Source organism: Anomaloglossus baeobatrachus, chromosome 3 (genome assembly GCF_048569485.1).
Source record: "Anomaloglossus baeobatrachus isolate aAnoBae1 chromosome 3, aAnoBae1.hap1, whole genome shotgun sequence".
In the NCBI taxonomy this organism is placed as follows: domain Eukaryota; kingdom Metazoa; phylum Chordata; class Amphibia; order Anura; family Aromobatidae; genus Anomaloglossus; species Anomaloglossus baeobatrachus.
In genome coordinates this window covers 187761171-187833259 of record NC_134355.1, presented here as the reverse complement: position 1 = coordinate 187833259, position 72089 = coordinate 187761171, and positions in this window count along the sequence as shown.

The window sequence follows — 72089 nt, the reverse complement described above, 5'->3', positions numbered from 1 at the left end:
AGACTTCTAGTGCCATCTGGTGGCCAGTGAAGAACATTACACCTTAATTAATAATATCGCAGAACATTGCATAGAATTCTAGTACCATCTGGTGGCCAGTAAATAACATTACACCTTTATTAATAATATCGCAGAACATTGCATAGAATTTTAGTGCCATCTGGTGGCCAGTAAAGAACATTACACCTTAATTAATAATATCGCAGAACATTGCATAGAATTCTAGTACCATCTGGTGGCCAGTGAAGAACATTACACCTTAATTAATAATATCGCAGAACATTGCATAGAATTCTAGTACCATCTGGTGGCCAGTAAATAACATTACACCTTTATTAATAATATCGCAGAACATTGCATAGAATTTTAGTGCCATCTGGTGGCCAGTAAAGAACATTACACCTTAATTAATAATATCGCAGAACATTGCATAGAATTCTAGTACCATCTGGTGGCAAGTAAAGAACATTACACCTTAATTAATAATATCGCAGAACATTGCATAGAATTCTAGTACCATCTGGTGGCCAGTAAATAACATTACACCTTAATTAATAATATCGCAGAACATTGCATAGAATTCTACTGCCATCTGGTGGCCAGTAAAGAACATTACACCTTAATTAATATTATCGCAGAACATTGCATAGAATTCTAGTACCATCTGGTGGCCAGTAAAGAACATTACACCTTAATTAATAATATCTCAGAACATTGCATAGAATTCTAGTACCATCTGGTGGCCAGTAAAGAACATTACACCTTAATTAATAATATCGCAGAACATTGCATAGAATTTTAGTGCCATCTGGTGGCCAGTAAAGAACATTACACCTTAATTAATAATATCGCAGAACATAGCATAGAATTCTAGTGCCATCTGGTGGCCAGTAAAGAACATTACACCTTAATTAATAATATCGCAGAATATTGCATAGAATTCTAGTACCATCTGGTGGCCAGAAAAGAACATTACACCTTAATTAATAATATCGCAGAACATTGCATAGAATTGTAGTGCCATCTGGTGGCCAGTAAAGAACATTACACCTTAATTAATAATATCGCAGAACCTTGCATAGAATTCTAGTACCATCTGGTGGCCAGTAAAGAACATTACACCTTAATTAATAATATCGCAGAACATTGCATAGAATTTTACTGCCATCTGGTGGCCAGTAAAGAACATTACACCTTAATTAATAATAACGCAGAACATTGCATAGAATTCTAGTGCCATCTGGTGGCCAGTAAAGAACATTACAGCTTAATTAATAATATCGCAGAACATTGCATAGAATTTTACTGCCATCTGGTGGCCAGTAAAGAACATTACACCTTAATTAATAATATCGCAGAACATTGCATAAAATTCTAGTGCCATCTGGTGGCCAGTAAAGAACATTACACCTTAATTAATAATATCGCAGAACATTGCATAGAATTCTAGTACCATCTGGTGGCAAGTAAAAAACATTACACCTTAATTAATAATATCGCAGAACATTGCATAGAATTCTACTACCATCTGGTGGCCAGTAAAGAACATTACACCTTAATTAATAATATCGCAGAACATTGCATAGAATTCTAGTACCATCTGGTGGCAAGTAAAGAACATTACTCCTTTATTAATAATATCGCAGAACATTGCATAGAATTTTAGTGCCATCTGTTGGCCAGTAAATAACATTACACCTTAATTAATAATATCGCAGAACATTGCATAGAATTCTAGTACCATCTGGTGGCCAGTAAAGAACATTACACCTTAATTAATAATATCGCAGAACATTGCATAGAATTCTAGTACCATCTGGTGGCCAGTAAAGAACATTACACCTTAATTAATAATATCGCAGAACATTGCATAGAATTCTACTGCCATCAGGTGGCCAGTAAATAACATTACACCTTAATTAATAATATCGCAGAACATTGCATAGAATTCTAGTACCATCTGGTGGCCAGTAAAGAACATTTCACTCTAATTAATAATATCGCAGAACATTGCATAGAATTCTAGTGCCATCTGGAAGCCAGGAAAGAACATTACACCTTAATTAATAATATCGCAGAACATTGCATAGAATTTTAGTGCCATCTGGTGGCCAGTAAAGAACATTACACTCTAATTAATAATATCGCAGAACATTGCATAGAATTCTAGTGCCATCTGGTGGCCAGTAAAGAACATTTCACTCTAATTAATAATATCGCAGAACATTCCATAGAATTCTAGTGCCATCTGGTGGCCAGTAAAGAACATTACACCTTAATTAATAATATCGCAGAACATTGCATAGAATTCTAGTACCATCTGGTGGCCAGTAAAGAACATTTCACTCTAATTAATAATATCGCAGAACATTGCATAGAATTCTAGTACCATCTGGTGGCCAGTAAAGAACATTTCACTCTAATTAATAATATCGCAGAACATTGCATAGAACTCTAGTGCCATCTGGTGGCCAGTAAAGAACATTACACCTTAATTAATAATATTGCAGAACATGGCATAGAATTTTATTGCCATCTGGTGGCCAGTAAAGAACATTACACCTTAATTAATAATATCGCAGAACTTTGCATAAAATTCTAGTACCATCTGGTGGCCAGTAAAGAACATTACACCTTAATTAATAATATCGCAGAACATGGCATAGAATTTTATTGCCATCTGGTGGCCAGTAAAGAACATTACACCTTAATTAATAATATCGCAGAACATTGCATAGAATTCTAGTGCCATCTGGTGGCCAATAAAGAACGTTACACCTTAATTAATAATATCGCTGAACATTGCATAGAATTTTACTGCCATCTGGTGGCCAGTAAAGAATATTACACCTTAATTAATAATATCGCAGAACATTGCATAAAATTCTAGTGCCATCTGGTGGCCAGTAAAGAACATTACACCTTAATTAATAATATCGCAGAACATTGCATAGAATTCTAGTACCATCTGGTGGCCAGTAGATAACATTACACCTTAATTATTAATATCGCAGGACATTGCATAGAATTTTAGTTCCATCTGGTGGCCAGTAAAGAACATTACACCTTAATTAATAATATCACTGAACATTGCATAGAATTTTACTGCCATCTGGTGGCCAGTAAAGAACATTACACCTTAATTAATAATATCGCAGAACATTGCATAAAATTCTAGTGCCATCTGGTGGCCAGTAAAGAACATTACACCTTAATTAATAATATCGCAGAACATTGCATAGAATTCAAGTACCATCTGGTGGCAAGTAAAAAACATTACACCTTAATTAATAATATCGCAGAACATTGCATAGAATTCTACTACCATCTGGTGGCCAGTAAAGAACATTACACCTTAATTAATAATATCGCAGAACATTGCATATAATTCTAGTACCATCTGGTGGCAAGTAAAGAACATTACTCCTTTATTAATAATATCGCAGAACATTGCATAGAATTTTAGTGCCATCTGGTGGCCAGTAAATAACATTACACCTTAATTAATAATATCGCAGAACATTGCATAGAATTCTAGTACCATCTGGTGGCCAGTAAAGAACATTACACCTTAATTAATAATATCGCAGAACATTGCATAGAATTCTAGTACCATCTGGTGGCCAGTAAAGAACATTACACCTTAATTAATAATATTGCAGAACATTGCATAGAATTCTACTGCCATCAGGTGGCCAGTAAATAACATTACACCTTAATTAATAATATCGCAGAACATTGCATAGAATTCTAGTACCATCTGGTGGCCAGTAAAGAACATTTCACTCTAATTAATAATATCGCAGAACATTGCATAGAATTCTAGTGCCATCTGGAGGCCAGGAAAGAACATTACACCTTAATTAATAATATCGCAGAACATTGCATAGAATTTTAGTGCCATCTGGTGGCCAGTAAAGAACATTACACTCTAATTAATAATATCGCAGAACATTGCATAGAATTCTAGTGCCATCTGGTGGCTAGTAAAGAACATTTCACTCTAATTAATAATATCGCAGAACATTCCATAGAATTCTAGTGCCATCTGGTGGCCAGTAAAGAACATTACACCTTAATTAATAATATCGCAGAACATTGCATAGAATTCTAGTGCCATCTGGTGGCCAGTAAAGAACATTACACCTTAATTAATAATATCGCAGAACATTGCATAGAATTCTAGTACCATCTGGTGGCCAGTAAAGAACATTTCACTCTAATTAATAATATCGCAGAACATTGCATAGAATTCTAGTGCCATCTGGTTGCCAGTAAAGAACATTACACCTTAATTAATAATATCGCAGAACATGGCATAGAATTTTATTGCCATCTGGTGGCCAGTAAAGAACATTACACCTTAATTAATAATATCGCAGAACTTTGCATAGAATTCTAGTACCATCTGGTGGCCAGTAAAGAACATTACACCTTAATTAATAATATCGCAGAACATGGCATAGAATTTTATTGCCATCTGGTGGCCAGTAAAGAACATTACACCTTAATTAATAATATCGCAGAACATTGCATAGAATTCTAGTGCCATCTGGTGGCCAATAAAGAACATTACACCTTAATTAATAATATCGCTGAACATTGCATAGAATTTTACTGCCATCTGGTGGCCAGTAAAGAATATTACACCTTAATTAATAATATCGCAGAACATTGCATAAAATTCTAGTGCCATCTGGTGGCCAGTAAATAACATTACACCTTAATTAATAATATCGCAGAACATTGCATAGAATTCTAGTACCATCTGGTGGCCAGTAAATAACATTACACCTTAATTAATAATATCGCAGAACATTGCATAGAATTTTAGTTCCATCTGGTGGCCAGTAAAGAACATTACACCTTAATTAATAATATCGCAGAACATTGCATAGAATTTTACTGCCATCTGGTGGCCAGTAAAGAACATTACACCTTAATTAATAATATCGCAGAACATTGCATAAAATTCTAGTGCCATCTGGTGGCCAGTAAAGAACATTACACCTTAATAAATAATATCGCAGAACATTGCATAGAATTCTAGTACCATCTGGTGGCAAGTAAAAAACATTACACCTTAATTAATAATATCGCAGAACATTGCATAGAATTCTAGTACCATCTGGTGGCCAGTAAAGAACATTACACCTTAATTAATAATATCGCAGAACATTGCATAGAATTCTAGTACCATCTGGTGGCAAGTAAAGAACATTACACCTTTATTAATAATATCGCAGAACATTGCATAGAATTTTAGTGCCATCTGGTGGCCAGTAAATAACATTACACCTTAATTAATAATATCGCTGAACATTGCATAGAATTCTAGTACCATCTGGTGGCCAGTAAAGAACATTACACCTTAATTAATAATATCGCAGAACATTGCATAGAATTCTACTGCCATCAGGTGGCCAGTAAATAACATTACACCTTAATTAATAATATCGCAGAAAATTGCATAGAATTCTAGTACCATCTGGTGGCCAGTAAAGAACATTTCACTCTAATTAATAATATCGCAGAACATTGCATAGAATTCTAGTGCCATCTGGAGACCAGGAAAGAACATTACACCTTAATTAATAATATCGCTGAACATTGCATAGAATTTTACTGCCATCTGGTGGCCAGTAAAGAACATTACACCTTAATTAATAATATCGCAGAACATTGCTTAAAATTCTAGTGCCATCTGGTGGCCAGTAAAGAACATTACACCTTAATTAATAATATCGCAGAACATTGCATAGAATTCTAGTACCATCTGGTGGCAAGTAAAAAACATTACACCTTAATTAATAATATCGCAGAACATTGCATAGAATTCTACTACCATCTGGTGGCCAGTAAAGAACATTACACCATAATTAATAATATCGCAGAACATTGCATAGAATTCTAGTACCATCTGGTGGCAAGTAAAGAACATTACTCCTTTATTAATAATATCGCAGAACATTGCATAAAATTCTAGTGCCATCTGGTGGCCAGTAAAGAACATTACACCTTAATTAATAATATCGCAGAACATTGCATAGAATTCTAGTACCATCTGGTGGCCAGTAAAGAACATTACACCTTAATTAATAATATCGCAGAACATTGCATAGAATTCTAGTACCATCTGGTGGCCAGTAAAGAACATTACACCTTAATTAATAATATCGCAGAACATTGCATAGAATTCTACTGCCATCAGGTGGCCAGTAAATAACATTACACCTTAATTAATAATATCGCAGAACATTGCATAGAATTCTAGTACCATCTGGTGGCCAGTAAAGAACATTTCACTCTAATTAATAATATCGCAGAACATTGCATAGAATTCTAGTGCCATCTGGAGGCCAGGAAAGAACATTACACCTTAATTAATAATATCGCAGAACATTGCATAGAATTTTAGTGCCATCTGGTGGCCAGTAAAGACCATTTCACTCTAATTAATAATATCGCAGAACATTGCATAGAATTCTAGTGCCATCTGGTGGCCAGTAAAGAACATTTCACTCTAATTAATAATATCGCAGAACATTCCATAGAATTCTAGTGCCATCTGGTGGCCAGTAAAGAACATTACACCTTAATTAATAATATCGCAGAACATTGCATAGAATTCTAGTGCCATCTGGTGGCCAATAAAGAACATTACACCTTAATTAATAATATCGCTGAACATTGCATAGAATTTTACTGCCATCTGTTGGCCAGTAAAGAATATTACACCTTAATTAATAATATCGCAGAACATTGCATAAAATTCTAGTGCCATCTGGTGGCCAGTAAAGAACATTACACCTTAATTAATAATATCGCAGAACATTGCATAGAATTCTAGTACCATCTGGTGGCCAGTAGATAACATTACACTTTAATTATTAATATCGCAGAACATTGCATAGAATTTTAGTTCCATCTGGTGGCCAGTAAAGAACATTACACCTTAATTAATAATATCGCAGAACATTGCATAGAATTTTACTGCCATCTGGTGGCCAGTAAAGAACATTACACCTTAATTAATAATATCGCAGAACATTGCATAAAATTCTAGTGCCATCTGGTGGCCAGTAAAGAACATTACACCTTAATTAATAATATCGCAGAACATTGCATAGAATTCTAGTACCATCTGGTGGCCAGTAGATAACATTACACTTTAATTATTAATATCGCAGAACATTGCATAGAATTTTAGTTCCATCTGGTGGCCAGTAAAGAACATTACACCTTAATTAATAATATCGCAGAACATTGCATAGAATTTTACTGCCATCTGGTGGCCAGTAAAGAACATTACACCTTAATTAATAATATCGCAGAACATTGCATAAAATTCTAGTGCCATCTGGTGGCCAGTAAAGAACATTACACCTTAATTAATAATATCGCAGAACATTGCATAGAATTCTAGTACCATCTGGTGGCAAGTAAAAAACATTACACCTTAATTAATAATATCGCAGAACATTGCATAGAATTCTAGTACCATCTGGTGGCCAGTAAAGAACATTACACCTTAATTAATAATATCGCAGAACATTGCATAGAATTCTAGTACCATCTGGTGGCAAGTAAAGAACATTACACCTTTATTAATAATATCGCAGAACATTGCATAGAATTTTAGTGCCATCTGGTGGCCAGTAAATAACATTACACCTTAATTAATAATATCGCAGAACATTGCATAGAGTTCTAGTACCATCTGGTGGCCAGTAAAGAACATTACACCTTAATTAATAATATCGCAGAACATTGCATAGAATTCTAGTACCATCTGGTGGCCAGTAAAGAACATTACACCTTAATTAATAATATCGCAGAACATTGCATAGAATTCTACTGCCATCAGGTGGCCAGTAAATAACATTACACCTTAATTAATAATATCGCAGAACATTGCATAGAATTCTAGTACCATCTGGTGGCCAGTAAAGAACATTTCACTCTAATTAATAATATCGCAGAACATTGCATAGAATTCTAGTGCCATCTGGAGGCCAGGAAAGAACATTACACCTTAATTAATAATATCGCAGAACATTGCATAGAATTTTAGTGCCATCTGGTGGCCAGTAAAGAACATTACACTCTAATTAATAATATCGCAGAACATTGCATAGAATTCTAGTGCCATCTGGTGGCCAGTAAAGAACATTTCACTCTAATTAATAATATCGCAGAACATTGCATAGAATTCTAGTGCCATCTGGTGGCCAGTAAAGAACATTACACCTTAATTAATAATATCGCAGAACATTGCATAGAATTCTAGTGCCATCTGGTGGCCAGTAAAGAACATTACACCTTAATTAATAATATCGCAGAACATTGCATAGAATTCTAGTGCCATCTGGTGGCCAGTAAAGAACATTACACCTTAATTAATAATATCTCAGAACATTGCATAGAATTCTAGTACCATCTGGTGGCCAGTAAAGAACATTTCACTCTAATTAATAATATCGCAGAACATTGCATAGAATTCTAGTACCATCTGGTGGCCAGTAAAGAACATTTCACTCTAATTAATAATATCGCAGAACATTGCATAGAATTCTAGTGCCATCTGGTGGCCAGTAAAGAACATTACACCTTAATTAATAATATCGCAGAACATTGCATAGAATTCTAGTGCCATCTGGTGGCCAATAAAGAACATTACACCTTAATTAATAATATCGCTGAACATTGCATAGAATTTTACTGCCATCTGGTGGCCAGTAAAGAATATTACACCTTAATTAATAATATCGCAGAACATTGCATAAAATTCTAGTGCCATCTGGTGGCCAGTAAAGAACATTACACCTTAATTAATAATATCGCAGAACATTGCATAGAATTCTAGTACCATCTGGTGGCCAGTAAATAACATTACACCTTAATTATTAATATCGCAGAACATTGCATAGAATTTTAGTTCCATCTGGTGGCCAGTAAAGAACATTACACCTTAATTAATAATATCGCAGAACATTGCATAGAATTCTAGTGCCATCTGGTGGCTAGTAAAGAACATTACACCTTAATTAATAATATCGCAGAACATTGCATAGAATTCTAGTGCCATCTGGTGGCCAGTAAAGAACATTACACCATAATTAATAATATCGCAGAACATTGCATAAAATGCTAGTACCATCTGGTGGCCAGTAAAGAACATTACACCTTAATTAATAATATCGCAGAACATTGCATAGAATTTTACTGCCATCTGGTGGCCAGTAAAGAACATTACACCTTAATTAATAATATCGCAGAACATTGCATAGAATTCTAGTACCATCTGGTGGCCAGTAAAGAATATTAAATTACACCTTAATTAATAATATCGCAGAACATTGCATAGAATTTTACTGCCATCTGGTGGCTAGTAAAGAACATTACACCTTAATTATTAATATCGCAGAACATTGCATAGAATTCTAGTACCATCTGGTGGCCAGTAAAGAACATTACACCTTAATTAATAATATCGCAGAACTATGCATAGAATTCTAGTACCATCTGGTGGCCAGTAAATAACATTACACCTTAATTAATAATATCGCAGAACATTGCATAGAATTTTAGTATCATCTGGTGGCCAGTAAAGAACATTACATCTTAATTATTAATATCGCAGAACATTGCATAGAATTCTAGTGCCATCTGGTGGCCAGTAAAGAACATTACACCTTAATTAATAATATCGCAGAACATTGCATAGAATTCTAGTACCATCTGTTGGCCAGTAAAGAACATTACACCTTAATTAATAATATCGCAGAACATTGCATAGAATTTTAGTACTATCTGGTGGCCAGTAAATAACATTACACCTTAATTAATAATATCGCAGAACATTGCATAGAATTCTAGTACCATCTGGTGGCAAGTAAAGAACATTACACCTTAATTAATAATATCGCAGAACATTGCATAGAATTCTAGTGCCATCTGGTGGCCAGTAAATAACATTACACCTTAATTAATAATATCGCAGAACATTGCATAGAATTCTAGTACCATCTGGTGGCCAGTAAAGAACATTACACCTTAATTAATAATATCGCAGAACATTGCATAGAATTCTAGTACCATCTGGTGGCTTGTAAAGAACATTACACCTTAATTAATAATATCGCAGAACATTCCATAGAATGCTAGTACTATCTGGTGGCCAGTAAAGAACATTACACCTTAATTAATAATATCGCAGAACATTGCATAGAATTCTAGTACCATGTGGTGGCCAGTAAAGAACATTACACCTTAATTAATAATATCGCAGAACATTGCATAGAATTCTAGTACCATCTGGTGGCCAGTAAAGAACATTACACCTTAATTAATAATATCGCAGAACATTGCATAGAATTCTAGTACCATCTGGTGGCCAGTAAAGAACATTTCACTCTAATTAATAATATCGCAGAACATTGCATAGAATTCTAGTGCCATCTGGTGGCCAGTAAAGAACATTACACCTTAATTAATAATATCGCAGAACATTGCATAGAATTCTAGTGCCATCTGGTGGCCAGTAAAGAACATTACACCTTATTAATAATATCGCAGAACTTTGCATAGAATTCTAGTACCATCTGGTGGCCAGTAAAGAACATTACACCTTAATTAATAATATCGCAGAACATGGCATAGAATTTTATTGCCATCTGGTGGCCAGTAAAGAACATTACACCTTAATTAATAATATCGCAGAACATTGCATAGAATTCTAGTGCCATCTGGTGGCCAATAAAGAACATTACACCTTAATTAATAATATCGCTGAACATTGCATAGAATTTTACTGCCATCTGGTGGCCAGTAAAGAATATTACACCTTAATTAATAATATCGCAGAACATTGCATAAAATTCTAGTGCCATCTGGTGGCCAGTAAAGAACATTACACCTTAATTAATAATATCGCAGAACATTGCATAGAATTCTAGTACCATCTGGTGGCCAGTAAATAACATTACACCTTAATTATTAATATCGCAGAACATTGCATAGAATTTTAGTCCATCTGGTGGCCAGTAAAGAACATTACACCTTAATTAATAATATCGCAGAACATTGCATAGAATTTTACTGCCATCTGGTGGCCAGTAAAGAACATTACACCTTAATTAATAATATCGCAGAACATTGCATAAAATTCTAGTGCCATCTGGTGGCCAGTAAAGAACATTACACCTTAATTAATAATATCGCAGAACATTGCATAGAATTCTAGTACCATCTGGTGGCAAGTAAAAAACATTACACCTTAATTAATAATATCGCAGAACACTGCATAGAATTCTAGTACCATCTGGTGGCCAGTAAAGAACATTACACCTTAATTAATAATATCGCAGAACATTGCATATGTGGCGCCCTAGGACCTGGTCGCCACAACGGCATTGCCCTCCTGAGGGTTAATGCTGAGCCTGGAGGTAATGGGGAAATCTACTGGCCAGTAAGTTAACATCCACCGCAGTTTCTCCCTCAGGCCAGTAGGGGGAGCTCTGAACCTGAAGTTTCAGGGAGCTTCCTTAAGCCTGACATGGGGGAGGAGTTAGTTAGTCTGTAGGGAGCAGCAGAAGTGAACAGACACAGAGTGAGCTGTCCTGTGAATCTGGGGCCTAGAGCTGGAGCAGTTTGGCCCAGAGAAGCAGGAGTAGCTGAGAGGCAGCAGAGAGACTCGGACATCGGAGTCTGTGGTTGCCAGGGTATAAAATCCGTCCCTGGTAGCCGAATCCGAAGGGCAGGGGAGCTGCAAGCCCCTGGCCCAGACACATCCAAGGTACAGCTGCAGCATCAGGGCCCGGTGTGGACCCCAGCGGAGAAGCACCAGGGAGTGGGCCTGCGCAGCCACCTACAGAGGGAAGGGACGTGCTATTGGTCCCAGCAGCGAAGAGGGCCATTGCTGGATTCAGAGAAGCAGGGTCCTATCATCACCAAGAAAGGTACAAGGAGTTGGCCTCATACTCAGCTGGCCAGAAAGATCACCCCAAGTACCTCCAGGCCGACCGGATCCCCATCACCACCTGTAACGGTCTCCCAGGACTGGACTGTTCCCAGAGTAAAAGAGGAAAAGGTAAAGAGACTGTTGTTTGTGCCTGGTTCTTTCCTCGCCTGTCGGCCCTGCACCGTGTTAGTCACACAGCACCATAGACTTTCACAAGCACCAACTGTGCCCCGGGCATTGCTCCACCTGTGGGGAGCAGTACCATCATAGCTGCCATAATATCATCCCGGAGGCCTCACACAGCAGCGGCGGCTTATTAGCCGCATACCACAGGTGGCGTCACGAACACAACCATTAACAAGCAAGCCACATATTCTACTGACACCCACCAGGGCCACGGAGCCGGGCCCAGCCACCACTGACTACCACCGGACTAGTCCAGCCCGGCACCGGGTGTCCCATAGCCCTGGGGTGGGCGAGTCAACTTTTGGCGTCACGAACAGGATTTCGTGCCCGGTCCCACCGGGTACTGTGCGCCTGCCGGAATTGTGCTTAAAAGATTGTGTACTGGCTGCAGACCACCGCCGCCATTAGCCTCGCCGAGCGCAGGAAGAAGGGGGGCGTGCCTGACAAAGAGCGCGAAGGGAGCGCGCCATCAGAGCAGAGCGCTGTTAACCCCGCGCGACCCGGAAGAAAATTTGAAAAGTGAACGGAGCCTGGTAAGGTTCACTAAGGGGGAGGAAGATGTCCGACTCCGAGGGAGAGCAGGTGGCTGCCATCGCCCAGGGCGCCGCAGCACCGGCCGAAGTAGTCCCAGTCGCCGTCGCCCCAGCCCCCACTGTAGCGCCGGTAATGCCGATCACCATGCCGTACATACCAGGAGCAGAATGGCTGCCGCAGTACTCCGGGGAGTCCCATACCTTGAGTGACTTCAGAGAAAGCCTGCACAGCTTGTTCCGGGTGTATCCTCTGACTGAGAGCCAGAAGGTGGGCATAGTAATGGGACAGCTAGCCGGCGCAGCCCAGCGTGAAGCGAAGTCCTGGCCTGATACAGATAAAGGGACAGCAGCCCAGATACTGGCCAAGCTAAAGAGTACTTTTGACACCCGCACCGCAGCAGAGATAAAGATGAGATTCTTTGGGTGCAAGCAACGGGCCACGGACAGCATAAGGGACTATGCCTTAAACTTGCAGGAGGCCCTGAAAGCAGTTAAACAGGTGGACCCAGAGAGTGTACGTGAAGAAGACAAACTCCTAACTGAGCAGTTCATAGAGGGGCTCCTGTCAGACGCCCACAGGACCCAGCTGCGTATCATGGTCCTGCAGAACCCTGCTCTGGACTTTGCAAAGTTTAAGGACCAGGCCATCAGGGTACTGAGAGAATCTACACCGAATGACCCAGTACCCCTCCGGCCTCTTGCTATCACGTACCCCGGGGTGGTGCCTGCAACACGAGCCACTGCAGGGGCTGAGGCGCAGTCCCTGGATAAGGATCCCACTGCAGAGCTCAGACAGCAGTTCCAGGAGCTGACCAAGACTGTGGCTGCCCTTGCCAAGACCGTGCAGTCTCTACAAATGACCCCCTCGCCTGCAAAAATCGAGTTGGCCTCCAGCCCAGAAGACGTCCCATGGATGCGACAGAGGAGGATTCCGCCGACCCGAGGCAGAGACACAGACCGGTATGATTCAACAGGACAACCGATCTGCCGCCACTGCAACCAGGCGGGCCACATTGCACGACGCTGTCCTTTAAACGGGCCGAGCCTGGGGCCAGGAGCCAACCCCCAGGTGTGAGGAAGCCCGGCTCAAACCCCAGCCGCAGCAAGTATGTGGGAGGACGCCCGGTCCTTCCTATTGTGCTGGATGGGATCCCGTTGAATGCCCTCCTGGATACGGGGTCCCAGGTAACAACCATCCCCCACAAACTGTACAAAAGATATTGGGCTGATTCAGACATTGACCATGGCCCAAATGATGATTTAACGATTGTGGCCAGTAATGGTCAGCCCTTACCTCAAATTGGGTACAAAGAAGTAACCATTAAAGTGGGGCGGGTGGAATTGCCATGTCAGGGGATGATAATTGTAGATATAGATCGCAAAGAATCTGACCCACTGCTAACCCTTGGTACAAATGTGATAGAAAATTGTATTGCCGAAGTGATAATTTTGTTGCAACAGGCGTCTGAAACTGCCAGCTCCGGGCAGCAGCGTGTCCTACAGAGGGAGATCAGAGCCCTGATGAGGAGGCAGCAAGTAGAGCTAGCCGGAGGAGAAATTGGCAGTGTGAGGGTAAGTGACCCCCTCCCCATTGTAATACCCCCAAGAAGTGAAATGTTGATATGGTGTCGGGCAGCAATAGGCCTCAAGGGTCAGGATTACCATGCCTTGGTAGAACCAGTGTATTCAGACAGTAGGCCTGGAGTCCTGATAGCCTGAGGGGTAGCGGACGTCCGCAAGGGGAGAGTGCCCGTCCGTGTCCTGAATTGTGGGGAGGAGGAGGCCAAATTGCCCCGGTACGCCACTGTAGCAAAACTGTACACTGTCAGTAACAATACCATTAAAGCAGTGGAACCCTTGATCCCGTCCGACCAGGCGGAAGACAATGGCTCCAAGGGGCAGCCGGAAGACTGGTGCCAAAAATTACATGTAGGCACCGACTCCACCCCCTCGCACCAAAAGCATGGGGTTTACCGGGTGGTACAGGAGTACGAGCGGGTCTTCAGCAAACACCCCCTAGATTTTGGGCAGGTGAAAGGGGTTAAACATCAAATCCCCACGGGTGATCATCATCCCATTAAAGAGAGATACCGCCCTGTACCCCCCGCACAGTATCAGTGTGCCAAGGAAATGTTACGGGAAATGAAGGAGGCTGGGGTTATCAGAGATAGTTGTAGCCCCTGGGCAGCTCCACTAGTGCTCGTAAAGAAAAAAGATGGTACAATGAGAATGTGTGTAGATTACAGGCAAATTAACCGCATTACACATAAAGATGCTTATCCACTGCCCAGAATAGAGGAGTCACTAACAGCCTTAAAGTCAGCTAACTATTTCTCCACCTTGGATCTCACCAGTGGGTATTGGCAGGTTCCCGTGGCAGAGGCGGACAAGGAGAAGACTGCATTCACGACACCAATGGGCCTCTGTGAGTTCAATTGTACGCCATTCGGGCTCTGCAACGCCCCAGGGACATTCCAAAGGTTGATGGAGTGCTGCTTGGGCCACCACAACTTTGAAACCGTGCTGTTGTACCTGGATGACGTAATAGTCTACTCCAAGACTTATGAGGACCACCTGAAGCACTTAGCAGAAGTGTTTGAGTCCTTGTCGAAATATGGCCTGAAGATCAAGCCGTCCAAATGTCACCTCTTGAAGCCAAAGGTACAGTACCTGGGTCATGTGGTCAGCGCAGAAGGTGTGGCACCTGATCCGGAGAAAGTCACTGTAATCAAGGACTGGCCAAGACCCACCACAGTGAAGGAGGTGCGGCAGTTCCTTGGACTGGTGGGCTACTACCGAAGGTTCATTGATGGTTTCACCAAGATAGCAGCGCCCCTTCAAGATCTCCTGGTGGGCCAGCCAAAGCAGGCTAAGAAGCAGAGCCCTCCATTTGAATGGAGCAGCCAACTGGAAACATCCTTTGTCCGGCTGAAAGGGGCTCTCACGGGAGAAGAAATTCTGGCCTACCCTGACTACAGCCAACCGTTTGTACTGTATACAGACGCCAGCAACGTGGGACTGGGAGCAGTTCTGTCCCAGGTACAGGGAGGCAGAGAGAGGGTGATAGCGTACGCCAGTAGGAAGCTTCGGCCCACAGAAAGGAATCCAGAAAACTACAGTTCCTTCAAGCTGGAATTCCTCGCTATTGTTTGGGCAGTGACTGAACGCTTCAAGCACTATCTGGCATCGGCCAAGTTCACCATCTTCACGGACAACAATCCGTTGACACACCTGGCAACAGCCAAGTTAGGTGCGATGGAACAGCGATGGATGGCCCGGCTGTCTAACTTTGACTTTACCATCAAGTATCGGGCTGGCAAGAAGAATAACAATGCTGATGCGCTGTCCAGAATGCCTCACTTGCCCGAGTCTGGAGAAGACATGGATGAACTCGAAGAGATAGAGTTACCGGCTTTCCATCACCAAGGTGTGTCCCAGTGTGAGCATGCTGTGGGAGTGAAGCGCTCAAGCCAGCACGGGGTCTCGGTCAACCCCTTACTCCACCATAATTGGGAAGAAACACAGAACAGTGACCCGGCCGTGCGATTGGTCAAAGAGAAGCTAGCACAAGCTGAGACCCATCTTGGCCCAGACGCTCCAGAGGAAGCCCAGCAGCTGTGGAAGGAGAGGGGACGACTGTTCACCTACCAAGGCAAGCTCTGCAAGAGATATGTCAACTATCGAACAAATGAACTTGTCTGGCAGATAGTGGTTCCGCAGAGAGATGCTCCAATGGTCCTAGCAGCGTATCATGATAACGCAGGACACTTCGGGTGGAAGAAGTTGGAGGCCCTACTCCGTGATCGGTTCTATTGGGTGCACATGAGAAAGATGATCGAGAAGTGGTGCCGAGACTGTGGCCCGTGTAACCTGAGGCGGAAAGACGATGCCAGCCAAAGGTCTCCCTTGCAGCCAATTGTCACAAAGCAGCCCCTGGAGTTGGTGGCCCTGGACCACGTGAAGTTAACACCAAGCCGGTCAGGCTATGTGTACGCCCTCACCATTGTGGACCATTACTCTCGTTTCCTGGTAGTAGTGCCTGTGAAGGACCAGACAGCCAGGACAGCAGCTAGAGCGTTCCAGGCATCCTTTTGCCGACCTCACGGCTATCCGGAAAGGGTACTGACTGATCAGGGTCCTGCATTCGAGGCTGAAGTGTTCCAAGAGTTCTGTAACATGTACGGTTGTAAGAAAATCCGAACCACACCGTACCACCCCCAAACCAATGGACTGTGCGAGAAAATGAACCATGTGGTTATTGATATGCTGAAGACCCTACCGCTGGAGGAAAGGAACCAATGGCCAGAAAAGTTGCCAGATCTGGTAGACCTGTACAACCACATCCCAGTGAATTCGACCAACTGCAGCCCCGCTTACCTGATGCGAGCCAGACCAGGCAAGTTGCCTGTAGACTTTGAGATGGGGACTGTGTCGCCTGAGGCGGTTCAAGAAATAGAGGATTGGGATACAGAACGGAAGCAGCGGTACCGTAAGGTCCAGGAGTGCGTAGAGAGGAGCCTGTCTCAAGCAAGAACGAGACAAGAACAGCATTACAATCAAACAGCCCCAGCAACTCCCTTAGCACCTGGAGAACAAGTCCTCAAGAAGAAGCGGAAGGCACATAAATTGGATGATCAGTGGGAAAGCGAGCCCTACACCATTATCCCCTCCAACTTTGACAATAGTAAGGTATGCCTCATAAGCAAAGATGAAGGCAAGACCTATCAAGCAATTTCCCGAGACCGCCTGAAAGCGTGCCCTGAACGGTGCAGAATCCAAAGAGAAATGGAAGGAGTACAAGGAAGTCCCCAAAGTCAAGAGAAAGAAGGGGAGATGATTCAAACCATCCTTGGAAAGTTCCCCAAAACTTGGACCCGAATAAACAATGCCATAGTGGTACCAGTTTTGACGTTTCCGCAGTTGGTCGAGCCAGAAACGGAAAAGGTTCCGGATCCACCTAAAGTTCCGGATCCACCTAAAGAATCGTCCGCTCCAGCACGAGATGACACGCCAGCAGTGGAACAGGAGGATCAACCCCCTGTCAGTGGTGAACCTGTCATACCCTTGGCGACTCTTAGATCACAAAGGCAACCATCACGCTTACCTATGGGGGTTAGGCCCACCTGTAGTGCTGAGATAGAAGACGCACCACGTAGTCAGGGGCAAACACCAGAGCTACGTAGGTCCCAGCGCAGCACTCGGGGACAACCCCCTCTAAGGTATAGGGAGTCAACTGTATAAGGGAAAGAGTACTTATTAGAGTGTAAATAGTTATGCAAAATGTCTGTCATGTTGTGCACAAAATGTTTTCTTTTTCTTTGATTGCGAAAATGGACAATTGGGCCACTGGACTATGGGTGGCCAACACCTAAATTGTTCATAGTTAGCACCAGTGTGCTCAAACACCCCTGAAGAAAAACCCGTCCGGCGTGCATAGAGTGGGGTCATCAATGCTCTGACGCACGCCCAGAGCCTACGTTGGGGGTTTGATCGCGGCGGGTCCCCCATGGAGCAGTGTAATGGACACCCGGCAGGGAGCCACACTGGACTCTTATAGAAATGTTTAAGATTGTAACGTTAAAGAGAATGTGCCTCCCATATTGGGATGAAATGTATGACATGTTATGTTTTGTTTCTACAGTCCGGGAGTACTGAATTTAACTAAGGGGGAGTGTGGCGCCCTAGGACCTGGTCGCCACAACGGCATTGCCCTCCTGAGGGTTAATGCTGAGCCTGGAGGTAATGGGGAAATCTACTGGCCAGTAAGTTAACATCCACCGCAGTTTCTCCCTCAGGCCAGTAGGGGGAGCTCTGAACCTGAAGTTTCAGGGAGCTTCCTTAAGCCTGACATGGGGGAGGAGTTAGTTAGTCTGTAGGGAGCAGCAGAAGTGAACAGACACAGAGTGAGCTGTCCTGTGAATCTGGGGCCTAGAGCTGGAGCAGTTTGGCCCAGAGAAGCAGGAGTAGCTGAGAGGCAGCAGAGAGACTCGGACATCGGAGTCTGTGGTTGCCAGGGTATAAAATCCGTCCCTGGTAGCCGAATCCGAAGGGCAGGGGAGCTGCAAGCCCCTGGCCCAGACACATCCAAGGTACAGCTGCAGCATCAGGGCCCGGTGTGGACCCCAGCGGAGAAGCACCAGGGAGTGGGCCTGCGCAGCCACCTACAGAGGGAAGGGACGTGCTATTGGTCCCAGCAGCGAAGAGGGCCATTGCTGGATTCAGAGAAGCAGGGTCCTATCATCACCAAGAAAGGTACAGGAGTAGGCCTCATACTCAGCTGGCCAGAAAGATCACCCCAAGTACCTCCAGGCCGACCGGATCCCCATCACCACCTGTAACGGTCTCCCAGGACTGGACTGTTCCCAGAGTAAAAGAGGAAAAGGTAAAGAGACTGTTGTTTGTGCCTGGTTCTTTCCTCGCCTGTCGGCCCTGCACCGTGTTAGTCACACAGCACCATAGACTTTCACAAGCACCAACTGTGCCCCGGGCATTGCTCCACCTGTGGGAAGCAGTACCATCATAGCTGCCATAATATCATCCCGGAGGCCTCACACAGCAGCGGCGGCTTATTAGCCGCATACCACAGGTGGCGTCACGAACACAACCATTAACAAGCAAGCCACATATTCTACTGACACCCACCAGGGCCACGGAGCCGGGCCCAGCCACCACTGACTACCACCGGACTAGTCCAGCCCGGCACCGGGTGTCCCATAGCCCTGGGGTGGGCGAGTCACATAGAATTCTAGTACCATCTGGTGGCAAGTAAAGAACATTACACCTTTATTAATAATATCGCAGAACATTGCATAGAATTTTAGTGCCATCTGGTGGCCAGTAAATAACATTACACCTTAATTAATAATATCGCAGAACATTGCATAGAATTCTAGTACCATCTGGTGGCCAGTAAAGAACATTACACCTTAATTAATAATATCGCAGAACATTGCATAGAATTCTAGTACCATCTGGTGGCCAGTAAAGAACATTACACCTTAATTAATAATATCGCAGAACATTGCATAGAATTCTACTGCCATCAGGTGGCCAGTAAATAACATTACACCTTAATTAATAATATCGCAGAACATTGCATAGAATTCTAGTACCATCTGGTGGCCAGTAAAGAACATTTCACTCTAATTAATAATATCGCAGAACATTGCATAGAATTCTAGTGCCATCTGGAGGCCAGGAAAGAAGATTACACCTTAATTAATAATATCGCAGAACATTGTATAGAATTTTAGTGCCATCTGGTGGCCAGTAAAGAACATTACACTCTAATTAATAATATCGCAGAACATTGCATAGAATTCTAGTGCCATCTGGTGGCCAGTAAAGAACATTTCACTCTAATTAATAATATCGCAGAACATTGCATAGAATTCTAGTGCCATCTGGTGGCCAGTAAAGAACATTACACCTTAATTAATAATATCGCAGAACATTGCATAGAATTCTAGTGCCATCTGGTGGCCAGTAAAGAACATTACACCTTAATTAATAATATCGCAGAACATTGCATAGAATTCTACTACCATCTGGTGGCCAGTAAAGAACATTTCACTCTAATTAATAATATCGCAGAACATTGCATAGAATTCTAGTACCATCTGGTGGCCAGTAAAGAACATTTCACTCTAATTAATAATATCGCAGAACATTGCATAGAATTCTAGTGCCATCTGGTGGCCAGTAAAGAACATTACACCTTAATTAATAATATCGCAGAACATTGCATAGAATTCTAGTGCCATCTGGTGGCCAGTAAAGAACATTACACCTTAATTAATAATATCGCAGAACATTGCATAGAATTCTAGTACCATCTGGTGGCCAGTAAAGAACATTACACCTTAATTAATAATATCGCAGAACATGGCATTGAATTTTATTGCCATCTGGTGGCCAGTAAAGAACATTACACCTTAATTAATAATATCGCAGAACATTGCATAGAATTCTAGCGCCATCTGGTGGCCAATAAAGAACATTACACCTTAATTAATAATATCGCTGAACATTGCATAGAATTTTACTGCCATCTGGTGGCCAGTAAAGAATATTACACCTTAATTAATAATATCGCAGAACATATCATAAAATTCTAGTGCCATCTGGTGGCCAGTAAAGAACATTACACCTTAATTAATAATATCGCAGAACATTGCATAGAATTCTAGTACCATCTGGTGGCCAGTGAAGAACATTACACCTTAAATAATAATATCGCAGAACATTGCATAGAATTCTAGTACCATGTGGTGGCCAGTAAATAACATTACACCTTTATTAATAATATCGCAGAACATTGCATAGAATTTTAGGGCCATCTGGTGGCCAGTAAAGAACATTACACCTTAATTAATAATATCGCAGAACATTGCATAGAATTCTAGTGCCATCTGGTGGCTAGTAAAGAACATTACACCTTAATTAATAATATCGCAGAACATTGCATAGAATTCTAGTGCCATCTGGTGGCCAGTAAAGAACATTACACCATAATTAATAATATCGCAGAACATTGCATAAAATGCTAGTACCATCTGGTGGCCAGTAAAGAACATTACACCTTAATTAATAATATCGCAGAACATTGCATAGAATTTTACTGCCATCTGGTGGCCAGTAAAGAACATTACACCTTAATTAATAATATCGCAGAACATTGCATAGAATTCTAGTACCATCTGGTGGCCAGTAAAGAATATTAAATTACACCTTAATTAATAATATCGCAGAACATTGCATAGAATTTTACTGCCATCTGGTGGCTAGTAAAGAACATTACACCTTAATTATTAATATCGCAGAACATTGCATAGAATTCTAGTACCATCTGGTGGCCAGTAAAGAACATTACACCTTAATTAATAATATCGCAGAACATTGCATAGAATTCTAGTACCATCTGGTGGCAAGTAAAGAACATTACACCTTTATTAATAATATCGCAGAACATTGCATAGAATTTTAGTGCCATCTGGTGGCCAGTAAATAACATTACACCTTAATTAATAATATCGCAGAACATTGCATAGAATTCTAGTACCATCTGGTGGCCAGTAAAGAACATTACACCTTAATTAATAATATCGCAGAACATTGCATAGAATTCTAGTACCATCTGGTGGCCAGTAAAGAACATTACACCTTAATTAATAATATCGCAGAACATTGCATAGAATTCTACTGCCATCAGGTGGCCAGTAAATAACATTACACCTTAATTAATAATATCGCAGAACATTGCATAGAATTCTAGTACCATCTGGTGGCCAGTAAAGAACATTTCACTCTAATTAATAATATCGCAGAACATTGCATAGAATTCTAGTGCCATCTGGAGGCCAGGAAAGAACATTACACCTTAATTAATAATATCGCAGAACATTGCATAGAATTTTAGTGCCATCTGGTGGCCAGTAAAGAACATTACACTCTAATTAATAATATCGCAGAACATTGCATAGAATTCTAGTGCCATCTGGTGGCCAGTAAAGAACATTTCACTCTAATTAATAATATCGCAGAACATTGCATAGAATTCTAGTGCCATCTGGTGGCCAGTAAAGAACATTACACCTTAATTAATAATATCGCAGAACATTGCATAGAATTCTAGTGCCATCTGGTGGCCAGTAAAGAACATTACACCTTAATTAATAATATCGCAGAACATTGCATAGAATTCTAGTACCATTTGGTGGCCAGTAAAGAACATTTCACTCTAATTAATAACATCGCAGAACATTGCATAGAATTCTAGTACCATCTGGTGGCCAGTAAAGAACATTTCACTCTAATTAATAATATCGCAGAACATTGCATAGAATTCTAGTGCCATCTGGTGGCCAGTTAAGAACATTACACCTTAATTAATAATATCGCAGAACATTGCATAGAATTCTAGTGCCATCTGGTGGCCAGTAAAGAACATTACACCTTAATTAATAATATTGCAGAACATTGCATAGAATTCCAGTACCATCTGGTGGCCAGTAAAGAACATTACACCCTAATTAATAATATCGCAGAACATGGCATAGAATTTTATTGCCATCTGGTGGCCAGTAAAGAACATTACACCTTAATTAATAATATCGCAGAACATTGCATAGAATTCTAGTGCCATCTGGTGGCCAATAAAGAACATTACACCTTAATTAATAATATCGCTGAACATTGCATAGAATTTTACTGCCATCTGGTGGCCAGTAAAGAATATTACACCTTAATTAATAATATCGCAGAACATTGCATAAAATTCTAGTGCCATCTGGTGGCCAGTAAAGAACATTACACCTTAATTAATAATATCGCAGAACATTGCATAGAATTCTAGTACCATCTGGTGGCCAGTAAATAACATTACACCTTAATTAATAATATCGCAGAACATTGCATAGAATTCTACTGCCATCAGGTGGCCAGTAAATAACATTACACCTTAATTAATAATATCGCAGAACATTGCATAGAATTCTAGTACCATCTGGTGGCCAGTAAAGAACATTTCACTCTAATTAATAATATCGCAGAACATTGCATAGAATTCTAGTGCCATCTGGAGGCCAGGAAAGAACATTACACCTTAATTAATAATATCGCAGAACATTGTATAGAATTTTAGTGCCATCTGGTGGCCAGTAAAGAACATTACACTCTAATTAATAATATCGCAGAACATTGCATAGAATTCTAGTGCCATCTGGTGGCCAGTAAAGAACATTTCACTCTAATTAATAATATCGCAGAACATTGCATAGAATTCTAGTGCCATCTGGTGGCCAGTAAAGAACATTACACCTTAATTAATAATATCGCAGAACATTGCATAGAATTCTAGTGCCATCTGGTGGCCAGTAAAGAACATTACACCTTAATTAATAATATCGCAGAACATTGCATAGAATTCTACTACCATCTGGTGGCCAGTAAAGAACATTTCACTCTAATTAATAATATCGCAGAACATTGCATAGAATTCTAGTACCATCTGGTGGCCAGTAAAGAACATTTCACTCTAATTAATAATATCGCAGAACATTGCATAGAATTCTAGTGCCATCTGGTGGCCAGTAAAGAACATTACACCTTAATTAATAATATCGCAGAACATTGCATAGAATTCTAGTGCCATCTGGTGGCCAGTAAAGAACATTACACCTTAATTAATAATATCGCAGAACATTGCATAGAATTCTAGTACCATCTGGTGGCCAGTAAAGAACATTACACCTTAATTAATAATATCGCAGAACATGGCATTGAATTTTATTGCCATCTGGTGGCCAGTAAAGAACATTACACCTTAATTAATAATATCGCAGAACATTGCATAGAATTCTAGTGCCATCTGGTGGCCAATAAAGAACATTACACCTTAATTAATAATATCGCTGAACATTGCATAGAATTTTACTGCCATCTGGTGGCCAGTAAAGAATATTACACCTTAATTAATAATATCGCAGAACATATCATAAAATTCTAGTGCCATCTGGTGGCCAGTAAAGAACATTACACCTTAATTAATAATATCGCAGAACATTGCATAGAATTCTAGTACCATCTGGTGGCCAGTAAATAACATCACACCTTAATTATTAATATCGCAGAACATTGCATAGAATTTTAGTTCCATCTGGTGGCCAGTAAAGAACATTACACATTAATTAATAATATCGCAGAACATTGCATAGAATTCTAATACCATCTGTTGGCCTGTAAAGAACATTACACCTTAATTAATAATATCGCAGAACATTGCATAGAATTCTAGTGCCATCTAGTGGCCAGTAAAGAACATTACACCTTAATTAATAATATCGCAGAACATTGCATAGAATTCTAGTACCATCTGGTGGCCAGTGAAGAACATTACACCTTAAATAATAATATCGCAGAACATTGCATAGAATTCTAGTACCATGTGGTGGCCAGTAAATAACATTACACCTTTATTAATAATATCGCAGAACATTGCATAGAATTTTAGGGCCATCTGGTGGCCAGTAAAGAACATTACACCTTAATTAATAATATCGCAGAACATTGCATAGAATTCTAGTGCCATCTGGTGGCTAGTAAAGAACATTACACCTTAATTAATAATATCGCAGAACATTGCATAGAATTCTAGTGCCATCTGGTGGCCAGTAAAGAACATTACACCATAATTAATAATATCGCAGAACATTGCATAAAATGCTAGTACCATCTGGTGGCCAGTAAAGAACATTACACCTTAATTAATAATATCGCAGAACATTGCATAGAATTTTACTGCCATCTGGTGGCCAGTAAAGAACATTACACCTTAATTAATAATATCGCAGAACATTGCATAGAATTCTAGTACCATCTGGTGGCCAGTAAAGAATATTAAATTACACCTTAATTAATAATATCGCAGAACATTGCATAGAATTTTACTGCCATCTGGTGGCTAGTAAAGAACATTACACCTTAATTATTAATATCGCAGAACATTGCATAGAATTCTAGTACCATCTGGTGGCCAGTAAAGAACATTACACCTTAATTAATAATATCGCAGAACATTGCATAGAATTCTAGTACCATCTGGTGGCAAGTAAAGAACATTACACCTTTATTAATAATATCGCAGAACATTGCATAGAATTTTAGTGCCATCTGGTGGCCAGTAAATAACATTACACCTTAATTAATAATATCGCAGAACATTGCATAGAATTCTAGTACCATCTGGTGGCCAGTAAAGAACATTACACCTTAATTAATAATATCGCAGAACATTGCATAGAATTCTAGTACCATCTGGTGGCCAGTAAAGAACATTACACCTTAATTAATAATATCGCAGAACATTGCATAGAATTCTACTGCCATCAGGTGGCCAGTAAATAACATTACACCTTAATTAATAATATCGCAGAACATTGCATAGAATTCTAGTACCATCTGGTGGCCAGTAAAGAACATTTCACTCTAATTAATAATATCGCAGAACATTGCATAGAATTCTAGTGCCATCTGGAGGCCAGGAAAGAACATTACACCTTAATTAATAATATCGCAGAACATTGCATAGAATTTTAGTGCCATCTGGTGGCCAGTAAAGAACATTACACTCTAATTAATAATATCGCAGAACATTGCATAGAATTCTAGTGCCATCTGGTGGCCAGTAAAGAACATTTCACTCTAATTAATAATATCGCAGAACATTGCATAGAATTCTAGTGCCATCTGGTGGCCAGTAAAGAACATTACACCTTAATTAATAATATCGCAGAACATTGCATAGAATTCTAGTGCCATCTGGTGGCCAGTAAAGAACATTACACCTTAATTAATAATATCGCAGAACATTGCATAGAATTCTAGTACCATCTGGTGGCCAGTAAAGAACATTTCACTCTAATTAATAATATCGCAGAACATTGCATAGAATTCTAGTACCATCTGGTGGCCAGTAAAGAACATTTCACTCTAATTAATAATATCGCAGAACATTGCATAGAATTCTAGTGCCATCTGGTGGCCAGTTAAGAACATTACACCTTAATTAATAATATCGCAGAACATTGCATAGAATTCTAGTGCCATCTGGTGGCCAGTAAAGAACATTACACCTTAATTAATAATATCGCAGAACATTGCATAGAATTCTAGTACCATCTGGTGGCCAGTAAAGAACATTACACCCTAATTAATAATATCGCAGAACATGGCATAGAATTTTATTGCCATCTGGTGGCCAGTAAAGAACATTACACCTTAATTAATAATATCGCAGAACATTGCATAGAATTCTAGTGCCATCTGGTGGCCAATAAAGAACATTACACCTTAATTAATAATATCGCTGAACATTGCATAGAATTTTACTGCCATCTGGTGGCCAGTAAAGAATATTACACCTTAATTAATAATATCGCAGAACATTGCATAAAATTCTAGTGCCATCTGGTGGCCAGTAAAGAACATTACACCTTAATTAATAATATCGCAGAACATTGCATAGAATTCTAGTACCATCTGGTGGCCAGTAAATAACATTACACCTTAATTATTAATATCGCAGAACATTGCATAGAATTTTAGTTCCATCTGGTGGCCAGTAAAGAACATTACACCTTAATTAATAATATCGCAGAACATTGCATAGAATTCTAGTACCATCTGTTGGCCTGTAAAGAACATTACACCTTAATTAATAATATCGCAGAACATTGCATAGAATTCTAGTGCCATCTAGTGGCCAGTAAAGAACATTACACCTTAATTAATAATATCGCAGAACATTGCATAGAATTCTAGTACCATCTGGTGACCAGTGAAGAACATTACACCTTAAATAATAATATCGCAGAACATTGCATAGAATTCTAGTACCATGTGGTGGCCAGTAAATAACATTACACCTTTATTAATAATATCGCAGAACATTGCATAGAATTTTAGGGCCATCTGGTGGCCAGTAAAGAACATTACACCTTAATTAATAATATCGCAGAACATTGCATAGAATTCTAGTGCCATCTGGTGGCCAGTAAAGAACATTACACCATAATTAATAATATCGCAGAACATTGCATAAAATGCTAGTACCATCTGGTGGCCAGTAAAGAACATTACACCTTAATTAATAATATCGCAGAACATTGCATAGAATTTTTTTTGCCATCTGGTGGCCAGTAAAGAACATTACACCTTAATTAATAATATCGCAGAACATTGCATAGAATTCTAGTACCATCTGGTGGCCAGTAAAGAATATTAAATTACACCTTAATTAATAATATCGCAGAACATTGCATAGAATTTTACTGCCATCTGGTGGCTAGTAAAGAACAATACACCTTAATTATTAATATCGCAGAACATTGCATAGAATTCTAGTACCATCTAGTGGCCAGTAAAGAACATTACACCTTAATTAATAATATCGCAGAACTATGCATAGAATTCTAGTACCATCTGGTGGCCAGTAAATAACATTACACCTTAATTAATAATATCGCAGAACATTGCATAGAATTTTAGTATCATCTGGTGGCCAGTAAAGAACATTACACCTTAATTAATAATATCGCAGAACATTGCATAGAATTCTAGTACCATCTGTTGGCCAGTAAAGAACATTACACCTTAATTAATAATATCGCAGAACATTGCATAGAATTCTAGTACTATCTGGTGGCCAGTAAATAACATTACACCTTAATTAATAATATCGCAGAACATTGCATAGAATTCTAGTACCATCTGGTGGCAAGTAAAGAACATTACACCTTAATTAATAATATCGCAGAACATTGTATAGAATTTTTGTGCCACCTGGTGGCCAGTAAATAACATTACACCTTAATTAATAATATCGCAGAACATTGCATAGAATTCTAGTACCATCTGGTGGCCAGTAAAGAACATTACACCTTAATTAATAATATCGCAGAACATTGCATAGAATTCTAGTACCATCTGGTGGCTTGTAAAGAACATTACACCTTAATTAATAATATCGCAGAACATTCCATAGAATGCTAGTACTATCTGGTGGCCAGTAAAGAACATTACACCTTAATTAATAATATCGCAGAACATTGCATAGAATTCTAGTACCATCTGTTGGCCAGTAAAGAACATTACACCTTAATTAATAATATCGCAGAACATTGCATAGAATTCTAGTACCATCTGGTGGCCAGTAAAGAACATTACACCTTAATTAATAATATCGCAGAACATTGCATAGAATTCTAGTACCATCTGGTGGCCAGTAAAGAACATTACACCTTAATTAATAATATCGCAGAACATTGCATAGAATTCTACTGCCATCAGGTGGCCAGTAAATAACATTACACCTTAATTAATAATATCGCAGAACATTGCATAGAATTCTAGTACCATCTGGTGGCCAGTAAAGAACATTTCACTCTAATTAATAATATCGCAGAACATTGCATAGAATTCTAGTGCCATCTGGAGGCCAGGAAAGAACATTACACCTTAATTAATAATATCGCAGAACATTGTATAGAATTTTAGTGCCATCTGGTGGCCAGTAAAGAACATTACACTCTAATTAATAATATCGCAGAACATTGCATAGAATTCTAGTGCCATCTGGTGGCCAGTAAAGAACATTTCACTCTAATTAATAATATCGCAGAACATTGCATAGAATTCTAGTGCCATCTGGTGGCCAGTAAAGAACATTACACCTTAATTAATAATATCGCAGAACATTGCATAGAATTCTAGTGCCATCTGGTGGCCAGTAAAGAACATTACACCTTAATTAATAATATAACAGAACATTGCATAGAATTCTAGTACCATCTGGTGGCCAGTAAAGAACATTTCACTCTAATTAATAATATCGCAGAACATTGCATAGAATTCTAGTACCATCTGGTGGCCAGTAAAGAACATTTCACTCTAATTAATAATATCGCAGAACATTGCATAGAATTCTAGTGCCATCTGGTGGCCAGTAAAGAACATTACACCTTAATTAATAATATCGCAGAACATTGCATAGAATTCTAGTACCATCTGGTGGCCAGTAAAGAACATTACACCCTAATTAATAATATCGCAGAACATGGCATAGAATTTTATTGCCATCTGGTGGCCAGTAAAGAACATTACACCTTAATTAATAATATCGCAGAACATTGCATAGAATTCTAGTGCCATCTGGTGGCCAATAAAGAACATTACACCTTAATTAATAATATCGCTGAACATTGCATAGAATTTTACTGCCATCTGGTGGCCAGTAAAGAATATTACACCTTAATTAATAATATCGCAGAACATTGCATAGAATTCTAGTACCATCTGGTGGCCAGTAAATAACATTACACCTTAATTATTAATATCGCAGAACATTGCATAGAATTTTAGTTCCATCTGGTGGCCAGTAAAGAACATTACACCTTAATTAATAATATCGCAGAACATTGCATAGAATTCTAGTACCATCTGTTGGCCTGTAAAGAACATGACACCTTAATTAATAATATCGCAGAACATTGCATAGAATTCTAGTGCCATCTAGTGGCCAGTAAAGAACATTACACCTTAATTAATAATATCGCAGAACATTGCATAGAATTCTAGTACCATCTGGTGACCAGTGAAGAACATTACACCTTAAATAATAATATCGCAGAACATTGCATAGAATTCTAGTACCATGTGGTGGCCAGTAAATAACATTACACCTTTATTAATAATATCGCAGAACATTGCATAGAATTTTAGGGCCATCTGGTGGCCAGTAAAGAACATTACACCTTAATTAATAATATCGCAGAACATTGCATAGAATTCTAGTGCCATCTGGTGGCCAGTAAAGAACATTACACCATAATTAATAATATCGCAGAACATTGCATAAAATGCTAGTACCATCTGGTGGCCAGTAAAGAACATTACACCTTAATTAATAATATCGCAGAACATTGCATAGAATTTTACTGCCATCTGGTGGCCAGTAAAGAACATTACACCTTAATTAATAATATCGCAGAACATTGCATAGAATTCTAGTACCATCTGGTGGCCAGTAAAGAATATTAAATTACACCTTAATTAATAATATCGCAGAACATTGCATAGAATTTTACTGCCATCTGGTGGCTAGTAAAGAACATTACACCTTAATTATTAATATCGCAGAACATTGCATAGAATTCTAGTACCATCTGGTGGCCAGTAAATAACATTACACCTTAATTAATAATATCGCAGAACATTGCATAGAATTCTAGTACCATCTGGTGGCCAGTAAAGAACATTTCACTCTAATTAATAATATCGCAGAACATTGCATAGAATTCTAGTACCATCTGGTGGCCAGTAAAGAACATTTCACTCTAATTAATAATATCGCAGAACATTGCATAGAATTCTAGTGCCATCTGGTGGCCAGTAAAGAACATTACACCTTAATTAATAATATCGCAGAACATTGCATAGAATTCTAGTGCCATCTGGTGGCCAGTAAAGAACATTACACCTTAATTAATAATATCGCAGAACATTGCATAGAATTCTAGTACCATCTGGTGGCCAGTAAAGAACATTACACCTTAATTAATAATATCGCAGAACATGGCATTGAATTTTATTGCCATCTGGTGGCCAGTAAAGAACATTACACCTTAATTAATAATATCGCAGAACATTGCATAGAATTCTAGTGCCATCTGGTGGCCAATAAAGAACATTACACCTTAATTAATAATATCGCTGAACATTGCATAGAATTTTACTGCCATCTGGTGGCCAGTAAAGAATATTACACCTTAATTAATAATATCGCAGAACATTGCATAGAATTCTAGTACCATCTGGTGGCCAGTAAATAACATTACACCTTAATTATTAATATCGCAGAACATTGCATAGAATTTTAGTTCCATCTGGTGGCCAGTAAAGAACATTACACCTTAATTAATAATATCGCAGAACATTGCATAGAATTCTAGTACCATCTGTTGGCCTGTAAAGAACATTACACCTTAATTAATAATATCGCAGAACATTGCATAGAATTCTAGTGCCATCTAGTGGCCAGTAAAGAACATTACACCTTAATTAATAATATCGCAGAACATTGCATAGAATTCTAGTACCATCTGGTGGCCAGTGAAGAACATTACACCTTAAATAATAATATCGCAGAACATTGCATAGAATTCTAGTACCATGTGGTGGCCAGTAAATAACATTACACCTTTATTAATAATATCACAGAACATTGCATAGAATTCTAGTACCATCTGGTGGCCAGTAAAGAACATTTCACTCTAATTAATAATATCGCAGAACATTGCATAGAATTCTAGTACCATCTGGTGGCCAGTAAAGAACATTTCACTCTAATTAATAATATCGCAGAACATTGCATAGAATTCTAGTGCCATCTGGTGGCCAGTAAAGAACATTACACCTTAATTAATAATATCGCAGAACATTGCATAGAATTCTAGTACCATCTGGTGGCCAGTAAAGAACATTACACCCTAATTAATAATATCGCAGAACATGGCATAGAATTTTATTGCCATCTGGTGGCCAGTAAAGAACATTACACCTTAATTAATAATATCGCAGAACATTGCATAGAATTCTAGTGCCATCTGGTGGCCAATAAAGAACATTACACCTTAATTAATAATATCGCTGAACATTGCATAGAATTTTACTGCCATCTGGTGGCCAGTAAAGAATATTACACCTTAATTAATAATATCGCAGAACATTGCATAGAATTCTAGTACCATCTGGTGGCCAGTAAATAACATTACACCTTAATTATTAATATCGCAGAACATTGCATAGAATTTTAGTTCCATCTGGTGGCCAGTAAAGAACATTACACCTTAATTAATAATATCGCAGAACATTGCATAGAATTCTAGTACCATCTGTTGGCCTGTAAAGAACATGACACCTTAATTAATAATATCGCAGAACATTGCATAGAATTCTAGTGCCATCTAGTGGCCAGTAAAGAACATTACACCTTAATTAATAATATCGCAGAACATTGCATAGAATTCTAGTACCATCTGGTGACCAGTGAAGAACATTACACCTTAAATAATAATATCGCAGAACATTGCATAGAATTCTAGTACCATGTGGTGGCCAGTAAATAACATTACACCTTTATTAATAATATCGCAGAACATTGCATAGAATTTTAGGGCCATCTGGTGGCCAGTAAAGAACATTACACCTTAATTAATAATATCGCAGAACATTGCATAGAATTCTAGTGCCATCTGGTGGCCAGTAAAGAACATTACACCATAATTAATAATATCGCAGAACATTGCATAAAATGCTAGTACCATCTGGTGGCCAGTAAAGAACATTACACCTTAATTAATAATATCGCAGAACATTGCATAGAATTTTACTGCCATCTGGTGGCCAGTAAAGAACATTACACCTTAATTAATAATATCGCAGAACATTGCATAGAATTCTAGTACCATCTGGTGGCCAGTAAAGAATATTAAATTACACCTTAATTAATAATATCGCAGAACATTGCATAGAATTTTACTGCCATCTGGTGGCTAGTAAAGAACATTACACCTTAATTATTAATATCGCAGAACATTGCATAGAATTCTAGTACCATCTGGTGGCCAGTAAATAACATTACACCTTAATTAATAATATCGCAGAACATTGCATAGAATTCTAGTACCATCTGGTGGCCAGTAAAGAACATTTCACTCTAATTAATAATATCGCAGAACATTGCATAGAATTCTAGTACCATCTGGTGGACAGTAAAGAACATTTCACTCTAATTAATAATATCGCAGAACATTGCATAGAATTCTAGTGCCATCTGGTGGCCAGTAAAGAACATTACACCTTAATTAATAATATCGCAGAACATTGCATAGAATTCTAGTGCCATCTGGTGGCCAGTAAAGAACATTACACCTTAATTAATAATATCGCAGAACATTGCATAGAATTCTAGTACCATCTGGTGGCCAGTAAAGAACATTACACCTTAATTAATAATATCGCAGAACATGGCATTGAATTTTATTGCCATCTGGTGGCCAGTAAAGAACATTACACCTTAATTAATAATATCGCAGAACATTGCATAGAATTCTAGTGCCATCTGGTGGCCAATAAAGAACATTACACCTTAATTAATAATATCGCTGAACATTGCATAGAATTTTACTGCCATCTGGTGGCCAGTAAAGAATATTACACCTTAATTAATAATATCGCAGAACATTGCATAGAATTCTAGTACCATCTGGTGGCCAGTAAATAACATTACACCTTAATTATTAATATCGCAGAACATTGCATAGAATTTTAGTTCCATCTGGTGGCCAGTAAAGAACATTACACCTTAATTAATAATATCGCAGAACATTGCATAGAATTCTAGTACCATCTGTTGGCCTGTAAAGAACATTACACCTTAATTAATAATATCGCAGAACATTGCATAGAATTCTAGTGCCATCTAGTGGCCAGTAAAGAACATTACACCTTAATTAATAATATCGCAGAACATTGCATAGAATTCTAGTACCATCTGGTGGCCAGTGAAGAACATTACACCTTAAATAATAATATCGCAGAACATTGCATAGAATTCTAGTACCATGTGGTGGCCAGTAAATAACATTACACCTTTATTAATAATATCGCAGAATATTGCATAGAATTTTAGGGCCATCTGGTGGCCAGTAAAGAACATTACACCTTAATTAATAATATCGCAGAACATTGCATAGAATTCTAGTGCCATCTGGTGGCTAGTAAAGAACATTACACCTTAATTAATAATATCGCAGAACATTGCATAGAATTCTAGTGCCATCTGGTGGCCAGTAAAGAACATTACACCATAATTAATAATATCGCAGAACATTGCATAAAATGCTAGTACCATCTGGTGGCCAGTAAAGAACATTACACCTTAATTAATAATATCGCAGAACATTGCATAGAATTTTACTGCCATCTGGTGGCCAGTAAAGAACATTAAACCTTAATTAATAATATCGCAGAACATTGCATAGAATTCTAGTACCATCTGGTGGCCAGTAAAGAATATTACACCTTAATTAATAATATCGCAGAACATTGCATAGAATTCTAGTACCATCTGGTGGCAAGTAAAGAACATTACACCTTTATTAATAATATCGCAGAACATTGCATAGAATTTTAGTGCCATCTGGTGGCCAGTAAATAACATTACACCTTAATTAATAATATCGCAGAACATTGCATAGAATTCTAGTACCATCTGGTGGCCAGTAAAGAACATTACACCTTAATTAATAATATCGCAGAACATTGCATAGAATTCTAGTACCATCTGGTGGCCAGTAAAGAACATTACACCTTAATTAATAATATCGCAGAACATTGCATAGAATTCTACTGCCATCAGGTGGCCAGTAAATAACATTACACCTTAATTAATAATATCGCAGAACATTGCATAGAATTCTAGTACCATCTGGTGGCCAGTAAAGAACATTTCACTATAATTAATAATATCGCAGAACATTGCATAGAATTCTAGTGCCATCTGGAGGCCAGGAAAGAACATTACACCTTAATTAATAATATCGCAGAACATTGCATAGAATTTTAGTGCCATCTGGTGGCCAGTAAAGAACATTACACTCTAATTAATAATATCGCAGAACATTGCATAGAATTCTAGTGCCATCTGGTGGCCAGTAAAGAACATTTCACTCTAATTAATAATATCGCAGAACATTGCATAGAATTCTAGTGCCATCTGGTGGCCAGTAAAGAACATTACACCTTAATTAATAATATCGCAGAACATTGCATAGAATTCTAGTGCCATCTGGTGGCCAGTAAAGAACATTACACCTTAATTAATAATATCGCAGAACATTGCATAGAATTCTAGTACCATCTGGTGGCCAGTAAAGAACATTTCACTCTAATTAATAATATCGCAGAACATTGCATAGAATTCTAGTAAAATCTGGTGGCCAGTAAAGAACATTTCACTCTAATTAATAATATCGCAGAACATTGCATAGAATTCTAGTGCCATCTGGTGGCCTGTAAAGAACATTACACCTTAATTAATAATATCGCAGAACATTGCATAGAATTCTAGTGCCATCTGGTGGCCAAAAAAAGAACATTACACCTTAATTAATAATATCGCTGAACATTGCATAGAATTTTACTGCCATCTGGTGGCCAGTAAAGAATATTACACCTTAATTAATAATATCGCAGAACATTGCATAAAATTCTAGTGCCATCTGGTGGCCAGTAAAGAACATTACACCTTAATTAATAATATCGCAGAACATTGCATAGAATTCTAGTACCATCTGGTGGCCAGTAAATAACATTACACCTTAATTATTAATATCGCAGAACATTGCATAGAATTTTAGTTCCATCTGGTGGCCAGTAAAGAACATTACACCTTAATTAATAATATCGCAGAACATTGCATAGAATTCTAGTACCATCTGTTGGCCTGTAAAGAACATTACACCTTAATTAATAATATCGCAGAACATTGCATAGAATTCTAGTGCCATCTAGTGGCCAGTAAAGAACATTACACCTTAATTAATAATATCGCAGAACATTGCATAGAATTCTAGTACCATCTGGTGGCCAGTGAAGAACATTACACCTTAAATAATAATATCGCAGAACATTGCATAGAATTCTAGTACCATGTGGTGGCCAGTAAATAACATTACACCTTTATTAATAATATCGCAGAACATTGCATAGAATTTTAGGGCCATCTGGTGGCCAGTAAAGAACATTACACCTTAATTAATAATATCGCAGAACATGGCATTGAATTTTATTGCCATCTGGTGGCCAGTAAAGAACATTACACCTTAATTAATAATATCGCAGAACATTGCATAGAATTCTAGTGCCATCAGGTGGCTAATAAAGAACATTACACCTTAATTAATAATATCGCTGAACATTGCATAGAATTTTACTGCCATCTGGTGGCCAGTAAAGAATATTACACCTTAATTAATAATATCGCAGAACATTGCATAAAATTCTAGTGCCATCTGGTGGCCAGTAAAGAACATTACACCTTAATTAATAATATCGCAGAACATTGCATAGAATTCTAGTACCATCTGGTGGCCAGTAAATAACATTACACCTTAATTATTAATATCGCAGAACATTGCATAGAATTTTAGTTCCATCTGGTGGCCAGTAAAGAACATTACACCTTAATTAATAATATCGCAGAACATTGCATAGAATTCTAGTACCATCTGTTGGCCTGTAAAGAACATTACACCTTAATTAATAATATCGCAGAACATTGCATAGAATTCTAGTGCCATCTGGTGGCCAGTAAAGAACATTACACCATAATTAATAATATCGCAGAACATTGCATAGAATTCTAGTACCATCTGGTGGCCAGTAAAGAATATTAAATTACACCTTAATTAATAATATCGCAGAACATTGCATAGAATTTTACTGCCATCTGGTGGCTAGTAAAGAACATTACACCTTAATTATTAATATCGCAGAACATTGCATAGAATTCTAGTACCATCTGGTGGCCAGTAAAGAACATTACACCTTAATTAATAATATCGCAGAACATTGCATAGAATTCTAGTACCATCTGGTGGCAAGTAAAGAACATTACACCTTTATTAATAATATCGCAGAACATTGCATAGAATTTTAGTGCCATCTGGTGGCCAGTAAATAACATTACACCTTAATTAATAATATCGCAGAACATTGCATAGAATTCTAGTACCATCTGGTGGCCAGTAAAGAACATTACACCTTAATTAATAATATCGCAGAACATTGCATAGAATTCTAGTACCATCTGGTGGCCAGTAAAGAACATTACACCTTAATTAATAATATCGCAGAACATTGCATAGAATTCTACTGCCATCAGGTGGCCAGTAAATAACATTACACCTTAATTAATAATATCGCAGAACATTGCATAGAATTCTAGTACCATCTGGTGGCCAGTAAAGAACATTTCACTATAATTAATAATATCGCAGAACATTGCATAGAATTCTAGTGCCATCTGGAGGCCAGGAAAGAACATTACACCTTAATTAATAATATCGCAGAACATTGCATAGAATTTTAGTGCCATCTGGTGGCCAGTAAAGAACATTACACTCTAATTAATAATATCGCAGAACATTGCATAGAATTCTAGTGCCATCTGGTGGCCAGTAAAGAACATTTCACTCTAATTAATAATATCGCAGAACATTGCATAGAATTCTAGTGCCATCTGGTGGCCAGTAAAGAACATTACACCTTAATTAATAATATCGCAGAACATTGCATAGAATTCTAGTGCCATCTGGTGGCCAGTAAAGAACATTACACCTTAATTAATAATATCGCAGAACATTGCATAGAATTCTAGTACCATCTGGTGGCCAGTAAAGAACATTTCACTCTAATTAATAATATCGCAGAACATTGCATAGAATTCTAGTACCATCTGGTGGCCAGTAAAGAACATTTCACTCTAATTAATAATATCGCAGAACATTGCATAGAATTCTAGTGCCATCTGGTGGCCAGTAAAGAACATTACACCTTAATTAATAATATCGCAGAACATTGCATAGAATTCTAGTGCCATCTGGTGGCCAATAAAGAACATTACACCTTAATTAATAATATCGCTGAACATTGCATAGAATTTTACTGCCATCTGGTGGCCAGTAAAGAATATTACACCTTAATTAATAATATCGCAGAACATTGCATAAAATTCTAGTGCCATCTGGTGGCCAGTAAAGAACATTACACCTTAATTAATAATATCGCAGAACATTGCATAGAATTCTAGTACCATCTGGTGGCCAGTAAATAACATTACACCTTAATTATTAATATCGCAGAACATTGCATAGAATTTTAGTTCCATCTGGTGGCCAGTAAAGAACATTACACCTTAATTAATAATATCGCAGAACATTGCATAGAATTCTAGTACCATCTGTTGGCCTGTAAAGAACATTACACCTTAATTAATAATATCGCAGAACATTGCATAGAATTCTAGTGCCATCTAGTGGCCAGTAAAGAACATTACACCTTAATTAATAATATCGCAGAACATTGCATAGAATTCTAGTACCATCTGGTGGCCAGTGAAGAACATTACACCTTAAATAATAATATCGCAGAACATTGCATAGAATTCTAGTACCATGTGGTGGCCAGTAAATAACATTACACCTTTATTAATAATATCGCAGAACATTGCATAGAATTTTAGGGCCATCTGGTGGCCAGTAAAGAACATTACACCTTAATTAATAATATCGCAGAACATTGCATAGAATTCTAGTGCCATCTGGTGGCTAGTAAAGAACATTACACCTTAATTAATAATATCGCAGAACATTGCATAGAATTCTAGTGCCATCTGGTGGCCAGTAAAGAACATTACACCATAATTAATAATATCGCAGAACATTGCATAAAATGCTAGTACCATCTGGTGGCCAGTAAAGAACATTACACCTTAATTAATAATATCGCAGAACATTGCATAGAATTTTACTGCCATCTGGTGGCCAGTAAAGAACATTACACCTTAATTAATAATATCGCAGAACATTGCATAGAATTCTAGTACCATCTGGTGGCCAGTAAAGAATATTAAATTACACCTTAATTAATAATATCGCAGAACATTGCATAGAATTTTACTGCCATCTCGTGGCTAGTAAAGAACATTACACCTTAATTATTAATATCGCAGAACATTGCATAGAATTCTAGTACCATCTGGTGGCCAGTAAAGAACATTACACCTTAATTAATAATATCGCAGAACATTGCATAGAATTCTAGTACCATCTGGTGGCAAGTAAAGAACATTACACCTTTATTAATAATATCGCAGAACATTGCATAGAATTTTAGTGCCATCTGGTGGCCAGTAAATAACATTACACCTTAATTAATAATATCGCAGAACATTGCATAGAATTCTAGTACCATCTGGTGGCCAGTAAAGAACATTACACCTTAATTAATAATATCGCAGAACATTGCATAGAATTCTAGTACCATCTGGTGGCCAGTAAAGAACATTACACCTTAATTAATAATATCGCAGAACATTTCATAGAATTCTACTGCCATCAGGTGGCCAGTAAATAACATTACACCTTAATTAATAATATCGCAGAAAATTGCATAGAATTCTAGTACCATCTGGTGGCCAGTAAAGAACATTTCACTCTAATTAATAATATCGCAGAACATTGCATAGAATTCTAGTGCCATCTGGTGGCCAGTAAAGAACATTACACCTTAATTAATAATATCGCAGAACATTGCATAGAATTCTAGTGCCATCTGGTGGCCAGTAAAGAACATTACACCTTAATTAATAATATCGCAGAACATTGCATAGAATTCTAGTACCATCTGGTGGCCAGTAAAGAACATTTCACTCTAATTAATAATATCGCAGAACATTGCATAGAATTCTAGTACCATCTGGTGGCCAGTAAAGAACATTTCACTCTAATTAATAATATCGCAGAACATTGCATAGAATTCTAGTGCCATCTGGTGGCCAGTTAAGAACATTACACCTTAATTAATAATATCGCAGAACATTGCATAGAATTCTAGTGCCATCTGGTGGCCAGTAAAGAACATTACACCTTAATTAATAATATCGCAGAACATTGCATAGAATTCTAGTACCATCTGGTGGCCAGTAAAGAAAATTACACCCTAATTAATAATGTCGCAGAACATGGCATAGAATTTTATTGCCATCTGGTGGCCAGTAAAGAACATTACACCTTAATTAATAATATCGCAGAACATTGCATAAAATTCTAGTGCCATCTGGTGGCCAATAAAGAACATTACACCTTAATTAATAATATCGCTGAACATTGCATAGAATTTTACTGCCATCTGGTGGCCAGTAAAGAATATTACACCTTAATTAATAATATCGCAGAACATTGCATAAAATTCTAGTGCCATCTGGTGGCCAGTAAAGAACATTACACCTTAATTAATAATATCGCAGAACATTGCATAGAATTCTAGTACCATCTGGTGGCCAGTAAATAACATTACACCTTAATTATTAATATCGCAGAACATTGCATAGAATTTTAGTTCCATCTGGTGGCCAGTAAAGAACATTACACCTTAATTAATAATATCGCAGAACATTGCATAGAATTCTAGTACCATCTGTTGGCCTGTAAAGAACATTACACCTTAATTAATAATATCGCAGAACATTGCATAGAATTCTAGTGCCATCTAGTGGCCAGTAAAGAACATTACACCTTAATTAATAATATCGCAGAACATTGCATAGAATTCTAGTGCCATCTAGTGGCCAGTAAAGAACATTACACCTTAAATAATAATATCGCAGAACATTGCATAGAATTCTAGTACCATGTGGTGGCAGGTAAATAACATTACACCTTTATTAATAATATGGCAGAACATTGCATAGAATTTTAGGGCCATCTGGTGGCCAGTAAAGAACATTACACCTTAATTAATAATATCGCAGAACATTGCATAAAATGCTAGTACCATCTGGTGGCCAGTAAAGAACATTACACCTTAATTAATAATATCGCAGAACATTGCATAGAATTTTACTGCCATCTGGTGGCCAGTAAAGAACATTACACCTTAATTAATAATATCGCAGAACATTGCATAGAATTCTAGTACCATCTGGTGGCCAGTAAAGAATATTAAATTACACCTTAATTAATAATATCGCAGAACATTGCATAGAATTTTACTGCCATCTGGTGGCTAGTAAAGAACATTACACCTTAATTATTAATATCGCAGAACATTGCATAGAATTCTAGTACCATCTGGTGGCCAGTAAAGAACATTACACCTTAATTAATAATATCGCAGAACTATGCAAAGAATTCTAGTACCATCTGGTGGCCAGTAAATAACATTACACCTTAATTAATAATATCGCAGAACATTGCATAGAATTTTAGTATCATCTGGTGGCCAGTAAAGAACATTACATCTTAATTATTAATATCGCAGAACATTGCATAGAATTCTAGTGCCATCTGGTGGCCAGTAAAGAACATTACACCTTAATTAATAATATCGCAGAACATTGCATAGAATTCTAGTACCATCTGTTGGCCAGTAAAGAACATTACACCTTAATTAATAATATCGCAGAACATTGCATAGAATTCTAGTACTATCTGGTGGCCAGTAAATAACATTACACCTTAATTAATAATATCGCAGAACATTGCATAGAATTCTAGTACCATCTGGTGGCAAGTAAAGAACATTACACCTTAATTAATAATATCGCAGAACATTGCATAGAATTTTAGTGCCACCTGGTGGCCAGTAAATAACATTACACCTTAATTAATAATATCGCAGAACATTGCATAGAATTCTAGTACCATCTGGTGGCCAGTAAAGAACATTACACCTTAATTAATAATATCGCAGAACATTGCATAGAATTCTAGTACCATCTGGTGGCTTGTAAAGAACATTACACCTTAATTAATAATATCGCAGAACATTCCATAGAATGCTAGTACTATCTGGTGGCCAGTAAAGAACATTACACCTTAATTAATAATATCGCAGAACATTGCATAGAATTCTAGTACCATCTGGTGGCCAGTAAAGAACATTACACCTTAATTAATAATATCGCAGAACATTGCATAGAATTCTAATGCCATTGGGTGGCCAGTAACGAACATTACACCTTAGTTAATAATATCGCAGAACATTGCATAGAATTCTACTGCCATCTGGTGGCCAGTAAATAACATTACACCTTAATTAATAATATCGCAGAACATTGCATAGAATTCTAGTACCATCTGGTGGCCAGTAAATAACATTACACCTTAATTAATAATATCGCAGAACATTGCATAGAATTCTAGTACCATCTGGTGGCCAGTAAAGAACATTTCACTCTAATTAATAATATCGCAGAACATTGCATAGAATTCTAGTGCCATCTGGAGGCCAGGAAAGAACATTGCACCTTAATTAATAATATCGCAGAACATTGCATAGAATTTTAGTGCCATCTGGTGGCCAGTAAAGAACATTACACTCTAATTAATAATATCGCAGAACATTGCATAGAATTCTAGTGCTATCTGGTGGCCAGTAAAGAACATTTCACTCTAATTAATAATATCGCAGAACATTGCATAGAATTCTAGTGCCATCTGGTGGCCAGTAAAGAACATTACACCTTAATTAATAATATCGCAGAACATTGCATAGAATTCTAGTGCCATCTGGTGGCCAGTAAAGAACATTACACCTTAATTAATAATATCGCAGAACATTGCATAGAATTCTAGTACCATCTGGTGGCCAGTAAAGAACATTTCACTCTACTTAATAATATCGCAGAACATTGCATAGAATTCTAGTACCATCTGGTGGCCAGTAAAGAACATTTCACTCTAATTAATGATATCGCAGAACATTGCATAGAATTCTAGTGCCATCTGGTGGCCAGTTAAGAACATTACACCTTAATTAATAATATCGCAGAACATTGCATAGAATTCTAGTGCCATCTGGTGGCCAGTAAAGAACATTACACCTTAATTAATAATATCGCAGAACATTGCATAGAATTCTAGTACCATGTGGTGGCCAGTAAAGAACATTACACCTTAATTAATAATATCGCAGAACATGGCATAGAATTTTATTGCCATCTGGTGGCCAGTAAAGAACATTACACCTTAATTAATAATATCGCAGAACATTGCATAGAATTCTAGTGCCATCTGGTGGCCAATAAAGAACATTACACCTTAATTAATAATATCGCTGAACATTGCATAGAATTTTACTGCCATCTGGTGGCCAGTAAAGAATATTACACCTTAATTAATAATATCGCAGAACATTGCATAAAATTCTAGTGCCATCTGGTGGCCAGTAAAGAACATTACACCTTAATTAATAATATCGCAGAACATTGCATAGAATTCTAGTACCATCTGGTGGCCAGTAAATAACATTACACCTTAATTATTAATATCGCAGAACATTGCATAGAATTTTAGTTCCATCTGGTGGCCAGTAAAGAACATTACACCTTAATTAATAATATCGCAGAACATTGCATAGAATTCTAGTACCATCTGTTGGCCTGTAAAGAACATTACACCTTAATTAATAATATCGCAGAACATTGCATAGAATTCTAGTGCCATCGAGTGGCCAGTAAAGAACATTACACCTTAATTAATAATATCGCAGAACATTGCATAGAATTCTAGTACCATCTGGTGGCCAGTGAAGAACATTACACCTTAAATAATAATATCGCAGAACATTGCATAGAATTCTAGTACCATGTGGTGGCCAGTAAATAACATTACACCTTTATTAATAATATCGCAGAACATTGCATAGAATTTTAGGGCCATCTGGTGGCCAGTAAAGAACATTACACCTTAATTAATAATATCGCAGAACATTGCATAGAATTATAGTGCCATCTGGTGGCTAGTAAAGAACATTACACCTTAATTAATAATATCGCAGAACATTGCATAGAATTCTAGTGCCATCTGGTGGCCAGTAAAGAACATTACACCATAATTAATAATATCGCAGAACATTGCATAAAATGCTAGTACCATCTGGTGGCCAGTAAAGAACATTACACCTTAATTAATAATATCGCAGAACATTGCATAAAATTTTACTGCCATCTGGTGGCCAGTAAAGAACATTACACCTTAATTAATAATATCGCAGAACATTGCATAGAATTCTAGTACCATCTGGTGGCCAGTAAAGAATATTAAATTACACCTTAATTAATAATATCGCAGAACATTGCATAGAATTTTACTGCCATCTGGTGGCTAGTAAAGAACATTACACCTTAATTATTAATATCGCAGAACATTGCATAGAATTCTAGTACAATCTGGTGGCCAGTAAAGAACATTACACCTTAACTAATAATATCGCAGAACTATGCATAGAATTCTAGTACCATCTGGTGGCCAGTAAATAACATTACACCTTAATTAATAATATCGCAGAACATTTCATAGAATTTTAGTATCATCTGGTGGCCAGTAAAGAACATTACATCTTAATTATTAATATCGCAGAACATTGCATAGAATTCTAGTGCCATCTGGTGGCCAGTAAAGAACATTACACCTTAATTAATAATATCGCAGAACATTGCATAGAATTCTAGTACCATCTGTTGGCCAGTAAAGAACATTACACCTTAATTAATAATATCGCAGAACATTGCATAGAATTCTAGTACTATCTGGTGGCCAGTAAATAACATTACACCTTAATTAATAATATCGCAGAACATTGCATAGAATTCTAATACCATCTGGTGGCAAGTAAAGAAGATTACACCTTAATTAATAATATTGCAGAACATTGCATAGAATTTTAGTGCCATCTGGTGGCCAGTAAATAACATTACACCTTAATTAATAATATCGCAGAACATTGCATAGAATTCTAGTACCATCTGGTGGCCAGTAAAGAACATTACACCTTAATTAATAATATCGCAGAACATTGCATAGAATTCTAGTACCATCTGGTGGCTTGTAAAGAACATTACACCTTAATTAATAATATCGCAGAACATTGCATAGAATTCTAGTACCATCTGGTGGCCAGTAAAGAACATTACACCTTAATTAATAATATCGCAGAACATTGCATAGAATTCTAGTACCATCTGGTGGCCAGTAAAGAACATTACACCTTAATTAATAATATCGCAGAACATTGCATAGAATTTTACTGCCATCTGGTGGCCAGTAAAGAATATTACACCTTAATTAATAATATCGCAGAACATTGCATAAAATTCTAGTGCCATCTGGTGGCCAGTAAAGAACATTACACCTTAATTAATAATATCGCAGAACATTGCATAGAATTCTAGTACCATCTGGTGGCCAGTAAATAACATTACACCTTAATTATTAATATCGCAGAACATTGCATAGAATTTTAGTTCCATCTGGTGGCCAGTAAAGAACATTACACCTTAATTAATAATATCGCAGAACATTGCATAGAATTCTAGTGCCATCGAGTGGCCAGTAAAGAACATTACACCTTAATTAATAATATCGCAGAACATTGCATAGAATTCTAGTACCATCTGGTGGCCAGTGAAGAACATTACACCTTAAATAATAATATCGCAGAACATTGCATAGAATTCTAGTACCATGTGGTGGCCAGTAAATAACATTACACCTTTATTAATAATATCGCAGAACATTGCATAGAATTTTAGGGCCATCTGGTGGCCAGTAAAGAACATTACACCTTAATTAATAATATCGCAGAACATTGCATAGAATTCTAGTGCCATCTGGTGGCTGGTAAAGAACATTACACCTAATAAATAATATCGCAGAACATTGCATAGAATTCTAGTGCCATCTGGTGGCCAGTAAAGAACATTACACCATAATTAATAATATCGCAGAACATTGCATAAAATGCTAGTACCATCTGGTGGCCAGTAAAGAACATTACACCTTAATTAATAATATCGCAGAACATTGCATAGAATTTTACTGCCATCTGGTGGCCAGTAAAGAACATTACACCTTAATTAATAATATCGCAGAACATTGCATAGAATTCTAGTACCATCTGGTGGCCAGTAAAGAATATTAAATTACACCTTAATTAATAATATCGCAGAACATTGCATAGAATTTTACTGCCATCTGGTGGCTAGTAAAGAACATTACACCTTAATTATTAATATCGCAGAACATTGCATAGAATTCTAGTACCATCTGGTGGCCAGTAAAGAACATTACACCTTAATTAATAATATCGCAGAACTATGCATAGAATTCTAGTACCATCTGGTGGCCAGTAAATAACATTACACCTTAATTAATAATATCGCAGAACATTTCATAGAATTTTAGTATCATCTGGTGGCCAGTAAAGAACATTACATCTTAATTATTAATATCGCAGAACATTGCATAGAATTCTAGTGCCATCTGGTGGCCAGTAAAGAACATTACACCTTAATTAATAATATCGCAGAACATTGCATAGAATTCTAGTACCATCTGTTGGCCAGTAAAGAACATTACACCTTAATTAATAATATCGCAGAACATTGCATAGAATTCTAGTACTATCTGGTGGCCAGTAAATAACATTACACCTTAATTAATAATATCGCAGAACATTGCATAGAATTCTAGTACCATCTGGTGGCAAGTAAAGAAGATTACACCTTAATTAATAATATCGCAGAACATTGCATAGAATTTTAGTGCCATCTGGTGGCCAGTAAATAACATTACACCTTAATTAATAATATCGCAGAACATTGCATAGAATTCTAGTACCATCTGGTGGCCAGTAAAGAACATTACACCTTAATTAATAATATCGCAGAACATTGCATAGAATTCTAGTACCATCTGGTGGCTTGTAAAGAACATTACACCTTAATTAATAATATCGCAGAACATTCCATAGAATGCTAGTACTATCTGGTGGCCAGTAAAGAACATTACACCTTAATTAATAATATCGCAGAACATTGCATAGAATTCTAGTACCATCTGGTGGCCAGTAAAGAACATTACACCTTAATTAATAATATCGCAGAACATTGCATAGAATTCTAGTACCATCTGTTGGCCAGTAAAGAACATTACACCTTAATTAATAATATCGCAGAACATTGCATAGAATTCTAGTACTATCTGGTGGCCAGTAAATAACATTACACCTTAATTAATAATATCGCAGAACATTGCATAGAATTCTAGTACCATCTGGTGGCAAGTAAAGAAGATTACACCTTAATTAATAATATCGCAGAACATTGCATAGAATTTTAGTGCCATCTGGTGGCCAGTAAATAACATTACACCTTAATTAATAATATCGCAGAACATTGCATAGAATTCTAGTACCATCTGGTGGCCAGTAAAGAACATTACACCTTAATTAATAATATCGCAGAACATTGCATACAATTCTAGTACCATCTGGTGGCTTGTAAAGAACATTACACCTTAATTAATAATATCGCAGAACATTCCATAGAATGCTAGTACTATCTGGTGGCCAGTAAAGAACATTACACCTTAATTAATAATATCGCAGAACATTGCATAGAATTCTAGTACCATCTGGTGGCCAGTAAAGAACATTACACCTTAATTAATAATATCGCAGAACATTGCATAGAATTCTAGTACCATCTGGTGGCCAGTAAAGAACATTACACCTTAATTAATAATATCGCAGAACATTGCATACAATTCTAATGCCATTGGGTGGCCAGTAACGAACATTACACCTTAATTAATAATATCGCAGAACATTGCATAGAATTCTACTGCCATCTGGTGGCCAGTAAATAACATTACACCTTAATTAATAATATCGCAGAACATTGCATAGAATTCTAGTACCATCTGGTGGCCAGTAAATAACATTACACCTTAATTAATAATATCGCAGAACATTGCATAGAATTCTAGTACAATCTGGTGGCCAGTAAATAACATTACACCTTAATTAATAATATCGCAGAACATTGCATTGAATTCTAGTGCCATCTGGTGGCCAGTAAAGAACATTACACCCTAATTAATAATATCGCAGAACATTGCATAGAATTCTAGTACCATCTGGTGGCCAGAAAAGAACATTACACCTTAATTAATAATATCGCAGAACATTGCATAGAAATCTAGTACCATCTGGTGGCCAGTAAAGAACATTACACCTTAATTAATAATATCGCAGAACATTGCATAGAATTCTAGTACCATCTGGTGGCCAGTAAAGAACATTACACCTTAATTAATAATATCGCAGAACATTGCATAGAATTCTACTGCCATCAGGTGGCCAGTAAATAACATTACACCTTAATTAATAATATCGCAGAACATTGCATAGAATTCTAGTACCATCTGGTGGCCAGTAAAGAACATTTCACTCTAATTAATAATATCGCAGAACATTGCATAGAATTCTAGTGCCATCTGGAGGCCAGGAAAGAACATTACACCTTAATTAATAATATCGCAGAACATTGCATAGAATTTTAGTGCCATCTGGTGGCCAGTAAAGAACATTACACTCTAATTAATAATATCGCAGAACATTGCATAGAATTCTAGTGCCATCTGGTGGCCAGTAAAGAACATTTCACTCTAATTAATAATATCGCAGAACATTGCATAGAATTCTAGTGCCATCTGGTGGCCAGTAAAGAACATTACACCTTAATTAATAATATCGCAGAACATTGCATAGAATTCTAGTGCCATCTGGTGGCCAGTAAAGAACATTACACCTTAATTAATAATATCGCAGAACATTGCATAGAATTCTAGTACCATCTGGTGGCCAGTAAAGAACATTTCACTCTAATTAATAATATCGCAGAACATTGCATAGAATTCTAGTACCATCTGGTGGCCAGTAAAGAACATTTCACTCTAATTAATAATATCGCAGAACATTGCATAGAATTCTAGTGCCATCTGGTGGCCAGTTAAGAGCATTACACCTTAATTAATAATATCGCAGAACATTGCATAGAATTCTAGTGCCATCTGGTGGCCACTAAAGAACATTACACCTTAATTAATAATATCGCAGAACATTGCATAGAATTCTAGTACCATCTGGTGGCCAGTAAAGAACATTACACCTTAATTAATAATATCGCAGAACATGGCATAGAATTTTATTGCCATCTGGTGGCCAGTAAAGAACATTACACCTTAATTAATAATATCGCAGAACATTGCATAGAATTCTAGTGCCATCTGGTGGCCAATAAAGAACATTACACCTTAATTAATAATATCGCAGAACATTGCATAGAATTCTAGTACCATCTGTTGGCCTGTAAAGAACATTACACCTTAATTAATAATATCGCAGAACATTGCATAGAATTCTAGTGCCATCTAGTGGCCAGTAAAGAACATTACACCTTAATTAATAATATCGCAGAACATTGCATAGAATTCTAGTACCATCTGGTGGCCAGTGAAGAACATTACACCTTAAGTAATAATATCGCAGAACATTGCATAGAATTCTAGTACCATGTGGTGGCCAGTAAATAACATTACACCTTTATTAATAATATCGCAGAACATTGCATAGAATTTTAGGGCCATCTGGTGGCCAGTAAAGAACATTACACCTTAATTAATAATATCGCAGAACATTGCATAGAATTCTAGTGCCATCTGGTGGCTAGTAAAGAACATTACACCTTAATTAATAATATCGCAGAACATTGCATAGAATTCTAGTGCCATCTGGTGGCCAGTAAAGAACATTACACCATAATTAATAATATCGCAGAACATTGCATAAAATGCTAGTACCATCTGGTGGCCAGTAAAGAACATTACACCTTAATTAATAATATCGCAGAACATTGCATAGAATTTTACTGCCATCTGGTGGCCAGTAAAGAACATTACACCTTAATTAATAATATCGCAGAACATTGCATAGAATTCTAGTACCATCTGGTGGCCAGTAAAGAATATTAAATTACACCTTAATTAATAATATCGCAGAACATTGCATAGAATTTTACTGCCATCTGGTGGCTAGTAAAGAACATTACACCTTAATTAATAATATCGCAGAACTATGCATAGAATTCTAGTACCATCTGGTGGCCAGTAAATAACATTACACCTTAATTAATAATATCGCAGAACATTGCATAGAATTTTAGTATCATCTGGTGGCCAGTAAAGAACATTACATCTTAATTATTAATATCGCAGAACATTGCATAGAATTCTAGTGCCATCTGGTGGCCAGTAAAGAACATTACACCTTAATTAATAATATCGCAGAACATTGCATAGAATTCTAGTACCATCTGGTGGCCAGTAAAGAACATTACACCTTAATTAATAATATCGCAGAACATTGCATAGAATTCTAGTACTATCTGGTGGCCAGTAAATAACATTACACCTTAATTAATAATATCGCAGAACATTGCATAGAATTCTAATACCATCTGGTGGCAAGTAAAGAAGATTAAACCTTAATTAATAATATCGCAGAACATTGCATAGAATTTTAGTGCCATCTGGTGGCCAGTAAATAACATTACACCTTAATTAATAATATCGCAGAACATTGCATAGAATTCTAGTACCATCTGGTGGCCAGTAAAGAACATTACACCTTAATTAATAATATCGCAGAACATTGCATAGAATTCTAGTACCATCTGGTGGCTTGTAAAGAACATTACACCTTAATTAATAATATCGCAGAACATTGCATAGAATTCTAGTACCATCTGGTGGCCAGTAAAGAACATTACACCTTAATTAATAATATCGCAGAACATTGCATAGAATTCTAGTACCATCTGGTGGCCAGTAAAGAACATTACACCTTAATTAATAATATCGCAGAACATTGCATAGAATTTTACTGCCATCTGGTGGCCAGTAAAGAATATTACACCTTAATTAATAATATCGCAGAACATTGCATAAAATTCTAGTGCCATCTGGTGGCCAGTAAAGAACATTACACCTTAATTAATAATATCGCAGAACATTGCATAGAATTCTAGTACCATCTGGTGGCCAGTAAATAACATTACACCTTAATTATTAATATCGCAGAACATTGCATAGAATTTTAGTTCCATCTGGTGGCCAGTAAAGAACATTACACCTTTATTAATAATATCGCAGAACATTGCATAGAATTTTAGGGCCATCTGGTGGCCAGTAAAGAACATTACACCTTAATTAATAATATCGCAGAACATTGCATAGAATTCTAGTGCCATCTGGTGGCTAGTAAAGAACATTACACCTTAATTAATAATATCGCAGAACATTGCATAGAATTCTAGTGCCATCTGGTGGCCAGTAAAGAACATTACACCATAATTAATAATATCGCAGAACATTGCATAAAATGCTAGTACCATCTGGTGGCCAGTAAAGAACATTACACCTTAATTAATAATATCGCAGAACATTGCATAGAATTTTACTGCCATCTGGTGGCCAGTAAAGAACATTACACCTTAATTAATAATATCGCAGAACATTGCATAGAATTCTAGTACCATCTGGTGGCCAGTAAAGAATATTAAATTACACCTTAATTAATAATATCGCAGAACATTGCATAGAATTTTACTGCCATCTTTTGGCTAGTAAAGAACATTACACCTTAATTATTAATATCGCAGAACATTGCATAGAATTCTAGTACCATCTGGTGGCCAGTAAAGAACATTACACCTTAATTAATAATATCGCAGAACTATGCATAGAATTCTAGTACCATCTGGTGGCCAGTAAATAACATTACACCTTAATTAATAATATCGCAGAACATTGCATAGAATTCTAGTACTATCTGGTGGCCAGTAAATAACATTACACCTTAATTAATAATATCGCAGAACATTGCATAGAATTCTAGTACCATCTGGTGGCAAGTAAAGAAGATTACACCTTAATTAATAATATCGCAGAACATTGCATAGAATTTTAGTGCCATCTGGTGGCCAGTAAATAACATTACACCTTAATTAATAATATCGCAGAACATTGCATAGAATTCTAGTACCATCTGGTGGCCAGTAAAGAACATTACACCTTAATTAATAATATCGCAGAACATTGCATAGAATTCTAGTACCATCTGGTGGCTTGCAAAGAACATTACACCTTAATTAATAATATCGCAGAACATTCCATAGAATGCTAGTACTATCTGGTGGCCAGTAAAGAACATTACACCTTAATTAATAATATCGCAGAACATTGCATAGAATTCTAGTACCATCTGGTGGCCAGTAAAGAACATTACACCTTAATTAATAATATCGCAGAACATTGCATAGAATTCTAGTACCATCTGTTGGCCAGTAAAGAACATTACACCTTAATTAATAATATCGCAGAACATTGCATAGAATTCTAGTACTATCTGGTGGCCAGTAAATAACATTACACCTTAATTAATAATATCGCAGAACATTGCATAGAATTCTAGTACCATCTGGTGGCAAGTAAAGAAGATTTCACCTTAATTAATAATATCGCAGAACATTGCATAGAATTTTAGTGCCATCTGGTGGCCAGTAAATAACATTACACCTTAATTAATAATATCGCAGAACATTGCATAGAATTCTAGTACCATCTGGTGGCCAGTAAAGAACATTACACCTTAATTAATAATATCGCAGAACATTGCATAGAATTCTAGTACCATCTGGTGGATTGTAAAGAACATTACACCTTAATTAATAATATCGCAGAACATTCCATTGAATGCTAGTACTATCTGGTGGCCAGTAAAGAACATTACACCTTAATTAATAATATCGCAGAACATTGCATAGAATTCTAGTACCATCTGGTGGCCAGTAAAGAACATTACACCTTAATTAATAATATCGCAGAACATTGCATAGAATTCTAGTACCATCTGGTGGCCAGTAAAGAACATTACACCTTAATTAATAATATCGCAGAACATTGCATAGAATTCTAATGCCATTGGGTGGCCAGTAACGAACATTACACCTTAATTAATAATATCGCAGAACATTGCATAGAATTCTACTGCCATCTGGTGGCCAGTAAATAACATTACACCTTAATTAATAATATCGCAGAACATTGCATAGAATTCTAGTACCATCTGGTGGCCAGTAAATAACATTACACCTTAATTAATAATATCGCAGAACATTGCATAGAATTCTAGTACAATCTGGTGGCCAGTAAATAACATTACACCTTAATTAATAATATCGCAGAACATTGCATAGAATTCTAGTGCCATCTGGTGGCCAGTAAAGAACATTACACCCTAATTAATAATATCGCAGAACATTGCATAGAATTCTAGTACCATCTGGTGGCCAGAAAAGAACATTACACCTTAATTAATAATATCGCAGAACATTGCATAGAATTCTAGTACCATCTGGTGGCCAGTAAAGAACATTACACCTTAATTAATAATATCGCAGAACATTGCATAGAATTCTAGTACCATCTGGTGGCCAGTAAAGAACATTACACCTTAATTAATAATATCGCAGAACATTGCATAGAATTCTACTGCCATCTGGTGGCCAGTAAATAACATTACACCTTAATTAATAATATCGCAGAACATTGCATAGAATTCTAGTACCATCTGGTGGCCAGTAAAGAACATTTCACTCTAATTAATAATATCGCAGAACATTGCATAGAATTCTAGTGCCATCTGGAGGCCAGGAAAGAACATTACACCTTAATTAATAATATCGCAGAACATTGCATAGAATTTTAGTGCCATCTGGTGGCCAGTAAAGAACATTACACTCTAATTAATAATATCGCAGAACATTGCATAGAATTCTAGTGCCATCTGGTGGCCAGTAAAGAACATTTCACTCTAATTAATAATATCGCAGAACATTGCATAGAATTCTAGTGCCATCTGGTGGCCAGTAAAGAACATTACACCTTAATTAATAATATCGCAGAACATTGCATAGAATTCTAGTGCCATCTGGTGGCCAGTAAAGAACATTACACCTTAATTAATAATATCGCAGAACATTGCATAGAATTCTAGTACCATCTGGTGGCCAGTAAAGAACATTTCACTCTAATTAATAATATCGCAGAACATTGCATAGAATTCTAGTACCATCTGGTGGCCAGTAAAGAACATTTCACTCTAATTAATAATATCGGAGAACATTGCATAGAATTCTAGTGCCATCTGGTGGCCAGTTAAGAACATTACACCTTAATTAATAATATCGCAGAACATTGCATAGAATTCTAGTGCCATCTGGTGGCCAGTAAAGAACATTACACCTTAATTAATAATATCGCAGAACATTGCATAGAATTCTAGTACCATCTGGTGGCCAGTAAAGAACATTACACCTTAATTAATAATATCGCAGAACATGGCATAGAATTTTATTGCCATCTGGTGGCCAGTAAAGAACATTACACCTTAATTAATAATATCGCAGAACATTGCATAGAATTCTAGTGCCATCTGGTGGCCAATAAAGAACATTACACCTTAATTAATAATATCGCAGAACATTGCATAGAATTCTAGTACCATCTGTTGGCCTGTAAAGAACATTACACCTTAATTAATAATATCGCAGAACATTGCATAGAATTCTAGTGCCATCTAGTGGCCAGTAAAGAACATTACACCTTAATTAATAATATCGCAGAACATTGCATAGAATTCTAGTACCATCTGGTGGCCAGTGAAGAACATTACACCTTAAATAATAATATCGCAGAACATTGCATAGAATTCTAGTACCATGTGGTGGCCAGTAAATAACATTACACCTTTATTAATAATATCGCAGAACATTGCATAGAATTTTAGGGCCATCTGGTGGCCAGTAAAGAACATTACACCTTAATTAATAATATCGCAGAACATTGCATAGAATTCTAGTGCCATCTGGTGGCTAGTAAAGAACATTACACCTTAATTAATAATATCGCAGAACATTGCATAGAATTCTAGTGCCATCTGGTGGCCAGTAAAGAACATTACACCATAATTAATAATATCGCAGAACATTGCATAAAATGCTAGTACCATCTGGTGGCCAGTAAAGAACATTACACCTTAATTAATAATATCGCAGAACATTGCATAGAATTTTACTGCCATCTGGTGGCCAGTAAAGAACATTACACCTTAATTAATAATATCGCAGAACATTGCATAGAATTCTAGTACCATCTGGTGGCCAGTAAAGAATATTAAATTACACCTTAACTAATAATATCGCAGAACATTGCATAGAATTTTACTGCCATCTGGTGGCTAGTAAAGAACATTACACCTTAATTAATAATATCGCAGAACTATGCATAGAATTCTAGTACCATCTGGTGGCCAGTAAATAACATTACACCTTAATTAATAATATCGCAGAACATTGCATAGAATTTTAGTATCATCTGGTGGCCAGTAAAGAACATTACATCTTAATTATTAATATCGCAGAACATTGCATAGAATTCTAGTGCCATCTGGTGGCCAGTAAAGAACATTACACCTTAATTAATAATATCGCAGAACATTGCATAGAATTCTAGTACCATCTGTTGGCCAGTAAAGAACATTACACCTTAATTAATAATATCGCAGAACATTGCATAGAATTCTAGTACTATCTGGTGGCCAGTAAATAACATTACACCTTAATTAATAATATCGCAGAACATTGCATAGAATTCTAGTACCATCTGGTGGCAAGTAAAGAACATTACACCTTAATTAATAATATCGCAGAACATTGCATAGAATTTTAGTGCCATCTGGTGGCCAGTAAATAACATTACACCTTAATTAATAATATCGCAGAACATTGCATAGAATTCTAGTACCATCTGGTGGCCAGTAAACAACATTACACCTTAATTAATAATATCGCAGAACATTGCATAGAATTCTAGTACCATCTGGTGGCTTGTAAAGAACATTACACCTTAATTAATAATATCGCAGAACATTCCATAGAATGCTAGTACTATCTGGTGGCCAGTAAAGAACATTACACCTTAATTAATAATATCGCAGAACATTGCATAGAATTCTAGTACCATCTGGTGGCCAGTAAAGAACATTACACCTTAATTAATAATATCGCAGAACATTGCATAGAATTCTAGTACCATCTGGTGGCCAGTAAAGAACATTACACCTTAATTAATAATATCGCAGAACATTGCATAGAATTCTAATGCCATTGGGTGGCCAGTAACGAACATTACACCTTAATTAATAATATCGCAGAACATTGCATAGAATTCTACTGCCATCTGGTGGCCAGTAAATAACATTACACCTTAATTAATAATATCGCAGAACATTGCATAGAATTCTAGTACCATCTGGTGGCCAGTAAATAACATTACACCTTAATTAATAATATCGCAGAACATTGCATAGAATTCTAGTACCATCTGGTGGCCAGTAAATAACATTACACCTTAATTAATAATATCGCAGAACATTGCATAGAATTCTAGTGCCATCTTGTGGCCAGTAAAGAACATTACACCTTAATTAATAATATCGCAGAACATTGCATAGAATTCTAGTACCATCTGGTGGCCAGAAAAGAACATTACACCTTAATTAATAATATCGCAGAACATTGCATAGAATTTTAGTGCCATCTGGTGGCCAGTAAAGAACATTACACCTTAATTAATAATATCGCAGAACATTGCATAGAATTCTAGTACCATCTGGTGGCCAGTAAAGAACATTACACCTTAATTAATAATATCGCAGAACATTGCATAGAATTCTAGTGCCATCTGGTGGCCAGTAAAGAACATTACACCATAATTAATAATATCGCAGAACATTGCATAAAATGCTAGTACCATCTGGTGGCCAGTAAAGAACATTACACCTAAATTAATAATATCGCAGAACATTGCATAGAATTTTACTGCCATCTGGTGGCCAGTAAAGAACATTACACCTTAATTAATAATATCGCAGAACATTGCATAGAATTCTAGTACCATCTGGTGGCCAGTAAAGAACATTACACCTTAATTAATAATATCGCAGAACATTGCATAGAATTTTACTGCCATCTGGTGGCCAGTAAAGAACATTACACCTTAATTATTAATATCGCAGAACATTGCATAGAATTCTAGTACCATCTGGTGGCCAGTAAAGAACATTACACCTTAATTAATAATATCGCAGAACTATGCATAGAATTCTAGTACCATCTGGTGGCCAGTAAATAACATTACACCTTAATTAATAATATCGCAGAACATTGCATAGAATTTTAGTATCATCTGGTGGCCAGTAAAGAACATTACACCTTAATTATTAATATCGCAGAACATTGCATAGAATTCTAGTGCCATCTGGTGGCCAAAAAAGAACATTACACCTTAATTAATAATATCGCAGAACATTGCATAGAATTCTAGTACCATCTGTTGGCCAGTAAAGAACATTACACCTTAATTAATAATATCGCAGAACATTGCATAGAATTCTAGTACTATCTGGTGGCCAGTAAATAACATTACACCTTAATTAATAATATCGCAGAACATTGCATAGAATTCTAGTACCATCTGGTGGCAAGTAAAGAACATTACACCTTAATTAATAATATCGCAGAACATTGCATAGAATTTTAGTGCCATCTGGTGGCCAGTAAATAACATTACACCTTAATTAATAATATCGCAGAACATTGCATAGAATTCTAGTACCATCTGGTGGCCAGTAAAGAACATTACACCTTAATTAATAATATTGCAGAACATTCCTTAGAATGCTAGTACCATCTGGTGGCCAGTAAAGAACATTACACCTTAATTAATAATATCGCAGACCATTGCATAGAATTCTAGTGCCATCTGGTGGCCAGTAAATAACATTACACATTAATTAATAATATCGCAGAACATTGCATATAATTCTACTGCCATCTGGTGGCCAGTAAATAACATTACACCTTAATTAATAATATCACAGAACATTGCATAAAATTCTAGTACCATCTGGTGGCCAGTAAAGAACATTACATCTTAATTAATAATATCACAGAACATTGCATAGAATACTAGTGCCATCTGGTGGCCAGTAAAGAACATTACACCTTAATTAATAATATCGCAGAACATTGCATAGAATTCTAGTGCCATCTGGTGGCCAGTAAAGAACATTACACCTTAATTAATAATATCTCAGAACATTGCATAGAATTCTAGTGCCATCTGGTGGCCAGTAAAGAACATTACACCTTAATTAATTAAATCGCAGAACATTGCATAGAATTCTAATACCATCTGGTGGCCAGTAAAGAACATTACACCTTAATTAATAATTAGAGATGAGCGAACCGGTCCCGGTTCGGCTCGAGGTCGGCTCGCCGAACGGAGGTCCCGTTCGAGTTCGGCTCGTCGAACGTTCGACGAACCGAACTCGAACTGCATAGGAAACAATGGCAGGCAATCACAAACACATAAAAACACCTAGAAAACACCCTCAAAGGTGTCCAAAAGGTGACAAATAACTCAAACACATGGGAAAGTGACAAGGACATATACTCATGCGAAAACAAAACAGCTGGACAAGGAAAAAGAGGAGGACACACAGATATATGAGTATATGCAAGGAAACATCGATTCCATTATTGTGCAGCTTGAGCCCTGCTCATTTTAGGCTTCCAATCTGGATAAATTGCCTGAGCTCGCCACGTACGCCTTGGGGATCTTGTCGTGTCCTGCAGCCAGCGTTCTCTCGGAACCTGTCTTCAGTGCTGCTGGGGGTCTGCTGGCAGATAAGCACACGCGTCTGTCCACTGACAATGTGGACATGGCTCTCAGAGGACTTTTCTTCCCCTGGGTCAGCCAGGGGAGGCGAAAGGCACGCGTATTTTTGAGAGTGCTTCATGCAAAGCATCTGTTTCTTATTCAAAAGGGGGGTCAACCCATGCCAGTCAAGTGGGGTGTGTGTGGCCCAGTTAGTGGCAACGAGGGAGACTGTGGTTGGAGTCCCCTCGCTGTGTTTCTAAAAGAACCAAGATGAACAAGTCATGGCTCTCAGAGGACTTTTCTTCCCCTGGGTCAGCCAGGGGACGGGAAAGGCACGCGTATTTTTGAGAGTGCTTCATGCAAAGCATCTTTTTCATCTTGAAAATTGGGTCAACTGATGCCAGTCAAGTGGGGTGTGTGTGGCCCAATTAGTGGCAACGAGGGAGACTGTGGTTGGAGTCCCCTCGCTGTGTTTCTAAAAGAACCAAGATGAACAAGTCATGGCTCTCAGAGGACTTTTCTTCCCCTGGGTCAGCCAGGGGACGGGAAAGGCATGCGTATTTTTGAGAGTGCTTCATGCAAAGCATCTGTTTCTTATTCAAAAGGGGGGTCAACCCATGCCAGTCAAGTGGGGTGTGTGTGGCCCAGTTATTGGCAACGAGGGAGACTGTGGTTGGAGTCCCCTCGCTGTGTTTCTAAAAGAACCAAGATGAACAAGTCATGGCTCTCAGAGGACTTTTCTTCCCCTGGGTCAGCCAGGGGACGGGAAAGGCACGCGTATTTTTGAGAGTGCTTCATGCAAAGCATCTGTTTCTTATTCAAAAGGGGGGTCAACCCATGCCAGTCAAGTGGGGTGTGTGTGGCCCAGTTAGTGGCAACGAGGGAGACTGTGGTTGGAGTCCCCTCGCTGTGTTTCTAAAAGAACCAAGATGAACAAGTCATGGCTCTCAGAGGACTTTTCTTCCCCTGGGTCAGCCAGGGGACGGGAAAGGCACGCGTATTTTTGAGAGTGCTTCATGCAAAGCATCTGTTTCTTATTCAAAAGGGGGGTCAACCCATGCCAGTCAAGTGGGGTGTGTGTGGCCCAGTTAGTGGCAACGAGGGAGACTGTGGTTGGAGTCCCCTCGCTGTGTTTCTAAAAGAACCAAGATGAACAAGTCATGGCTCTCAGAGGACTTTTCTTCCCCTGGGTCAGCCAGGGGACGGGAAAGGCACGCGTATTTTTGAGAGTGCTTCATGCAAAGCATCTTTTTCATCTTGAAAATTGGGTCAACTGATGCCAGTCAAGTGGGGTGTGTGTGGCCCAATTAGTGGCAACGAGGGAGACTGTGGTTGGAGTCCCCTCGCTGTGTTTCTAAAAGAACCAAGATGAACAAGTCATGGCTCTCAGAGGACTTTTCTTCCCCTGGGTCAGCCAGGGGACGGGAAAGGCATGCGTATTTTTGAGAGTGCTTCATGCAAAGCATCTGTTTCTTATTCAAAAGGGGGGTCAACCCATGCCAGTCAAGTGGGGTGTGTGTGGCCCAGTTAGTGGCAACGAGGGAGACTGTGGTTGGAGTCCCCTCACTGTGTTTCTAAAAGAACCAAGATGAACAAGTCATGGCTCTCAGAGGACTTTTCTTCCCCTGGGTCAGCCAGGGGACGGGAAAGGCACGCGTATTTTTGAGAGTGCTTCATGCAAAGCATCTGTTTCTTATTCAAAAGGGGGGTCAACCCATGCCAGTCAAGTGGGGTGTGTGTTGCCCAGTTAGTGGCAACGAGGGAGACTGTGGTTGGAGTCCCCTCGCTGTGTTTCTAAAAGAACCAAGATGAACAAGTCATGGCTCTCAGAGGACTTTTCTTCCCCTGGGTCAGCCAGGGGACGGGAAAGGCACGCGTATTTTTGAGAGTGCTTCATGCAAAGCATCTTTTTAATCTTGAAAATTGGGTCAACTGATGCCAGTCAAGTGGGGTGTGTGTGGCCCAATTAGTGGCAACGAGAGAGACTGTGGTTGGAGTCCCCTCGCTGTGTTTCTAAAAGAACCAAGATGAACAAGTCATGGCTCTCAGAGGACTTTTCTTCCCCTGGGTCAGCCAGGGGACGGGAAAGGCACGCGTATTTTTGAGAGTGCTTCATGCAAAGCATCTGTTTCTTATTCAAAAGGGGGGTCAACCCATGCCAGTCAAGTGGGGTGTGTGTGGCCCAGTTAGTGGCAACGAGGGAGACTGTGGTTGGAGTCCCCTCGCTGTGTTTTACATGCTTTTAGAAGGGCATGACATGGCTTAGAGGTTGACTTTCAGCATCTGGAAACTGTTGGCTACCAAAATGCTGCATTTTCAACCTTTTTAACCGAGGATTTACGAGACCTTATGCCCATCGCAGTGCCCCAAGAGCCGATGCCCAGGCGCCACTCCTTCTCCAACAAAGGCGTGCACGCGCTACACCAGCATGTCGCACTAAACATCACTGATTCCTTGAGAAACTCTGTGTGACAGGGTGCATTTCACCACAGATAATTGGCCCAGTAAGCATGGACAGGGGCGTTACATGTCGCTGACTGGGCAATGGGTTACTGTGGGGAGAGATGGAGAAGGGTCTGCTGTACAAGTCTTGCCGTCCCCACGAGTTGTTTCAATCCTTCTTCTGTATGTAGAAGTTAATACACTGCTTCTGCCTCTTCAACCTCGTGTGGGTCCTCCACCTTGGCGCAAACCCTGTGTGGTCAGGCCACCCTTCCTTGTAACTGCGCACAAGGAATACCACACACCTCCTTACTATGCTGGCAGCAGAGCTCAATGCCATCAGGCGGTCAAAGGTTTACTTTGAAATGTATGGGAAATGTGAGTCACACCGCTGAGAAGTTGTGGACGGTTAGCTCTGGAGACCGAGTTTCATCAATGGTTGTCTCCACTCAACCAGCAGCCAGGGAAGGCCGGGTGCGACAATGATGCAAACATGGGTGCGGCCCTTCGCTGTGACAATATGACACACGTGCCTTGTGTGGTTCACGTGTTGAACCTGGTTATCCAGCAATTTTTAAAGCACTATCCTGGCCCACATGGCCTTCTGCAGAGAGCATGGTGTAACGCCTTCCTTGATCCACACACTCAGATGGGCTGTAAATGATAGGCTAGAGGGAAGCCACTCACCAAGCAGGACCCCTAGAACCCTGAAACCCTTTAACCCCTATACAGGGATTAGGAATTACACAGGGCCCAAGGTGATTAATACCTGTGGAAGGCTGCAGTTCCAGAGAATAGTAGTCAGGCAGGGTCAAAACATTAATTGAGGAACAGGAACAGAATGGGACGGCCAGGACTTAATCAGAAAACAAGCAGAGGTGGAATGCGGATCGGCCAACAAGGTACATAAACAGCAAGCAGGAAAAGTAGTCAGGTAACAAGCACACAAAATCATAAAACTGAACTGGGGGTAAAAGCAGAGCTATGTCTGGCAGTGGTCTGCAGACAGGATGGGCATAAAAAAGGGTGTGGTGTCTTCCCATTGGTTGTAGCTGAATGATGGTATTTCATCTGTGAGATACCCACCAGCTACATTCAGCCAGAGATTCTGCATCTGTCAAGGTAATGCAGCCCAGTGGGTGAGCATAACCTGCGTCCACCTGCGCCGCTGGCATCGACTCCTCTCCCATCATCAGCACTATGCATGAAAGGAACACGTTGTCACCTGGCGACCGGAGTACAAATTGACGGAGCGTACTCCGTTGGTGACTTAACAGCCGTGTGCGGCAATGATGCAAACCTGGCTGCGGGCCATCGTCAGGGCAATGTGACACACGTGCCTTGTATGGCTCACGTGTTGAACCTAATTCTCCAGCAATTTTTAAAACACCATCACGGCCTACATGGCCTTGTGCAGCGGGCACGCTCGCTATGTGCTCACTTCCATCGTGCGCACACAGCAGCTCAACAACTTTCGTCGCTACAGAAGTCTTTAGGTCTGGCGGTTAAACGCCTGAAATGCGATGTGCCCACACGCAGGAATTTGAATCTGCACATGTTGCAGCGTTTGTGGCAGCACCGCCGAACCCTGCTGCAATACGTTATGACATATAGCCTGGGATAACTTGATCCAGAGGTGGTGCAGATCACGCTGCTGGAGTGGTGTCAGATCAAGGACCTATGCACCCTGCTACACAGTTTACAAATGTCGACGAAGATGTTTAGCACTGGCAATGTCATTCTCAGCGTGACAATTCTGGTCATCTACATGATGGAGCACACTGTAATTATTATTCGGAGTCAGGTGTTGGGACAAGAGGAAGGGGAGGAAGTACAGGAGGAGTCATATGCGGAAGGGATAACAAGATCTACGAGGTCCAGATGGTCAGCGGCACCTATGCGGCAGTCATGGTGAGGGAGAGGGATTAACAAGGGCGCATAGTATCAGCAAAAAGTGTTGAGGAAGGTGCAGGAGCCCATGAAGAAATGGAGGACGAACTGGCGATGGGCATGGAAGACTCAGCAGATGAGTGAGAGCTTGCTCACATTTCGGTTGTGCGAGGTTGTGGGGAGAGGGCAGAGGAAGGAGGCACAATTCTCACCTCTCTGCCATCAACACACCAAGGACTTGGTCCTCCTGGATGCACAAGACACATGAGCACCTTCTTGCTGCACTACCTACAACATGACCCTCGGATTGTACGAATTCAAAGTAATCCTGACTACTGGGTTGCCACACTGTTAGATCCCCGGTACATGACAAAATTTGGCGAAATAATTCCTGCCATAGAAATGGACGCACGTATACAGGAGTATCTGCAGAATGTGGTACGCAATCTTAGATCTGCTTTTCCACTAAACACCAGTGCTGCACAGAGTGAATCTCAACGGTTTGTCATGGATAGGAGGAAATGGTCTTTTACTTGTCCACATCTGAGGGACCGAGGGGTGGCTGTTGTGCTGAGATGCCATTGAGTACGGTGTCCCTGCAGAGTTGCACTTTTGGTCATATACAAAATGAGTTGAAAAAGGACAGATGCGGGTGAAAAGGGGAACAGGTGTGTTGGAAAGGGGAAAAAAGTTTTGGTCCGTGGGTTTGGTGGTTAAGCAAAAGTAACATTTGATGAAGAAACACTATCTGTTACGGTGGGACTGGCAGATTTGGATAAGGTGGTATATACTATGTTACCGCTATATAACGAAAATTAATAAGGAAAGAAAGATAAAGGTATATATCCCCATCAGCAGTCACTGTCCACCGTGCTCCCAGATGGAAAAGGAGAGGTTGGCAACTGGAAGGTTCGGTGGAGGATACAGAGCTGTGTGGCTATGAAACTAATAGTAGCCTGAACCAAGTTAGACGCCACTCGGATCTTGAGACTGGGAGCCCTGTTAGCGTCACAGGGTCCACACGCCCACCCAGCCCAGGAACTCCCTGTTAACATCACAGGGGCCATTCAGTACGCTGACCGTGTGCATTGGGGCCACACCTGTGAACAGCAGGCGCATCAGCAGCAGCAGGCCTGTTAATGCCACTGGGCTGCACAAGCAGGACTTGTAGGACAGGAGCTGGTCTTAACCGTTCTGCGTTACCAACTGTGGTGGCGGCCTGCATCAACGCCCTATCCCTGCCTACCTCTGCCCTAAAGCCACAATGGGTTCAACACATGGAGGTGTGCTCTTTCGGAGCATAATAGAAGACTGCGCACCTCCTTGTTGTCTCCAGCACCTTCTATAACCTGGGTCCGCCCCAAACCAGGGTGGACCACAATGCACAGTGAGACAAAAGCAGAGTGACACGTCATGAGTGGCATAACTAGCGTCCTATTTGGAACCGCAACTTCAATGATGACCTCATGGCTGTCATGACCCAAACACCTCACCAGTCATCGTCTGACCATCAATAATGAGGTGACAAGTCATAGGGGCGGGCCTCTGCAAGCCATTTGGAAGTGGCCTGGCAACATCGTCAGGACACCTGATGCCCTGTGGTCTATATAGGCCCCCCCACATCAGGGGCAGGGCCAAAGAGTTCATTACCGGACCTAGTCACTGATGCAGTAAGTGCCTGAGCATGGTCAGTTGCATGAAATAGAGTCTCTGAAAAAAGACTATCAGCTTTAGCATGGTGTCTAGGCACAAAACAGGACTTAGACCCGGCACGGAATGCAAGTACCTGTGCAAAGAGGGTTTTCACACTAAGTGTGGGAGCATGCGCTGTATCCTGAAATGAAGACTTAGTGTCAGGAATGGCAGTCAGGCTGAGCATACTCACTAGGCGAAACACTGTAGTTAGGCTGCAGCTGGGGTAAATCGGTACACGCATGCGCACTAGCTGCCTCTCCACACTTAAACGTGGAGGAGAAATTGCTCTTCGGGTGTGGACTTGGAGATGCTGTCTATGAACAGAAGGAAAAGCTAAAGAAAGCCTCACTTTCTATCCCTCCGAATTAACAAATGCAGCAATGAATTCACTGAGTTTGCTATAACATTAACGTAGCAAAATCTGCATGAGGGTGTCCTGCACAGGTGCTAGAAATCGCTTGGCACCAGTGGGACAATAATAAAATACAACATCCAGTTCTATGATGCCACTAAATGGCAGTATTTTTTGCTATCATTATAGCTTATTAAAAACAGAGCAGGAGGGTGTCCTGCAGAGGTGCTGCACATAGATTTGCACCAGTGGGGCATTAATGGAGTACAACAGCCACTTCTTGTATGACACTAAGTTTACTCAATTTTTGGTATTATAATGTATTAGTAACAATGAGTTTGAGTGTGCAATGCAGGCAGACGTGCTGCAAATATCTTTCCACTACTGTGACTACACAAAAGTCCAATAGCCACGTTTAGGATGCCACTAGGTACACTGACTGTTTGCTAGTATAATGGCTTAGTTAAAAAGAGTTTGAGTGTGCAATGCAAGTAGAGGTGCTGCAAATATCTTTGCACTAGTGTGACTAGACAAAAGTACAATAGCCATGTTTAGGATGCCACTAGGTACACTGACTGTTTGCTAGTATAATGGCTTAGTTAAAAAGAGTTTGAGTGTGCAATGCAGGTAGAGGTGCTGCAAATGTCTTTGCACTAGTGGGACTATAGCAAAGTCCAATAGCCACGTTTAGGATGCCACTAGGTACACTGACTGTTTGCTAGTATAATGGCTTAGTTAAAAAGAGTTTGAGTGTGCAATGCAGGTAGAGGTGCTGCAAATATCTTTGCACTAGTGTGATTAGACAAAAGTCCAATAGCCACGTTTAGGATGCCACTAGGTACACTGACTGTTTGCTAGTATAATGGCTTAGTTAAAAAGAGTTTGAGTGTGCAATGCAGGTAGAGGTGCTGCAAATATCTTTGCACTAGTGTGACTAGACAAAAGTACAATAGCCACGTTTAGGATGCCACTAGGTACACTGACTGTTTGCTAGTATAATGGCTTAGTTAAAAAGAGTTTGAGTGTGCAATGCAGGTAGAGGTGCTGCAAATATCTTTGCACTAGTGTGACTAGACAAAAGTCCAATAGCCACGTTTAGGATGCCACTAGGTACACTGACTGTATGCTAGTATAATGGCTTAGTTAAAAAGAGTTTGAGTGTGCAATGCAGGTAGAGGTGCTGCAAATATCTTTGCACTAGTGTAACTAGACAAAAGTACAATAGCCACGTTTAGGATGCCACTAGGTACACTGACTGTTTGCTAGTATAATGGCTTAGTTAAAAAGAGTTTGAGTGTGCAATGCAGGTAGAGGTGCTGCAAATATCTTTGCACTAGTGTGACTAGACAAAAGTACAATAGCCACGTTTAGGATGCCACTAGGTACACTGACTGTTTGCTAGTATAATGGCTTAGTTAAAAAGAGTTTGAGTGTGCAATGCAGGTAGAGGTGCTGCAAATGTCTTTGCACTAGTGGGACTATAGCAAAGTCCAATAGCCACGTTTAGGATGCCACTAGCTACACTGACTGTTTGCTAGTATAATGGCTTAGTTAAAAAGAGTTTGAGTGTGCAATGCAGGTAGAGGTGCTGCAAATATCTTTGCACTAGTGTGACTAGACAAAAGTACAATAGCCACGTTTAGGATGCCACTAGGTACACTGACTGTTTGCTAGTATAATGGCTTAGTTAAAAAGAGTTTGAGTGTGCAATGCAGGTAGAGCTGCTGCAAATATCTTTGCACTAGTGTGACTAGACAAAAGTACAATAGCCACGTTTAGGATGCCACTAGGTACACTGACTGTTTGCTAGTATAATGGCTTAGTTAAAAAGAGTTTGAGTGTGCAATGCAGGTAGAGGTGCTGCAAATATCTTTGCACTAGTGTGACTAGACAAAAGTACAATAGCCACGTTTAGGATGCCACTAGGTACACTGACTGTTTGCTAGTATAATGGCTTAGTTAAAAAGAGTTTGAGTGTGCAATGCAGGTAGAGGTGCTGCAAATGTCTTTGCACTAGTGGGACTATAGCAAAGTACAATAGCCACGTTTAGGATGCCACTAGGTACACTGACTGTTTGCTAGTATAATGGCTTAGTTAAAAAGAGTTTGAGTGTGCAATGCAGGTAGAGGTGCTGCAAATATCTTTGCACTAGTGTGATTAGACAAAAGTCCAATAGCCACGTTTAGGATGCCACTAGGTACACTGACTGTTTGCTAGTATAATGGCTTAGTTAAAAAGAGTTTGAGTGTGCAATGCAGGTAGAGGTGCTGCAAATGTCTTTGCACTAGTGGGACTATAGCAAAGTCCAATAGCCACGTTTAGGATGCCACTAGGTACACTGACTGTTTGCTAGTATAATGGCTTAGTTAAAAAGAGTTTGAGTGTGCAATGCAGGTAGAGGTGCTGCAAATATCTTTGCACTAGTGTGACTAGACAAAAGTCCAATAGCCACGTTTAGGATGCCACTAGGTACACTGACTGTTTGCTAGTATAATGGCTTAGTTAAAAAGAGTTTGAGTGTGCAATGCAGGTAGAGGTGCTGCAAATATCTTTGCACTAGTGTGACTAGACAAAAGTACAATAGCCACGTTTAGGATGCCACTAGGTACACTGACTGTTTGCTAGTATAATGGCTTAGTTAAAAAGAGTTTGAGTGTGCAATGCAGGTAGAGATGCTGCAAATATCTTTGCACTAGTGTGACTAGACAAAAGTACAATAGCCACGTTTAGGATGCCACTAGGTACACTGACTGTTTGCTAGTATAATGGCTTAGTTAAAAAGAGTTTGAGTGTGCAATGCAGGTAGAGGTGCTGCAAATATCTTTGTACTAGTGTGACTAGACAAAAGTACAATAGCCACGTTTAGGATGCCACTAGGTACACTGACTGTTTGCTAGTATAATGGCTTAGTTAAAAAGAGTTTGAGTGTGCAATGCAGGTAGAGGTGCTGCAAATGTCTTTCCACTAGTGGGACTATAGCAAAGTCCAATAGCCACGTTTAGGATGCCACTAGGTACACTGACTGTTTGCTAGTATAATGGCTTAGTTAAAAAGAGTTTGAGTGTGCAATGCAGGTAGAGGTGCTGCAAATATCTTTGCACTAGTGTGACTAGACAAAAGTCCAATAGCCACGTTTAGGATGCCACTAGGTACACTGACTGTTTGCTAGTATAATGGCTTAGTTAAAAAGAGTTTGAGTGTGCAATGCAGGTAGAGGTGCTGCAAATATCTTTGCACTAGTGTGACTAGACAAAAGTACAATAGCCACGTTTAGGATGCCACTAGGTACACTGACTGTTTGCTAGTATAATGGCTTAGTTAAAAAGAGTTTGAGTGTGAAATGCAGGTAGAGGTGCTGCAAATATCTTTGCACTAGTGTGACTAGACAAAAGTCCAATAGCCACGTTTAGGATGCCACTAGGTACACTGACTGTTTGCTAGTATAATGGCTTAGTTAAAAAGAGTTTGAGTGTGCAATGCAGGTAGAGGTGCTGCAAAGATCTTTGCACTAGTGTGACTAGACAAAAGTACAATAGCCACGTTTAGGATGCCACTAGGTACACTGACTGTTTGCTAGTATAATGGCTTAGTTAAAAAGAGTTTGAGTGTGCAATGCAGGTAGAGGTGCTGCAAATATCTTTGCACTAGTGTGACTAGACAAAAGTCCAATAGCCACGTTTAGGATGCCACTAGGTACACTGACTGTTTGCTAGTATAATGGCTTAGTTAAAAAGAGTTTGAGTGTGCAATGCAGGTAGAGGTGCTGCAAATATCTTTGCACTAGTGTGACTAGACAAAAGTACAATAGCCACGTTTAGGATGCCACTAGGTACACTGACTGTTTGCTAGTATAATGGCTTAGTTAAAAAGAGTTTGAGTGTGCAATGCAGGTAGAGGTGCTGCAAATGTCTTTGCACTAGTGGGACTATAGCAAAGTCCAATAGCCACGTTTAGGATGCCACTAGGTACACTGAGTGTTTGCTAGTATAATGGCTTAGTTATAATGAGTTGGAGTGTGCAGAGGACAGGAGGGTACAGTGCCAGGATTGTGGGTCTGGGTAGAGGAATGGAAGCCTGCCTTTCTATTCCCTCCTAATGGGGAAATGCAGCGACAAAATCCGTGACCTTTGCTACACAGACGCTGTCGCTGTTTTCAGGACCTGTCACCTTAACTCTGACCCTGCCCGTAAGAGCCCTTAAAAGGACTGATAGATAGTGCTATCCCTATGCTGTACAGCGTATCCAATATCGGCGATAGGACTCAGGATGGAGCTGCCCCACTGATGTCTGACACCAAGGACGCAGAAGAGATAATGGCGTGCTGGAGGAAAATGTCCGGTTTTATAATGCAGGGACATGTGACATGGACATCCTATCACACATGCCGTTGCTTCTCTGGTTAAAAGTCCAATTAGCTGTGTGTGTGTCTGGGATTGGCTGACATTCTGGCCCGCCCCACAAGACGCGCGCGCTTAGGGAAGGAAGACAATGTAAAAAAAAAAAAATGGCGATCGCCATTATACAAACAGGAGTGATCTGAAGGCGCTGTTCACGCACACTATACACTGAAATGTCATAATAGTGTGAGTCACAGAGTGACTTACACTATTAAAGCGGAAAGTCAGCCAGGAATTAGCTGTTTTTTTGCTGCTAGAACCGTTCTCGAACGTTTCTAGAACTATCGAGCTTTTGCAAAAAGCTCGAGTTCTAGTTCGATCTAGAACAGGCCCCAAAATCACTCGAGCCTAGAACTGGAGAACCACGAACCACGAACCGCGCTCAACTCTATTAATAATATCGCAGAACATTGCATAGAATTCTAGTACCATCTGGTGGCCAGTAAAGAACATTACACCTTAATTAATAATATCGCAGAACATTGCATAGAATTCTAGTACCATCTGGTGGCCAGTAAAGAACATAACACCTTAATAAATAATATTGCAGAACATTGCATAGAATTCTAATGCCATCTGGTGGCCAGTAAAGAACATTACACCTTAATTAATAATATCGCTGAACATTGCATAGAATGCTAGTACCATCTGGTGGCCAGTAAATAACATTACACCTTAATTAATAATATCGCAGAACATTGCATAGAATTCTAGTACCATCTGGTGGCAAGTAAAGAACATTACACCTTAATTAATAATATCGCAGAACATTGCATAGAATTTTAGTGCCATCTGGTGGCCAGTAAAGAACATTACACCTTAAATAATAATATCACAGAACATTGCATAGAATTCTAGTACCATCTGGTGGCCAGTAAAGAACATTACACCTTAATTAATAATATCGCAGAACATTGTATAGAATTCTAGTACCATCTGGTGGCCAGTAAAGAACATTACACCTTAATTAATAATATCGCAGAACATTGCATAGAATTCTAGTACCATCTGGTGGCCAGTAAAGAACATAACACCTTAATTAATAATATTGCAGAACATTGCATAGAATTCTAATGCCATCTGGTGGCCAGTAAAGAACATTACACCTTAATTAATAATATCGCTGAACATTGCATAGAATGCTAGTACCATCTGGTGGCCAGTAAATAACATTACACCTTAATTAATAATATCGCAGAACATTGCATAGAATTCTAGTACCATCTGGTGGCAAGTAAAGAACATTACACCTTAATTAATAATATCGCAGAACATTGCATAGAATTTTAGTGCCATCTGGTGGCCAGTAAAGAACATTACACCTTAATTAATAGTATCGCAGAACATTGCATAGAATTCTACTGCCATCTGGTGGCCAGTAAAGAACATTACACCCTAATTAATAATATCACAGAACATTGCATAGAATTCTAGTGCCATCTGGTGGCCAGTAAAGAACATTACACCTTAATTAATAATATCGCAGAACATTGCATAGAATGCTAGTACCATCTGGTGGCAAGTAAACAACATTACACCTTAATTAATAATACCGCAGAACATTGCATAGAATTCTAGTGCCATCTGGTGGCCAGTAAAGAACATTACACCTTAATTAATAATATCGCAGAACATTGCATAGAATTCTAGTACCATCTGATGGCCAGTAAAGAACATTACACCTTAATAATTAATATCACAGAACATTGCATAGAATTCTAGTACCATCTGGTGGCCAGTAAAGAACATTACACCTTAATTAATTTTATCGCAGAACATAGCATAGAATGCTAGTACCATCTGGTGGCCAGTAAAGAACATTACACCTTAATTAATAATATCGCAGAACATTGCATAGAATGCTAGTACCATCTGGTGGCAAGTAAAGAACATTACACCTTAATTAATAATACCGCAGAACATTGCATAGAATTCTAGTGCCATCTGGTGGCCAGTAAAGAACATTACACCTTAATTAATATTATCGCAGAACATTGCATAGAATTCTAGTACCATCTGGTGGCCAGTAAAGAACATTACACCTTTATTAATAATATCACAGAACATTGCATAGAATGCTAGTACCATCTGGTGGCCAGTAAATAACATTACACCTTAATTAATAATATCGCAGAACATTGCATAGAATTCTAGTACCATCTGGTGGCCAGTAAAGAACATTTCACTCTAATTAATAATATCGCAGAACATTGCATAGAATTCTAGTACCATCTGGTAGCCAGTAAAGAACATTACACCTTAATTAATTATATCGCAGAACATTTCATAGAATTCTAGTACCATCTGGTGGCCAGTAAATAACATTACACCGTAATTAATAATATCGCAGAACATTGCATAGAATTCTAGTGCCATCTGGTGGCCAGTAAGGAACATTACACCTTAATTAATAATATCGCAGAACATTGCATATAATTCTAGTACCATCTGGTGGCCAGTAAAGAACATTACACCTTAATTAATAATATCACAGAACATTGCATAGAATTCTAGTGCCATCTGGTGGCCAGTAAATAACATTACACCTTAATTAATAATATCACAGAACATTGCATAGAATTCTAGTGCCATCTGGTGGCCAGTAA